The following is a 71,281-nucleotide window of genomic DNA, read 5'->3' as shown; positions in this document are numbered from 1 at the left end:
GAACAGGCTACAAAGCCCAACCAAGAAGCAGGGACTTTTGAGGATGGGAGTAAAGGATATGACTGAAAGGCAAGGGGGCTGGGTCCTGAGGTGAACAAAAGGAATGGTTTTTGGGTGTATGGTAGTGGCTCTCCTGGTCCTTTCACCATGTGGGAAGGTGGGGATGATGGTCTCACAGGATGGGCAGACATGGATAGGTTGGGATCTACATCCCTGGAGGATCACAGATCTCTATGGGGCTAAGAAACTGGAGGCAAGAGGTCCTCAGCTCAAATGTGGATTCAGACACCAGCTCTATGATCCTGGACAATTCACACAATGCCCCTGTCTACCTTAGATCCCTACTCTATAAAGTAATAGCATCAACCCCCTAGGGTTGCTGGCAGGAGAAAATGAGCTCCTATTTGCAAAGTACATTGTGAACATCAAAGTGCTATGTAATTGCTACCGGTTATTACTATTTTTATACACCAAGATACACATGTGTTGTCTTTTTTAAAACAGAACCTCCTTGTAGGCAAGGACTGATTTCCTTTCGTCTCCATACTTTCAAGGGCAGCTAGGTGCCACAGTGGACAGAGCACCAGCCTTGGAACCAGGAGGTTCTGAGTTCAAATTCAGCCTGAGATACTTAATGATTAACTAGCTGTGTGACCTTGGGCAAGTCACTTAACCCCATTGCCTTGCTCCCCAAAACTTAGCATCTCCATACTTTCAGGACCTAGCACAGTGCTGAGCACATAGTGGACACACAATCAGTGCTTACTGATGAATATGACTGTGATGAGAGAGAGGTTACCAGGAGAGCCAACGATGGAAGAAGCTCTGGTCATGTTCCCAAATTGAGGGCATTGGAATTTGAATCCACAGCCTATTGTTAATTCAAGCCCCCCTTACCTAGACATATGAACATTCCTCATTTGTGTTTCTATTTTGCTGTGACCCAGCAGCCCTCAGAGCTATTAGCAAAAGTAAAAGGCTAGGCAGACACACCCACACCTGCTTTCAGGCACAAGAGGCCTAAAAGGACGCTCCAATCTCTACTTACTCCAGGCCCCTGACCAAGGGAGGTCAAAGACCCAAGGAACTCCCCAAAGCTGGGACTATTGCTCAGATCTATTGGCTGAAGGGCAGCTCCTCCTGCCCTATTCCTCCTGCTGCCCTCAGGGTCCCGGTTTCTTAGTGCTGTGCCCCCCACCCCACCTCAGGAGGCTGCATCAATAACCTGGGGCTTTGGGGGAAGAGCTCCTAGAGCTAAGGACCAGACAGGACGTGGAGGGTATGAGGCTGGAGTAGGCCTTGCAAAGGCTTCCCTTCCAGCAGACAGCTGGAACAAAGAGTCAAAGAGTCAGTAGGGGAGAGGATGTGAGAGCAGAGTGTGGAGATGACAGGGGCCCTGGGGAGAGGGGCAAGTACCTGATGGTACCACCTGGCTTGAGGGCCATACTTCTGCCAAGCATGACCCCTACATACTGGCTTTCTGAGAGAAAGAGACTATGTCCTTTGCCTGGTTAGGGCCTTCCCCAAGAGCACCCGGAAAGGGTGGCTGACTGTGAGGGAGAAGGAGCTTTTCCAGCGAGGCAGTGTTCAGACCATACCCTGCTTCACTGGATTATCTGACCCCACTGGGGCTTGACTGCTTTACTATGTTGGGTCCTCAGAGATGGAGACTTCCATGAACTCCAGGGTGTCCCTTCCCTCTTACCAGGGGACCCTTACAAATTACTAAACCAAACCACAAATGGAACAATAGAACTTACTTATATTACTAAACCAGAAAAAGTCTGCAAATTGAGCAAAGTTGCAGAGGCTTTACTGTACCTCCTGGGGGAGCTATAGGGACTAGAATAGAAAGGAACTAGGAAGTCTGAGACACTAAAATTGGGAGCAAAAACTGTGGGCATACCAGTGAGACTGACTTGAGAATGAGGGGCAGAAAGAACCCTTGCTGGCCTGGCTGGTGTTTCTGCTGCCTTCTGACCCCTTCTTCAGCCCGAGTCTTCCAGCCTTGTTCTTTAATGCCTCTCTGGGCCTGGAGCTTCCTTCTCCCCCTGAGGCTCATCGGCACTGATTCCCTGTTGGAAGCTTCTCTTCTTTTTGGCAATATTCACCTGCATCTCAACTTGGTCTACTTCTTCTTCAATGTTTTCTACCTTCTCCAGTAAACAATCTACCTTTTCCTTAATTTGATGCCAACTCTTTCTCGATGAACTGGAGATCATCAACCTTCTCTTTGGCAGATCTGGAAAAAGGGTCCCAGTGTCTACTTTTGAAATAGAAGCCCCCAGGGGCGGCTAGGTGGAGCAGTGGATAGAGCACAGGCCCTGGAGTCAGGAGGATCTGAGTTCAAATGTGGCCTCAGGCACTTAATAATTACCTGGCTGTGTGGCCTTGGGCAAACCACTTATCCCCATTGCCTTCCAAAAAAAAAAAAAAAACCCTAAAAAAAATAAATAGAATCCCCCTTTACCTCTATGGGAGTGATTTCCTGATAGTAAATAATAATTATATAACAATAATGATGCTCCCGGGCATCAGGGACCCTGAAAGCATTATTATCCCCCTTTACCACAGAGCTCTACCTTTTATATATCTCTTGTATATCATAACAATTGGGGGTACAGTGCCCTGAGATCTGGAAAATCTGTATGCACATTTTTGGCTCTCCCTTTGTAACAGAGGTCTAAATTATTATGGTATTAACAAATAAAGTATGTTGATATTATACAATATTATACTGATATTTTAACATTCCTGAGTTTCTAAACTTTTTTCTATGTCATCTGCTGGCCTTCAAGTGTTGTCTGTGGCTTCCACAAAACTCCCCCCCCCATTCCCATTTAATTTCCTATGCTAACTCATGCTAGGTCAAAACCACAGTGTAGAAAATCCCAATGTAGAAGGATAGCTACATATATATATATCCATATATCCATATTTATATATCTGTAGCATGACCTTTATCTGTTTATCTATGCCAATCTCAGATTTGTAGTTACACGAGATCATCACTTCTTGCGGCTTCATTTTTCTGGATAAGAAACATGAGAACTGAGATACTGAAGTCATTTGTCAGAATCACAAAGCAAACAAAGAAGAGGGCCAAGATGCAAAACCAGTCCCTCTTTTTCCAAAGGCCACACTCCTGTCATTGGACTGTTCTGCTTTAACTTCGTCACTCTTTGTTTTCTGCTACCTCCTCTTAGTGCTCCCATTTCTGTTTCTCTAGATCCATTCAAAATCATAAAGTAGGTGAGGTGGGCCAATTTTTCTCTTCCCAGCAGCTCTGTAGAGATGTGGCATCTCCTATCATTCTCCCAGCTCCCCCATACTGTGAGCCTTTCTTCCCCCCTTTTGGGTTAATCCTGGCTTTGAATGTCTCCTCTAGCCAATTGCTCCTGCTCAGGCCATCAGTCAGCTGTTTAAGTTCCATCTCTGGTCCTATCTGATTCATCATCTGTTCAGGAATCTTTAATTAATTAATTAATTAATTCAATTAATAACTGCCCAGTATGCACAAGCAGAAGATTTGAACTCCTCTGACCATCTAAAATGCTCTGATCTTGAAACAGTGTGGAGAACATTGGGCAGACCAACCAAATTGGTAGCAGAAGAGAAAGTTCTTCCAACTATTCCATTAAAACCTCGGAAGGAGGATCAGACTGAGTAGTGATTGAAAAATCCAAAGGGATTTTGAGTAGAGAGACAGAGGACCCTGGGTTTGGGCTTGAGCTGAGAAGGAACAGCCCAGAACCTTCCGACCTGGGAAGTGAACAGGGGTGTGTGGCCATGGATCAGATCTAGAAAAGAGCAGCCAGGAATCCAGAAGGAACTGAATCTGTCATTATCTCCCTTGCAGAGTGGGAATGGGAAACAGCTGACACTCTGACCACAGAGCAGGGTTAGAGATCCCGAATGGACCCCAAAGGGGGCCTGCAGTTGATGCCCATCCAGAACACGCCTGAGGCTATGTGGTAGAGAATGACAAGGAACAGATAAAAATCAAGCAGCCACTGGGCCCCAAAGCAGGACCTCAGATTCAGACCCCAGCCCCATGTGAAGCCTACAGCTAAGGAACCAGGCCTTGGACTGAGCAAGCCTCCAGTTCTGTTGCTCTGAACTTGTAGAGTCTTCTAGCTGAGGCTGTGGCCAGGAGTAATGCCTTGGAGTTTCAATAAGGGATGAGGCTACAGTTGTGACCCCCAGACCCAACCCAGGGTGAGGAGCTTGCAAAGCTCACCTCTGAAGGGCACTAATCAGCCTTTACCTCAGGGACCATGTTCTGAACACACTGAAGACCTTTGGGTCCTCACTCAGAGTTCTTTTGAGATAGCTGAGGGACACAGTCCTCAGGAGCTGAAGAAAACAATAACAGGACCCCAGAGCATTCCAAGTAGAACCAAAAGTGCTTCCTACATTTCCCCTAGAGAGGGGCAGAGCTTGATTATAACACGAGACCCTTTTCAGGGAATAAGGCTGAAAGAATGAGTCAACGCAAAGATTCCTTTAATACAAAGCGAATTTGATGTCAAGGGTGCCAAAAACACAAATCCAGAAGAGAATAAATTCTGACAATCTGTAAGCAAAGCCTCAAAGCAAAACACAGCAGACCGAGGGAAGAGAGCAGAATCAGAACATTAAACACTTTAATGATGATAACATTATGTGCTGATCAGCTATGATAGACTTAGCTGTCCTCAACAATACAGTGATCAAAGACTGCAGATCAAAGCAAACTATTTTTACTTTTTAAATTTGTTTTTACTCTGTCTTTCTCATGATTTTTTTCCCTTTTGTTCTGAGTATTCTTTCATAACAAGTGTGGGAGAGAAGAGGTATTTGTCTGACCACCAAACTGAAGGTCAACAGAGCCATTGTGCTGACCTCATTGCTGTATGCCTGTGAGACCCAGCTCCACGTCAGGAAACTGAATCACTTCCATTTCAATTATCTTAGGAAGATTCTGAACATCACCCGGCAGAGAAGGTACCAGACACTGAGGGCCTTTCTCCAGCTATCCGGCTGCACATTCCAACATGGCTACTGAGAGGGCAACTGTGATGGGCTGGCCGTGTTGTTAGAATGCCAGAAGTATGCTTGCCAAAAAGACAATTTTATAAAAAACTCATAAAGGGCAAGTGCTCAAAAAGGGGTCAGAAGAAGTGATACAGGGACAGTCTGAAGGTTTCACTTAAGAACTCTGGAATTGATTGTACAATATGGGAGACAGTGGCACAGGACCACCCAGCATGATGTGCCCTCATCTGAGAGGGGACTGTGCTCTATGAGCCAGGCAGAGTGGAAACACCTCAAAGGAAACATGAGATATATTCAGTTTAGAGGCAGGATTCGAACTTATGCCTAGGTCTCTAGGTCCAGGGCTATTTACTTACCTAGCTTACCTAGCTGCTTATAAAGATAAACCAGTAGCTAATTTGATTTCTCTAAAGAGGAAAATGAAATTACCAGTAATAAAAATGAAAAAGAAGACTGCACACTAAATGAAAAAGAAATAAAGGAAATTATTAAACTATTTTGCCCAAGTATCTGCCAGCTAAATTTACAATTGAAGTGAAAGTACATTTGCAAATTTATGGAACTCCCAAACAGAGAATTTAAATGACAGATTTCAGAAAAGAAATTGAAGATGACTGAAATGAAATCTTAAAAGGCACTAGACTACAAGGAAATTCCATTAAACATTCAAGCACAATAAATTCCAGTATCGTGTAAGCTATCTGGAAAAAATTGAGAAAGGAGTCTTACCAAATTCCTTCTCTCTAAAGACTAATATCTCTAAAACAGTAGAAAACATTTAAATAAATGGACCTTTCATTAATATGAAAAGTAGCATCCATGTAACAGCTAGTGGCATCCTTATTGTGATGAAAGAACCAAAAAAACCAACACAACTAGAGGCTTTTCCAATAAGATCAGAGATAAAGCAAGGTTGTACATTATCATACCCACTGTCTGATAAAGTTTTAGAGGTACTTGCCCTAAAAAAGAGCTATGACTTTTGAGAAATAATAAATAAAATGCTTCTAGAGAACCCAAGAGTTGAATTGAAACAATTAGCAACCTCAGCAAAGTTGCAGAATATAAACTCATATCAATCATCAAGAGTTTTGTATATTACCCAAAAAACTCAGAAGGAAGAGATAGAAAAAGAGAAATTCAATGTAAAATTGCAACAGAATATATAAAATACATGGGAGTCTCATGTGGGAACTATATGAATACAATTACAAAGCCTTCTTTAGAGAAATATAGGACAAAATAACTGGAGAAACACTAGTTGATCATGGGTAGGCTGAAGCAACATAATAAAAATTCTAATACTACCAAAATTTGTTTTTTAAATGCCATACCAAAAAAACCATAGGATTACTTTAGAAAGTTAGGGGAAAATAATGGGAAAAAAATCAATTTTTTCAGAGATGATAATGGTTTAAAAGTAATTGAGACATAAAGTTGAATAACATAAAGAAAATCCATAGAAATCATCAGCACCCAAAGGAGGAAGAACCAGAGGGGAAATTCCAATTAAAATAAGTATAGAATGTATAAAATACTTGAAAGCTACCTGCCAAGAGATGCAAGGAAACTATATGAATCTAAATGTACAAATTTGTGCAAATACAGACCTGAATAGTTAGAGAAATATTTATTGCTCATGGATAGGTTGAGTCAATGTAATGGAAATAATAACACTACCTAAGCAAATTTACTTATTCAGTACCATATCAATCAAATCGCCAAATGATTACTTTATAGAACTGGGGAAAGTAATGAAATTCATTTGGAGGAACAAAAAATAAAAAATCTCAAGGGAAATAATGAAAAAAAAGTGAGAAGTGAGGCAGTCTAGCAGGATCAAATCCCACACCATAACTTAAAGTAGTACTTATCAAAACAATTTGGTATTGATTAAGAAACAGAGAACTTGGGGTTGGCTAGGTGGCGCAATGGATAGAGCATTGACCCTAGAGTCAGGAGTACATGAGTTCAAATCCTGCCTCAGACACTTAATTACCTAGCTGTGTGGCCTTGGGCAAGTCACTTAAACCCATTGCCTTGCAAAAAAAAAAGAGAGAATTTTATCAGGGGAACAGATTACATGTGCAACATAAAGAAACCGCAGAACCCAGAGACATTAACTACTTTGGTTGTATTGTTGCTTTTGTTCAGTTGTTTCAGTTGTGTCTGACTCTTCATGAACCCATTTGAGGTTTTCTTGGCAAAGATATTGGATTGGTTTGCCATTTCTGTCCTCAGCTCAGTTTACAGATGAGGTAGCTGAGGCAAATGGTGAAGTGACTTGCCCAATGGCCGAGATCAAATTTGAACCCAGTTCTTCCCAATTTCAGGCCCAGCACTTTATCCTTGGCACCACCCAGCTACTCAGCTGCTGTGGAAATTTCTCACTGGTTGACAGAACCTGCCAGAGAAAACTAAACAAAACTCACTATTTGACAAAATAGTTACAAAATTAACAGAAATTGGATAGAGACCAGAATTTATACCATGTAAGTCTCAAAGGGGCAAAAGTGTGTTTAAACAAATTTAGAGGAATGAAGAAGAAGTCATCTTTCAGATCTAGAAGAAGGTTCATGCTCAGAAAAGGAAAGAGAAAATCATGGAAGACATTTTCTAATATAAGAGTTAAAAGGTTTTGTACAAAAAAATCCAATGCAGTAAACATTAGAAGAGGAATAACTAACAGCAAATTTCATACCCTTTAGACTGGAGAATAACTATGAGCAAGTTAGAGGAAAACAGGAGCACTAATACATTATTGGAGGAGTTGTGAATTGGGTGCAGTCATTCTGTGAAGCGATCTGAAACCAGGCCCCAAAAGGAACTAAATGGGGCCTCTCCTTTGACCCAGCTAAACCCTTTCTAGGCCTATATTGCCAAGAGATCAGAGAAAGAAGAAAAGGACCACATGTGCCAAAATATTTATAGCAGCCCAAATACTTTTGTGGCAATAAAGACCTGGAAATTATGGGGGTGTTCCCCATCAGTTGGGGAACAGCTGAATAAATTACAGTCTAGGTAAGCAGTAAATGCTATCATGGTGTAAGAAATGACAAAGGGGATGGTTTCAGAGAAAGCTTCCAAAACTTGTATAAACTGGTTCAGAAGTGAGCAGGAAAGAAAAAGTAGTTAACTGAATATCTATAAAACGAGTTTTTGTGTTTTTTTTTCAAAGAAAGCTCTGAATTTGGAGTCAAAAGATCCTGAATCTTGGCTCTCCCTACTTCATAGATATATAGCCTTGTTCAAGTCACTTCAACTCTCTAGACCTCAGTGTCTTTCTTTTTTTTTAAAAAAAAATGTATTTATTTTTCTAACCACATGCAAAAATAGCTTTCAGCATTCATTTTTGGAGTAAGATTTTGACTTCCACAATTTTCTCCCTCCCTTCCTCCCTTCCTTCCCCCCTGTTCTCGACAGAAAGTCATCTTATATAGGTTATACATGTATAACTTTGTTAAACATATTTCCATATTATAGAGCTCAGTTTCTTTATCCATAAAATGAGAACACTGTATTGGATGGTCTCGTGTATCATTTAGCTTTGACAGTCGATGATCTGCCATTGATTTGGAGTTGACTGATAACTACAGTGGGTTGGAAGGCTGAAGCCCAACAAGCTGGAGCCTTCAATCTGTTAGGGTTTGGGGAGCCACAGTAAATTGAACATCTCTGGGGTGTCCCATTCTCCAGGGAATTGCTATCTTCCTGCCTCCCAGTTTGGGACAGAGGGAATGTGGTTTCCCATGGCAGTAGACTGGCAGGGCATTGGGCCATAGAATCATTTTTAGGCTAGGATCCGAGTAACCAAAAATGTAGTCCATCTTATCCACTTATTATGCTTAACCTTCCACCACTAAATCTCTCACTGCTCCTTTGCTTAAGGCAGGGACTTTCAAAGATCAGAAATTCTGGGTACATCATAAGCTGAGGGGTTGGTTGCCCCAGGAGGACAAAAATGCAAGTAATTATATTGTGATATCGTGGATATCCTGGACACACAGTTAGGAAAACTTGGGTTAAAATCTCACTTCTGATCAATAGTAACCATGTGACCAAGTGCAAGTCACATAACCTTTCTGTGCCTCAGTTTCCTCCAATATAAAAAGAGGGGATTAGTTTTGGCTTCTGAGGCTCTGTGATTCCAGTTTTGTTGTTCTATGCCCCTAAATGTCTGATATTTTCCTAGCTACGATTTCCCTCTCCACAATTTTAAATGATTGGACTGATATCTTAGTTGAGGCTCTCATGGATTTAATCACTATCTCTATGCATGTCACTAGCAGATGGATATTTGTAATCCTGGACTCTCTCTTGAACTGCAGTCCTACATCACCAACTGCCTGCTGGATATTTAAAAAAAAAGATGTTCTTTCGATTGTTTTCTCAAATTCAACATGCCCAAAACAGAATGCATTATGTGCCCACTCCCTCCTCCATCCCTCTTCCCAGAGGGCCACCGCCATTCTCCCATTTCCACAGATTTATAATCTTGGAGTCATTCTCAGATCCTTACTCTCACCTCATCTATGTAATCAATTCCAAACTTTTTCACCTTCAAGCCTTCCATGCCATACCATTTCCCCAGTTTTTCAGCAGAGGACCTTGCCTCATAGTTCACCAAGTGCCTCCTCTTCTCCCCTCCTCCTCTCACCTCACTTAGACATCATCTCTCACTAGTTTTTCCCTTTACTCTTGCCTCATACAAAGAAGTAACCATTCTTGGGGCAGCTAGGTGGTACAGTAGATAGAGTATTGACCCTGGAGTCAGGAGGACTTGAGTTCAAATGCAGCCTCAGATACTTAATAATTTCTTAGCTGTGTGAACTTGGGCAAGTCACATGATTCCATTGCCTTGCAAAAACTAAAAAAAGAAAAAGAAGCAACCTTTCTCCTTCCCAGGGCCACCTTCTCTCATTTGCCCTCAATTCTGTACCCTCCTGTCTAATCCAGCTGATTGCCCCCACTTTGTTTCCTAAGTTCTGTTTCACCTTTAGCCTTTCTCTGTCTACCAAGTCCTTCCCTGCTGTTTCCCAGCATGTCCAAGTTTCCCTCATAAGCTTGACATCCCCATTAGCTTCTCTTTTCCAGTAAACTATTTGAGAACACCACACACACTGTCTCCACTTTTTCTTTTTTCTATTTCTTGTAGACCTATGCAACATGGATTTTTTTTTTTTTTTTTTTAGCAAGGCAATGGGATTAAGTGGCTTGCCCAAGGCCACACAGCTAGGTCATTATTAAATGTCTGAGGTAGTATTTGAACTGAGGTCCTCCTGACTGCAGGGCTGGTGCTCTATCCACTGTACCACCTAGCTTCCCCTGCAATATGGCTTTTGACCTCATTTGCTAAAATGGTTTTTTTCCAGTGTGACCAATGAACTCTTAATGGCCAAATCCAGGGGCCTTTTCTCAGTTCTCATGCTCCTTGACTTCTTTTCAGACTTTGACACTGTTGCTTACCTTCTCCTCCCAGTCACGCTCTCCTTCCTAGGTTTTCATGACAGGTTTCCTCTCTTGGTTCTCCTCCTGCCTGTCTGATCTGTCCTTGTCAGTGTTTTTTGCTGGTTACCCATTCTGGTCATACAGTAAATGTGAGTGCTCTCCCAAGGCTTTGTTCTTGGCCCTTTCTACTCCCACCCCTCATTCTCCTGACTTGTAGCTCCCACAATGCCAACGGCCTTTTGGCCAAGTCAAACTGGATGCCTTATAGATGTATTAAATTCCCCACCACTCAAACAGCATTTCTCATCTTTACCCCTCAAATTTTCCCTTTCCCCAACTTCCCTATTTGAATGGACTGCACCATTTCACCTGTCACTCAAGCTCAGAATTTCAGTCATTTTGAGCTCCTCACTTGAACTCAGCCTGTTGTCAATCCAACCTGTTGTCAAATTTTATTTCTCCACTACGTTTGTCACATGTGTTGCCTTCTCCCCACTTGTATAGCTACTGCCACCCCTCGGATCAAGCCTCATCACCTCATGCAAGGATTATTGCATTATCTTTCTGTTTTGTCTCTTGGCCATACTTCAATAAGCTGCCAGAGCACTATAAGGTAGTTTGAATCATGGCACCCCTCCAGTTAATAAACTCCAGTGATCCCTGAGTACCTATAGAATCAAATGGAAACTAATCTGGCATCCAAAGCCTTCTGTTACCATCTAGGGACTACCTTTTCTTCCTTATTTCACGTTATTCTTCTCCATGCATTCTGATAAGATGAAGAACAGAATAGTAGGGCCTTGCACGTTGATTATAGCTGTGACATTCTGTGATCCTAAGGGACTCTCTTTGGGTCTTGATTTTCCCTTTTTGTCCAACAGTGGATTGGGGCTCAGCAGTGGGATTTTGGGGGCCTTAATGTAACTCTGAGTTTTCTTTTGATGGTGATGATGGTGATGGAGATGGAGGGTGTGGTTTATGAAGAGGAAACTTGTCCTTTTTTTCCTCCTCCCTCTGAGGCCTCTATTTTCATATAGTGGGATGGTGGGGGTGGTGGGGGAGGTAATGAGGCAGGAAGGGGTGGAGTTAAGCATGGAGTGGGAAGTGCCTCAGTGCTCTCATCCCTGCTCTGGCGGCCATCTTGATTCAGGGCCTACTGAAACTGTTCTATGAAGGAAGCCACACCCTTCTTCCAAGTCAGACACCCTCCTATTCTATAGGGCTTCCCATGGGGGCAACTCAGTTTCCAGCCTTCTCATTCAGTACCCTCTTCCTCTCTGTAATAACAAAGGAGGCTTCTTTTTACCCACTTTCATATTCTCTAAGGGTCAGGTGACAGAGAAGGGTCTGTCAGGCAGAGGGGGTGGGGAAACTGGAGCCTCATGGGTAGCATTTGATGGGCTCTGTAAAATATGGTTGGCCTGGATGGTTCTTAAGAGCCCTGATTTCTGATTTTCTTCCTTATATGTCCCAGTTGTTTTCTGTAGCTAGGCCTTTGATTCTGAGACAGTCCTGAACAACTTGTAGGCCTTAACTGGCACCTCTATAAAAACCTTCAGGGCCACCCCTACCTTTAAACTCAGCCTCCCTCAGTAAATTGCTCTAAATCCCTTAGGTACCTCCAGTCTTATCCCTTCCCCGTTATATTTACCTTCCATTTCCTGGTCTGGTGAATCAGTGCAACCTCGATGGAGGAAGGAAACTAACTGAAAACTCAAGGGACTAATTTCCCAGAATCCTCTGGGTGAAACAGACACTGCACAAGCAGAGTCAGCCTTAGGTATCACTGCCCTGCCCCTCAGTGCCCTTCTCTACTATGATCTTTATGCACCACACCCTAATCTCTTTTCTGTGGTTCTCCTTTGGGACAGATTTCCTAGTGGACAAGCCAATGAACCTCTTTTCTCACAGGTCAGGGGCAGCCTGGGACATGATGCTCCTAACGTACTCTCTGTCACAGGAATGTGTCCTTGGAGATGGGTCCTAGAGAAAGAATTCCTGGTTGAGTCCAACTTGAACTACGGACATCCAAAACCCCTTCCATTGGCACTTCTGAAATGGCTTGCTAAACTATACCCTTATACTACTGTCTCTTGTCAGCACCCTCATTTGAAGAAGGCCCCAGGGCCTTGAAAATGTGTCTTTCCCAGCTCCCCTAGCTTCTCTCAGCAGTCCTAAACAGTTTAGGGATCTATATTCAGCATTACTTACCTCATCTCACCACCATATCGTACTCCCTTATTAGACATATGTGCCATTGCAAGATGACAATTCATAAAGACCAGACTATTACCTTTAATTTAGAAAAAAAAACCTATTTACCTTATTCTGTAATTCTGTAATTTTGCTCTTATACTTTATTTTTCTTCCTTAAGGATCTGATTTCTCTCTCATGACATTCTCTCTCATGACATTCAGCTGAGATCGGTGTATTCCATGGAAATAATGGGAAGACTAACAGACAGCCTTGGGGGGGGGGGGGTAGGGGGTAGGGGAGGGAAACCAAAATTGTAAAAGTCAAAATAAATAAATAATTAAAAAACCCCAAAAACCCAAAAGATGAGAGTTCATTGCTGATTTGGCTAATGCAATTAGCAAAGACCCAACTGAGGCATCAAGACAGCCCATAGCCAGCTCATCTAGTTATTCCAAGCTCTCAACTCTACCTTTCCATTGGCTCACAGACACAGCCACTATTAGTCTTCACCACAGATATTATTCCTTTCCTCACTCTTGTCCTGATCATTCCCTAGGCCTGGTCCTGAAGACATGACGAGAAGGCCAAAGGCTCTTAAGGAGTAGGGGCTGGGGGACAGATGCATAAAATCTCAGAATACTGGTGCCAAAACTTCTCATACGGGGCGTCTAGGTGGCATAGTGAGAGTGGCTAGGTGGCGTAGTGGATAAAGCACCAACCCTGGAATCAGGAGTACCTGGGTTCAAATCTGATCTCAGACACTTAATAATTACCTAGTTGTGTGGCCTTGGGCAAGCCACTTAACCCCATTGCCTTGCAGAAACCTAAAAAAAAAAAAAAACTTCCCATACCACAAGGACATTCTCATGGCATCAGATGGCATAGGGACTGACTGAAGACCAGAAGGCATGGAGATGGGAGAGTAGTGTAATACCACAGAGAAGTTATGCCCCATTGATGGTCAGTAACCTGGATTTAAAAGCACATGGCCTTGCCAAGTATATAACCTTCCCAGTGAGATACAGGTATGAGGGAGCAGTAACATTCTGGAGCTTTTGTTTCCAGGTTCTCAGATACAAGAACCCACTTCATAGCTGTAATGTCTTACTGAAAACAACAGGGTCTTTGCTTCTTTGCCCTGTGAGCTCCTGAAGAATAGGGATTCTCACTAACTCCAAGATTCCCCACTACCACCATTACCCCCTGCCCACCACCACCGCCAAGGATCCCTTTGAAAAAATAAATGACAAACAGAGCAATAGAATTTTTTTATTGTTGAACCAGAAAAAATTATGAGAGTTAAGTGGGAAAACTTACAGGGGCCTTACTGTAATTCTTAAGGAGAATTACAGCAAATAGGAAAAGGGCCACCTGTAAGATGGAGGGTAGTTAATGAGCCCGGGGAGAGAAAGGTTGAGGACAACAGGGAGCATATGCTTGAAGATACCATGGGAGAGGATCAGGGAGGCTGGCTCTAGGACAAGGCCCTAGCTGTGACAATAAGGGGCAAACCTTCAAACTGGGACCTGCAGGTGCTAAAGAGCACTGCTCACCCCGATGGTGTTTCTGTTGCCCTCTGATTCCTCCAGAGCTGCCACCACCACCACTATTACCACCACCACCAGCAGCAGCACTATTACCACCACCATGAACACCACCAGCAGCAGCACTATTACCACCACCATGAACACCACCACCACCACCACCACCACCACCACCACCACCACCACCACCACCACCACCACCACCACCATTCCTCCATCATTCTAGAGCCATCCCAGCTGGTCCTCCCTGCTGTGATCTTCACTGTCCTCCTCCTCCAGGCGGGCCCCTCCTAAGCATGGTTTCCAGCATCATCATCAGTGCCTCCACTCTCCTCCATCTCCATGATGGTCTCAGCTTCCTGCATGCTGTTGTTACTCTCCATCTCCTCCTCAGCTCTGTTCCGCACATAGGGTTCACACTGCTCACTTGGATCGCTTTCCATCTGCTCCAGGCTGGCCAGCAGAGCATCCACTTTCTCTTCAATCTTCACCAGCTCCTTCTTAATTTCCTGGAGATCATCACCTTTCGCTTCTTCAGAAGAGAATGGAATAGTCTCCTCTTCATTCATGGAAGAGACACCACTTTTGCCTTTGCGGGACATGATTCCTGAAACAACAACAATGATTCTCATAGCTCACCCTTCTCTGCTGTTGTAAGACTCACAACAGGCCCAAGGTGGAGTGGAGTTTCACTGCTTCCTTGTAATAAGGCTACGATAAAAGAGACCTAGATATCCCAATGGACTAGATAGACCAAGGTCTATACAGCCCAATATAGAATAACTGGACTTTATACACAAGATATGAATACAAATACTGCAGACAGGGCTGGGGCAGGCTGATAGAGAGGCCAAGGATCCTAAAAGTCAGTGGTAGGAAATCTAGAAGAACCCCAAAGCAAAGACATGGTGAACATGGTGGTTTAATGCTGCATATCATAAAGTATATTCATATGAAGCAAACCAAGAACTGGAGAAAGGAGTGCATCATCAGGAAAGACTTGGTTGATGGGGTTGAAACAGTGGGAATTTTGATGGGGAGGTTAGACATCACCACTTCCTCACTCCTTGAATCTGTAATGGGGAAGGAGACTAAAGCCATAGACAATGGACTCCTGGGAGGTGTACACTCTAGGCTTTAAGAGAACAATTTCTGAGAAGAACCTAATGCACCAAAATTCTGAAATAGAAGTCAGCCCAAAGGGGATGGAAACCTATGAAGAAGGAAATTCTGAAGACCCAGAAAGATTTGTGGATGAGCTGGAGTCATCATTGGTCTACAACCTTTTAAATGAAAGTTTAACCAAGGTCTGAATGTCCACTTTTCTCACCTGCACCTTATTCAATGCTTCTTTCCCTTCCAGGAGCAGTTGTGCCCTGCAGTCTTAGTCCTACTCCTCCCTTCCTAACAAACTTGAGTTTGTTTTCTTTGTTCTCTTCTGTGTGTGTGTGTGTGTGTGTGTGTGTGTGTGTGTGTGTGTTCACTTCTCCCCTCAATTTACCAAGAGTTGGGACTATTTCATGTGTGTGTGGGGCCACTGAAGACAGTCCATGGAGCTCCACAGACACCTAAAATGTTTGGTGATGGATTGATATTACAATCTGATTTTCCTTTTAAGTAGCTAACAACATGCCACTCTAAGTTTGTCTTGCTTGGCTGGGAGGCTTCTGGTTCACCTTCCTTCTGTTCATTTCAAAAAATCATATGTCAATAGCCCCTTTTTTTCTTTTCTAAAAATTAATTTTGTTCAATTAATCTTTTTTCCCTCCCTAATCCTAACTCCTGTAAAGAAAAAAAAAAATTAGGAAAAACCCAACTCTCTGACCAAATATGTATAGATAAACCAAATTCCTAGATGACTGAAATTGGAGGGTTGCTCAGTATCCTGAGTCCATCATATCTCTGTCCAGAAATAGGAAGCGTGCTGCAACAGCAGCCTGTGGGATCCTGGCTCCCTTTGCTTTTTCTATTGATGTTTGCTTTTTTCCCCTTTATTTTGCCCCTCATTACTATTTCCCTTGACTTCCTTCTCCCTTTAGTTTTCCCTCCCTATTACTAACCCCTCGATCCTCTGGTCTCCCTTTTTTCTGACCAGCCAATCTACTTGGAATGCTCACCTCCCTTTATTTTGGCCATTGTGTTATTATTCCCTTGGCCTCCTCACCTCCCTTTTTTCTGAATCCCCTCTCTTGTCATCCTCCTGGCCCCCTACTTCCTTTTGTTCTTGCCCCACTTTGGCTTACCTCCTGGCCTTTTCTCACCTCCCCACTTTTTGGCTCCCTTCTTGTCATCTCCTGGCCCCCTTGCCACGTTTTTTCTTGCTTACCCCTGGTCCTGTCTCACCTCCGCTTTTCTGTCCCACTGTTAGTATCCTCCTGGTCCCCTCCTTTTTCCACCCGGTTCTTATCACCTCTTTGGCCCCTTTGCCTCCTTTTTCCCCCTGGCCCCACTCTTGTCATCCCCCTGGTCTCTTTAGCTCCCGTTCTTCTGCTTCCCCTATTATCCCCCTAGCCTCCCCTCTTGGTGTTTCCCCTCTCCTTGCCTCCCTTTCTTCTGCCCCCCCCCCCATTCCCCCTCCTTTTATTTTGGCCAACCTATGATTATTTCCCCTGATCCCTTCTGTCTTGTTATACCCCTGGCTCCCCTCACCTTCCTTTATTCTGCCCCCCTTACTATTCCCCTGATGCTCTCATTTCCCTTTTATTCTGCCCTCCCTTCTTATCCCCCTGGTGCCCTCACTCCTTTTTCTGGCCCCTCCCTGCCTACCCCCCCCCCCCAGTGCCCTGGCCTCCCTCTATTTTGGCTGCCCTGGGGCCCCGCACCTGGGTTTTTCTGGTCATCCCATTGCAGTCCCCTTACCTTTCCTAGCCGGCCCCCTACTCCGCAGCCCTCCCGCCTCCCCCCAAAGAACCACTTTGCCGTTGGTTCTGCGCTTCCTTCCCTGGGGGGCTGCTTCAGAGCCCTGGACTGTGGCTTCTGGAGCTCAGCAAGCGCCAGTGGCAGCCTCCCTTGGCAGCCCCGCGGGCATTCCGAGCCTCTTTGCTCCCAGGTACCTGTTTCCCTTTTCGCTTGCCCCGGATTGCTGGGGGGTGTAGACACAGGTTTGGGGGTGGGGGAGGACGGCTCCAGCCCTCCGACCCTGTTCTCCTCGCCCCCCGCTCCCCAGGCCGGGCCCGCTCCAGCTTCCTTCAAAGCCAAACCTCAAACGGGTCGATGGGGTGCAAGGGGCCCTAAGGAGCCAGCGCTGCTGGGCTCCTTGTCTGGGGGGGGGGCGGGCCATCCCTGCCTGCCTTCCCCCACCGCATCGCCCCCCCCCTCCTCGGCCGAGGGGCATCCCCTGACCCGGAGCCCAAGGCTAGCGACCCCCTCCTGCTCTGGGGGGACTCCCAAGCCGTCCCCCCTCTGGCCCCCTCCCCGCGGAGGGGGCCCGGGACCACACCCCCCTCGGCAGCGCCTTGACAGCCGAGCCCGGGGACCGGGGCGCCCCGGAGAGGCAGGGCAGCCCCCTGGGGCGCGCGGGCAGAGCCCCCGGCGGCCCGCCCCACCCCCCCCGCCGGTGCCCGGCTCCCCGGGGCTGGGGTCCGCTGGAGGGGGGCCAGGCTGCGGCAAGCCCACCTGCCCCGGGGCTAGTGGGGGCTCTTGCCTCTTCCCAGGGTCCCCCTGCGTCAGGCGGGTGGCGGGCCTGGGCCTCCGGCTGGGGGGGGGTCGCGGGCGGGCGGCGGCGGCGGCTCCCGGCTCCCGGCTCCCTCGGGCTCTAGAGGCCGACTGCTCCTGCTGCCTGCTGGGAGTCTGGCCCTCGCCGGCCTCCCCGGACTCAATATCAGCACCTGCCACAAGGTTGGACATGGAGGGAGGGCCCAGCCCCGCCGAGTCCCCTCCCCTGCCGCCCCCCTCCCTCCGCGGACTCCTCGCCAGGGCAGCGCCAATCCGCCCGGCCTCCCTCCGCAATGCTTAGCATACTCCCACCCCCCTCCCTGCCCCCCCCCCCCCCAGCGCCCAAGCTCAGCCCCTTCCCGAGCCCCCTCCCCGCCGCGGCAACCCCCCGGCCCCGCCAGGCTGCCAAGCCCCCGGGGACCCCTGCAGCCCCCCCCCCCGCCGCCACAGCCTCCCCCCGCCCCCCCCCCCCCCCCCCATCGTCCCTGGCCAGCACTGGTTGTGCCTTCCGTGCGGCTCCGAGCAGGACGGAGTGGTCCAGGAACCTCCCGCTGTCCCCCCGATGGCTGCCCCCCGGCCGCTGCCCCGCGATGGTTGCCTCCCAATGGCTGCCCCCCGCCGGCTGCCCCCTGATCGCTGCCCCACGATGGTTGCCCGCTCCGGCTGCCCCCTGATCGCTGTCCCCCGATGGCTGCCCCCCCCCCCGCCCCCTGCCCCCCGACGGCTGCCCCCTACCTGCTGCCTCCTACCCGCTGCCCCCCGGCCGCTGCCCCCCACTCGCTGCCTCCTGCCCGCTGCCCCCCGCTCCTGAGCCGGGAGCTCCAATGAAGCCAGGGCTGCCCCCCCACTCCGTGCCTGGGCTTGGCTGACCTGGAGGACTGGCTCCTGGCTCCTGCCTTCTTCAGTGGCCGACTCCTGTCTTTGCTCACCAACTCCTGCTTTCCTTGGGGGGGGGGAAAGGGAGGAGGGAGAGGGGACTTCAACATAGATAGATAGATGACAGACACTCCATCCAACACTCTGGCCTCTAATCCTCCATCCCTTCCTCAATTGGAGCATTTCCCAGGCCTTCCTGGGCCAACCCACCTCGATTCCCCATGGAGAGGGCAACTTGGAGCTCCAACTTCCCCACAGCTGTTGCCACGACCATGAGGCGCCCCACATTGGCGGGGGGGGGGGGGGGGGCGGGCTGCTGTCCCCTTTCCCTGCCCAGCAACCCACCTTGCTCTTCCTCTTCCCCATAAGCAGGGATCCTGCCTCCCCTCATGTCCTTCCCAGACCATCACAGCCCTGGACCAGCTACAAGACTCGATTGCCCTTTCTCCAGGGTTGAGGCAGCTCAACTTTGCCCCCTCTTGAATCCCTTAGCCACTCTCTCTGCGCACTCTTGCCCTGCTGAGCCTCAGGTCTCCCCCCTCTCTTCACCACCTTCACTCTTACTCTCATGTCCCTAATAAAGCTGCAGAAGGATTAGGAAACCTTGCCGCCTAGGGCCACCCACAATGGACAAGATGTGATCTTCTCAGCATCCTCCCTAACCAATCTTCCATTCCATTCGGGGCAGCAACTTTTTCACCCTTTTCATTTTTCCTCAAATCTCCTGTGGCATCCTTTCACCTAAGGACCTTGTTTCCAAGTTCACAGGAAAAAAAAAATGGAGGCCGTTCACCCAAAGCTCCCTCTTCTTTTATCCTCTTCATCACACAACTCCCAGACGTCTTGTCCTTTACCCATATCCTCCACAAAACTAGTGGCCCAGTGGATAAGAGTACTGGCCTTGGATTCAGGAGGCTAAGAGTTCAAATCCTGCCTCAGACACTTGCCACTTACTAGCTATGGAACCTTGGGCAAATCACTTCACCCTGATGGCCTCCCATCCAGGGTCCTCTCCAGTCATCCTGATTCCTATCTAGCCACTGGACCCAGGTGACTCTGGAGGAGAGAGTGAAGCTGGTGACTTAGCACAGCATCTCCTTCCCTCCAATCCACTTCATATGCTTGTCATGGCATCGCCTCCCTGATGTCATGGTCTTCTTTGAGAATGAAGGACAGACATCACACAAAAGCTCTGGTCCTTGCCAAGGCAAACCCTTCTACCTTTATCCCATTCCATGTCATCTTTTTCAGATGATGGCTACCTCTATCATCCTCATTCACTCATCTTCAGTCTCTCCTTCTCTATTGGTTCCTTCCTTTCTGCTTACAAACACACTCTCCAGTCCTTAAAAAAAATCTCCCCTGTTCTATCCAATAACACTAGCTACCTGCTAGATCTCTTTTGCCTTCCATGGCTAAACTCCTTGACAAAGTCACCTGCACTCAACATCTCTGCTTCTCCCCTCCCTCTCTTCTAAACTTTCTGCCACTTGGTTCCTGACCTCATCATTCACCTAAAAGTGTTCTTTCCAAAGTTGGCAACAATCTCTCTTCATTGCCAGATCTGCTGGTGTTTTCTCAATCCTCAACGTTCTTGACCTGTAGGTGGCATTGAACACTGTCTATCACCTGGACATGATCAGATTCTCCTGGATATAGTACTTTCTAGGTTTTCAGGAAACTTGTCAAGTTCTCCCACCCGTCTGAGGTCTCCTCAGGCTCCTCTTCTGGATTTTCATCTAGTGCATGCCCACTCGCCAAGGTTGTCCATGGGCCTCTTAACTTCTCCCCCTGGACCAGCTCCCACACTACACGTCCGTCATCTCCCAATTTGGAGCCTTTTCACTGACTACCTCCCTGGCCTGGAATTATCATCTTCCTCATCTCTGTTATTTCCTGGCTTCCTTAAAATCTCACCTTCTGATTTGCATGAACTGATGCTGAGCAAAATGAGCAGAACCAGAACTTGGAACACCCTGATGGCAACCTGGGCATCATGATCAATCTTAATGAACTCACTCATTCCATCAGGGCAACAAATCAGGGACAATTTGGGGCTCTCTGCAATGAAGAATACCCTCTGTATCCACAGAAAGAACTGGGGAGTTTAAACAAAAACCAAAGACTATTACCTTGAATTTTTTAAAAAGGTATCTAATATGTAATTTTGCTATCTCATATTTTATTTGGATCTGATTTCCCTCTCAACACATTCAATTTGAATCATTGTGTAGCATGGAAATGATGTGAAGACTCTCAGACTGCCTTCTGTGGATGGGGAGGGAAGCAAGATGGGGAAAAATTGTAAAATTCAAAAAACAATTAAAAAAAACTCATCTTCTGCAAGCCCTCCCCAACACTAGTGTCTTCCCTAAGAGATTACTTTCAATTCATTTCATATATGTGCTGTTTCTACATAGTTGTTTACATTTGAATGTGAGTTCCTTGACGCTAGGGGTGGCTTTGACCTTTCTTTTGTATTCTCAGCACTTAGCACATAGGCTGGCACACTTAATAAATACTTGATCTCACATGGAGAGAGGGAACAAATTAAACCCTTAGAACAATGATATAATCAAGTGAAATGAATTCTCATGTCCAAAATGAGTGTCTCATTCTTCATCTGTAGTCTATTCCCTTTTGGTCAAAACCATGCTGGAAGTAGTCATGATTTGGTGGTTATTCCATGGGTTGTGCCAGGGATCACTCAGAGCCTGAGGGTTAAAGCAAAAAATCCTTTTCCCAACAGTATGGTCCAATGAGCCAGGGAGGAAATAGATAAATACTTCTTGTCAAAAAGATTAGAAGCATTTGGTGGAAGATCCTTGGCATCTCTTGGACTCTTTTTGTCCAAAGGATCCACAGTTGAGTGGATCAATCCAACTGCCTCAGGTCTGTTCCGCAACTTTCTTGCTCAAAACAATCCCAATCCCCAGTATCCTAGGCCACAACTCTCATTAGAATGATCACGATTCTCAAATCTTTCTAAGTTGCTTCCCCTTACATTGTCATTGTTACCACATAAATTGTTCTTCTGGTTCAGGTTGGTTTGCTCTGAATCAGATTGTACAAGTCTTTCCAGGTGTCTCTAAACTCGCCCCCTCATAATTTCTTAGAGCAAAATAGTAGTCCATTATATTCATATACCTATAATTTGTTCCACCATCCCTCAGTAGATGGGCACAGCCTTTGTCTCCAGGGCTTTTGCCATTACAAAAAGAGCTGCTGTGAATATTTATGGAGAGAAATACTCATGCCATACATTGGTGATCATGGAGGTTTTCTGACTCCTGCTATATATAGTCTATTTGGTGAAATGGTCTATCACTACCACTACATGACATAGGTTCTTGCTCTTTTCTTCCAGAAACAGGGCATGCAGACAAGTAGGCTAGGTCTCCTGGTCCTTCTAGTTTCCAAATATGCAGGACAAATTGGAAGTGCTTCTCTCTATCCACAGTGACCCGATGTCTCTCACTTCTTAGTGACATCTGCAATCATCCTGGGTCAGTAGAGTCTGTTTCTCCCCAGCTTCGGGGTCCTCTCTTGGTCCATGTGACCTCAGGCTTCAGCTAAAGTTTTCATACTCAGAGAGTGAACAAATACTCCAGGCAGAGACTGAATGGTGAGAGTGACACTTACTGCTTAGCATTCTGTGTTTCCTGGTTTCATGTGTGAGATCAGTGACAGTCCTAGGACAAGCATTCCACTATACAGCTCTAACGCCTGCCACTTAATGACGGGAACTTGAGTCCTTTGCCATCACCATCTCGATTTTGGATTTGTATGACTTCACACAGATCTTCACCGACCATCTCCTTTCTTTGCTAGTGACTAAATGACAACTGAGGTGAAGAAGACTGGTCCATTGCAGCGAGACGTGAGCCGCATACGCTGCTGTCAAGCTGGTTATCGTTTTAGCTGTTCTACTCCATTGGCAATCCACTTTTTTGGTTGTTACCTATGCCTTTCACTCTTTTTTTTAGTTTTTGCAAGGAAATGTGGTTAAGTGGCTTGCCCAAGGCCACACAGCTAGGTAATTATTAAGTGTCTGAGACCGGATTTGAACCCAGGTACTCCTGACTCCAGGGCCGGTGCTCTATCCACTGCACCACCTAGCCACCCCTTGTTTTTTTTTTTTTTCAAGGCAGTGGGGTTAAGTGACTCGCCCAAGGCCACACAACTAGGTAATTAAGTGTCTGAGGCCGGATTTGAACTCAGGTCCTCCTGACTCCTGGGCTGGTGCTCTATCCACTGCACCACCTAGCCACCCGGACTTTCACTCTTCCTTTTGGTATTACCATAGTTTGGTTCTCATATGCTTTTCTGGACAGGACATCTTCCTCATTAAGATTTTTTTTGGTTGGTATTTGGTTGGTAGTGAATGCTGAATTCAAAGCTAGGTAGGGCTGCTACCCATATCTGCCAAATAGCATCCAACTTGGCATAGGTCAAAATGCCAGTGGATTGTTGTCATCCCACACTTGTTACTTTGCTCCATGGATGTAGTCTGAGTTTCTCAATAACAACCCACTGCAAAGCCAGGAATTTCAGCTTGCACATGGGATCTTCCTGTTACCACATCTCTGTTGGAAAATGCAACTAGTTTGATGTGACCATCAATCTCTTGTTCGATTACTCCTAAGGCCTCCAAGCTGGCATCCATATGCACTACAAAAGGCTTCCGTGGCTGGGTCCCCAAAGGGCTATGTTGATTTCAAAACAACTTTGTATTTATTATCATCTTTCAACTTGAGGATTCAGCAGCATGGTTTGAAAGTAATCACCAAATATGATAAAACTTCCCAGGGAGATCTCAAAGGTTTTCCGTCCCCTCCATGACCAGGTCTATCTTGTCTGGAGCACTTCCTACATCATTGGAATTCAATGTGACCCTCATACTTAGAAGAGGCTCTATAAAACTGACACCTTCCAATGGAAAGTTTCAGGCCATGTTCCTCTAGCTGATCCAACACTGTCATCAGTCCCTCTTAATATTCTTCCTGGGGGCGGCTAGGTGGTGCAGTGGATAGAGCACCGGCCCTGGAGTCAGGAGTACCTGGGTTCAAATCCGGTCTCAGACACTTAATAATTACCTAGCTGTGTGGCCTTGGGCAAGCCACTTAACCCCATTTGCCTTGCAAAAACCTAAAAAAATATTCTTCCTGGATCTTCCCTAAGTCAGTGATGCTATCAAGGCACAACAACACTTCCAGGTAGATCATGTCTCCAGTGATTTTCTTCCTAAGTCTTGGAGGGGGTCGGTTGCCTTTCAGATGCCTTGACATATAAGTTCAAAATAGTAAACAAAAAATCTATCAGGGGAAAGGAAACTAGTCTTTGCCTTATCTTCCTCTCCTGTAGGAATTTGTAAATAATCACTGAACAAACTGAATATAGAAAACTGCTAGTTGACAATCTGATGATGGGAACCATCTGAAGCACAGTGGATTGGTCTGCTTTGGTTCTGTTGCCTAAAGTCTGGTAGTCTACACACAGATTAGCTTTCTATTCCTTGAGACTACCAATTCTATAGGTTCTAATAGACCCTGTGATGAAACTCTTTACCAGCAGCTTCTTGAGGCCTTCTCTGAGGTCATATATGATGGACAAAGGGATCTTTTTAGACTTTTTCTGGAATGATCTCTCTCAAGTGAGCTGAATCTTGTGGGCTGTGATCCCTGTGCACATCCTACATCCCATTCATGCTATGATACCTCATCTATCCTCTTGCTTCCTCTGCAACCTCTCCTTCCATCCCTCTGGCACTGAGAAATCCCCCAATGCTGTTATCTCAGGGTGAGTTATCTCAGTGGTTTAAGAGCTAGCAACATCCATGGAAAGTTCACCATCACTACTTGACTCTATCCGACATAAATGGTCAAAGCATTCAGGTAGAGAGTCTCAGCTTGGTGTTTGTAGTATTCTGCTAAGCTAGCATTCTGCAAAGCCTGGAATTGGTCCTGATTAGAGCTGGTGTCCTATTGACACATAAAGGATCTGAACACACCAAGCACAGAGTGGCCATTGCTTTATTAACACTACCAATATCTTCATGCAAATTCCAAGGTCATTTCAATGAATTGCAAATATGGGAGTTTTTGTCATTGAGTCTTCCAAGGTCAAAGCCTATGAGAGGCTGTCTAGGTATTTTTTCAGGTGTCTCCCATAGAATCATAGGAACATAATGGTCACTTGTCCTTTACTGACCAATCTATATTCTTAATTTTCAAAGTCATCTCTATTCTCCCCCCCCATTAAACTCAATTTTTGAAATTCTGAATTGAACAAACATCAACCAAAGTGAACAGTTCCATCCGTATGCAATCTGGAACAGAAAGAGAGGATTGGTTTTGATCTGTGCTTATCATGGATGCAAATATAAAGCCTATATCAGATTGCCTTCTGTTGGGGGGAAAGGGGAGGGAAGGGAGGGAAGGAGAAAAATTGAAAAACTCAAAACCTCAAAAAAATGATAGAAACTACCATCGTATGTAATTGGAAAACAAATAAAATATTTATATAATTTAAAAAAGAGAGAGGGTTGGATATGAAACTGTGTATTTGGCACAGCTTTCTTTTCTTTTAAATTGTATAGTAAATTCACCTTGTTGCTTTCAAAACTGTCCCTGTTTGTCTGTGATTTCTTCTGGTCTTCCTTCTGTTCTTTTCAGTGCATTTAAAAAAAAATCAAACATATTTCAATGACTTTCATTTCTTTCTTTTTGTGGTGATTCTATAATTCCCTTCTCCCCCAATTCCTCTCAAGAAAAGAAACAGAAAACCTTTGTAACAAGTAAACATAGTCATAGAAAACAAATCTTACACTGGATGTGTCTGATAATTTTCCATCTCATTCTATACCCCGAGTCCCTTATGTCACTGTCAGGAAGTGGGTAGCATGCCTCATTAATGGTACCCTGTAATCAAGTTTGCTCCTTGCATTGATTAGAGTTCTTAAGTTTTTCAAAAAGTTTTCTTCAAATTGTTGTAAAAATTGTTCTGCTCGATTCACTTGGTGGCAGTCCTTTTGTTTTTGTTTTTCCACTTACATGCAAAGGTAGTTTTCAGCATTCATCCATTCGCAAGTCTACAAGTTCCACATTTTTCTATCACCCACCCTTCCCTCCTCCCTCCCCATGATAGCAAACAATCTGGTATAAGTTTTATGTGTACTATTGTCTTTGACATATTTCCCTATTAGTTGTGTTGTAAAAGAGGAATTAGAACTAAGGAGAAAAAGCCATGAGAAAGAAAAAACATAAAAGAAATTTTAAAAAATGAACATAGTCTGCTTTGCTCTGCTTTCAGACTCCATAGTTTTGTTTTGTTTCTTCTCTGCATGTGGCTGGTATTTTCCTTAACAGGTCTCTCAGGATTGTCTTTGATCACTGAACTTCTGAGAGCAGCTGTGTCCATCATAGCCGCTCCATCTCACAATGTTGCTATTAGTGTGTGCAATGTTCTTCTGCTTCTCTCCAGCAGTTTTTGAAGAAGTCACAGGTTTTTGTCTCTGTACATTGTGGTTTCGGTATTACTATTCAATACAATCACACAAAGACTATATCACTATTCTATACATTATTATTTTTCCAATTCTTTAAGGCAGTCCTTTGGTGGCTTGATTGATATGATACTGAAAAAGAACATTGATTTAAGTAGTATTGTCATTTTGATTGCAGCAGCTCAGCCTACCTATAAGAAGTATTTCTCCAATCATTTTGGTCTGTATTTATGAAAAAAGCTTCTATGAATATTATTGCACATGTGGGCCCTGTGGCCTGCTCCCCTGATTGACGATTCCTTCCCTGGCCCACCTTTTTAGGAAGATGTAGCCATTTTTCACTTCAGTCAGACCTGATCTTATTCTCTGAACTCATTCTCCACAGCTGTTACCTAGCTGCACTAGAGAAATCTCCAGCCAGAGTCCTTGCTCTCCAGAACAGGGATTCCTTCCTGCAGAAACACCATTTTCGGAAAGATTCCACAACTTGGCTCTTTCCTACCCACCCAATCTTCCAAACCCTTACTTGCTTCTATGTTCTCTGAGATCCTGCGACATAGATCTCATTTTTCTTCCTCAGCCACATTCCTCTCGCTTTCTGGCTTCAAGTGTTTTCATACTTGTCCCCTCCTCCCTCCTCATCTTTGTCTCTTGGCTTCCTTCAAGTCTCAACTTCTTTGAACTGACTTTCTCATCCTCCTTATCCTTTATACCTTCCCTCTGAGATGACTTACAATTTACTCTGTATACATCTCATTTATAATTGTTGCTTCCTTATCATTTCTCCCTTAGATTGTGAGCTCCTTGTAAGCAGGGACTGCTTTTATATATTGTTCAATAAGTCCTGTTTGTCAGAACTTGATCTTCTCCTCCCATCTTTAAGCCCCATTCAGTTAACTCCTCATATGTGCTATTTTCTGCCATTAGAATGGAAGCTCCTTTGTGAACTCATCCATCCTTTCTGGAGAGCAATCTGGAATTATGCCCAAAGGGCAACAAAAATGAGCATACCCTTTGACCCAGCAATACCACTACTGGGTCTATACCCTGAAGAGATGATGAAAAAGGGTAAAAATATCACTTGTACAAAAATATTTACAGCAGCCCTGTTTGGGGTGGCAAAGAATTGGAAAGCAAGTAAATGTCCTTCAATTGGGGAATGGCTTAGCAAACTGTGGTATATGCATGCCATGGAACACTATTGTTCTATTAGAAACCAGGAGGAACGGGATTTCAGGGAAGCCTGGAGGGATTTACATGAACTGATGCGGAGTGAGATGAGCAGAACAAGAAAAACACTGTACACCCTAACAGCAACATGGGGGTGAGGATCAACCTTGATGGACTTGCTCATTCCATCAGTGCAACAACCAGGGACAATTTGGGGCTGTCTGAACTGGAGAATACCATCTGTATCCGGAGAAATAACTGTGGAGTTTGAACAAAGACCAAGGACCATTCCCTTTAATTTAGAAAAAAACCTATCTTATTGTCTGATCTTGTTGTCTCTTATACCTTATGTTTCTTCCTAAAGGATATGATTTCTCTCTCATCACACTCAGTTTGGATCAATGTATACCATGGAATCAATGTAAAGACTGGAAAATTGCCTTCTGTGGGGGTGGGGAAGGGAAGTAAGATTAGGGGAAAAATTGTAAAACTCAAAATAAATAAAATCTTTAAAAATAAAAAAAACAAAGTGAAAAAAAAGAATAGAAGCTCCTCTAGGGAAGCACAGTCATTTTTGCTTGTCTGTGTATCCCCATCTTTTGCATAGTGGCAGATATTTAGTGAGCACTTAAGAAATGTTTCATCAATCCTTCCATCCATTCATCCATCCATCCTTCCTTCCATCCATCCATCCATCCATCCATCATCTATCCATCTCTCTGTCTCTCTCCATCTATCCATTTCTTCTGGTACAAGTTGTCCATGTAAAGTCATATTTAACATAATTCCATGTTAGTCATGTTGTGAACGAGGAATTAGAACTAAGGGGGGGGGGAATCATGAGATAGAAAAAAATATCGTAAAAGAATTTTTAAAAAGTGAACATATTATTCTTTGCTCTACATTCAGACTCCATAGTTTTATTTTGTTGTTTTTTTTTCCTGGATGTAGATAGGATATCATGGGTTAAGGGGTGTGTCCTATTTAGTGATATTTTGAAATGAGCTCTAAATTTCTTTCCTGAATGGCTGGCCCAGTGCATGATTCTATCAACAACAAATAATGTGCCTGGTTTCCCTCAGTGTTTCAAAAATTGTAATTTTCCACTTTTGTCATATTTGCCAAACTGATAAATATGAGGTGAAATCTCAGAATTGTTTCAAGTTAAATTTCTCTGATAATTAAAGATTTTGGAACATTTTTTTCATATGGTCATTGATTGGATTTCTACCCTTTGAGAAGGATATGATTTAAATAAAGCCTTTCCATTAGTTCCTGGGGAATGACTCTTGTTATTATAATTATGAATCCACTCTTTTATGCCCTAGACATCTGACTTTTGTCTGAGAAACATGTCACAGACTCCCCCCCACACCAGTGAGCCATTTCTCTCCTAATTTTTGCTATATTGTTTTTGTTTGTAAAAGACCTTTTAAATCTATGCGGTCTAAAATGTTCTTTTTTTCTCTTTTGTGAGGTTCTCTACTCTTTGATTAGTCATGAACTCTTCCTCTATCTATAGGTGTCAAGTATATTTCCTACCTCACTCTTATTTTCTTATGCTGTGAATATAAAAATCTACATGTGTGTATGGGAATGCATGTATGTGTATTGTTGTATGTGTCATGTTAGTGCTGTTGTCTTTCTGTTATTTGATCATGTCTGACTCTTCATGACCCCATGGAACATAGCAAGCCAGACCTTTACATCCTCCACTATCTCCTGAAGTCTGTCCAAGCTTATCTTCATTGCTTCCATGACTCTATTCCATCTTCTGCCATCCTCTTCTCTTTTTACCTTCAATGTTTCTCCACACTAGGGTCTTTGCCAATAAGTTCTGTTTTCTCATTAAGTATTTAAGCTTTGTTTTTATGTCTATATGTATGTAGGCATAGATGCCAGTAGATTTCCATGTGGAACTTATCCTGGATTACGGTATGAGATGTTGCTCCATATGTAACCTCTGACATATTGCTTTCCAGTTTCCCCAGCAATTTTTGTTGAATAGTGAAACTTTATCCAAGAAGTTGGGATCTTCATGTTTGTTGAACCTTATGCTACTGGGTTCCTTTATGTTTGTTTATTGTATATATAATCTGTTCCAAGTTCTCTATTTTGTAACCAGTCCCAAATCACATTGCTAATCCTTGCTTTGTGGTAGAGTTTAAAGTCTGGTTCTGGTAGCCTTGCCTCCTTCTTCTTTATTTTTTTATTTTTTTCCTATGATATTCTTGACTTTTTGTTCATCCTGATGAATTTCTTTTTTATTTTTCCAATTCTATAAAGTAGTCTTTTAGTGGTTTAATTTATGACATTGAATAAGTATATTAATTTATATAGTATTGCCACTTTTATATTATCTTGGTCTACCTATGAGCAATATTTTCCCAGTTAGGTCTGTATTTATGTTAAGAATCATGTGGTTTTATTCATTTTCAGTTTCCTTGGTGTCTTAGAAGATAGACTCCCAAATATTATGTATATAAATATACATATATATGTATATGTTCTGGGGTTATTTTGAATGGAATTTCTGTTTTGATCTAGTTCTGAGGATTTTGATGGAACTGCTACTGATTTATATGGATTTATTTTATACCTGGAAATGTTGCTGAATTATTAGTTATTTCCATTTTCAGTTGATTCCTGAGGAATTTTTAGACAGCCTATCACATCTTCTGAAAAAAGTGATATTAGTTCCTTTTTGTTCATACTTACTTTATCTCTATTTCTTGCTATATTACTATTCCATTGCTAAAAATCAAATGATAGTTGTGATAATGGACATCCTTGCTATTCCCTGTTCTTAGTGAAATGGCCTCTGACTTTTTTCCATTATGGATTATAGTGGTTCTGAGTTTTAGATAGATGCTACTTACCATAATGTCCATTTATTCCCTTGCTTTCTACTGTTTTAACAGAGTAGACTTCTGGAATTTGTGAAAAAGCCTTTTCAGCATCCATTGATATAGTCATGTGATTTTCATCATTTTTGTTATTGGTTTGATCTGTTATGGCTTCAATTTTCCTTCAATTAAATCACCCTTACATTCTTGGTATAAATCTGACCTGATCTTAGCACATAATCTTTTTAATATGTTGTTATAATGTATTTGCTAACATTTTATTTAATAGTTTGTGTTAATATGCATTAAAGATATTAGTGTATGGGAGGATTTCTTAATTTTTTGAGCCCTGGACCCCTTTGACAGTTCTGGTGAAAACTGTGAATCCTTTTTTTTACAATAATGTTTTAAAATAAATAAAACAAAGTAATAGGATTACAAAGGAAATCAATAATATTGAAATGCTGTTATCATCCTGCTCAAATAACAATAACAAAAAGAAGCTCCTAGATTCTAGGTTAAGAACCCTTGGTCTGTCGTTTTCTTTCTTTGTTTTCTCTTTCTAGATTAGGTATCAAGACTGTATTTATAATAATAGAAAGAATTGGAAAGAATCCCTTCATTTCTTCCTTTTACAAATAGTTAATATAATACTAAAGCTAATTGTTCTTTGAGTCTTCGACTTGACTTACAATCCATATAGTCTGAGAGTTCTTTGGGAGGTTGTTTACTTATGGTTTGTTTGATTTCTTTTTCTGACATTGAATTGTTTAAATAATTTAATTTTTGTTCTGTTAATCAGGGTGTTTTATATTTTTGTAACTATCCATACATTTCCTCAGTTATCAGTTTTCTTCATATGTAATTAGGTAAAATGATTTCTGATAGTGATCTTTATTTTTTTTTAATTGTGAATTCATTTAGTTGGTTGTCCCTTCTTTCATAGCATAGCCCACTGGAATGTGATCTGGTTTATTAGATAAAATATCTGTTACTTTTATTGACCAACTCAATGTCTTTTTTTTTTCAATTTTGTTAATATCTTCATTGATTTTCAGGATTTCTGCTTTGCGATTTTTTTGTAGTTTGTTGCTTTTCAGTTTTTTTAACTGTATGTCCTATTCATTGTTATGATTTTTTCCTTTTTTATTGATGAATCCATCTCCATCTGTGCATATATGTGTGTCCATGTTTTCCTCAAAAGAATTACAGTTAGCTACACCATATACACTTTGGTATGTTGAGTTCTACTGTCACTTTTTTGGATGGAATTTTCTGTGTTTCTATGATTTGTTCTTTGTTGTTGTTGTTCAGTCATTTCAGACTCTTTGTAACCTCATTTGGGGTTTTATAGTACAATGGTTTGTCATTTCCTTTTCTAGTCCATTTGACAGATGAGGAAACTGAGACAAACAGGATTAAATGACTTGCCCAGGGTCCCACAGCTAGTAAGTGTCTGAGATCAGACTTGAACTTATGAAGATGAGGCTTCCTGACTCCAGGTGCAGCACTCTATCCACTATGGTATCACCTAGCTGCCCTGACCTTTTTTATGATTAAGTTATTTAGTCTCCAATTAACTTTTCATCCTTTCATCCAGTCTTCAAAGGTCCAATAAGTTTTATTACACTATGGTCAGTAAAGAATGTGTTTGATATTCCTGCTTTTGTGCACTTTTTGGTGTGATTTTTGTGCCCCGAAAATATGATCAACTTTTGTAAAAGTGCCATGGATATTTCAGACTATTTACACCTAATAATCACCAATATTTACACCTAATAATCACCAGAAGCTTATCCTATCAAATTTTACTAAAATTCGATTCACATTTTTAACTTCTTTTTTTCTATTATTTTCTATTATTTCTATTATTTTTCATTAGTGAATTATCATTTTTCAATGAACAATCAGGGCAAGGACTATCTTTGTTTTTATTTGTATCCATAGCCCTTAGCACTGTGACTGGGTGTCACTAATGTCACAACATTAATAAATGTTGACTGAGTGGTTCATGTGTGCCCTAAATCCATCAACTCTCTGTCAGGAGGTAGGTATGGGATGTTCATAGAAGACTAGAACTTCTGGTGTGAAGGTTTGCCGAGCCCTTTGTAGGGCCACTCATCCACCTTTGGTGCCCCCTGATAGCCAATTCTCACCTGTGGTTCCAAGAAACTGAGGCATGTGCAGCGGCCCACACCCCAACAAAACTGTCTTGGCAGATAGGCTAAAACAGGCTGAGTTAGGGTGATGTCTCCCTCAAGCATGTGAAGACTTCCCCCATCAGAATGGGCAAATGAGAGCAACTCTTTCCAACAGGCTGAAAAGGGGGCAGAAGCAGGTGCTATGGAGTACTTGGAGCCAATGTCATCCATTGCATCCTGAGGCATTGCTAGTCATCTTGACTTCTGTCCTGCCTTGGGACTTTAGTGACACTGGAAGAAAGAGTGAGGCTGACAACTTTGTCCAACTTTATCTTACTTAAAACCAAATTGTGCATGTCAAGATATCATCCTTAATCCACTGTTTTGGTATTTTATTATTTTAACTAGGTTTTTATTTTACTATTTTATCTATCTTGAAGTTCTGTGTTGACAGGCAAGTGAGGAAGTAGTAAGTAGAGATCCACTGGGAGTTGTCACAACCCTACCCACAGGTGGCTCACTGGGCTGGAGCAGTAGTGGGATTCAGGAGCCCATTGGGGGTCTGAGCAGTTTTTTGAAGGACCATACTGCTTTTGTCCTGGCATGAGGAAGGAAAAGATGTCCTAAAAATTGTTGGCTTCACCTAACCCTGGCCTACTCACTAGGACAGGTAGGGATCCCATCCTGCAGACAAAAAACCAAAAAAAAAGTATCAAAATTTTTGCAAAGATGATTCCACTCACCATCGGTAACAGAATAGGTGCATATCCATGGACAACGGGAAATCCAGTAGGCCTGAAAGACCATAGCCTTTGTTGCAAGAGGACTCAGCAGGTGTCACATACAAATAGCAGTTGTGAATGAAACAAGGCTGGCAAATGAAGGCCAACTTCCTGAAGCTGGAACTGGATCTATGTTTTTCTAGAGTGGTCTCTGTGATGGGGAGCGCCATGAGCCTGGGGTAGGTTTCACAATCAGGTCTATGAGTCATTGTGCTGTGAAGCCTGGGCATTCTACCAGTGCCATGCCAGGAAATGGGATCACTTCCATTTGGATTGTCTTAGAAAGAGTCTAAAGATAGCCTGGCAAGATAAGGTAGCACCAGGTCCTATCTCAAATTGAACTGCTTAAGCATCTAAACTCCGATGGGCCTACCATTGTTCAGATGCCAAACATACATTTACCTAAAAGATTATTTTATAGAGATTTCACACAAGGCAAGTGTTCATGGTGGAGGTGAGAAGAAGCAATGGAAGGACACTCTCAAGGTGTCTCTGAGGAACTTTACTGTCGACTGGGAAGCATAAGAGATGCCTCCCACAGGCCTGCCCAGCAGGGGGTGCCCTCATCAGAGAAGGCACTGTGCTCAATGGGCAAAGACAATTGCAATAGTACAAAAAGAAACATGATAGGAACAAATTTAGAGACATGTCCATTTCAAAAGTACATAAGGGGGCAGTTAGGTGGTGTGTGGATAGAGCACTGGCCCTGGAGTCAGGAGGACCTGAGTTCAAATTTGACCTCAGACGCTTAATAATTACCTAGCTGTATGACTTTGGGCAAGTCACTTAACCCCATTGCCTTGCAAAAACCACAAAAAAGAGCCCAAGATGGCCCACTTTGAGGATCTGGTGTTGGATGAGGAGAAGGTACGGATAGCTGCCAAGTTCATAACTCATGCTCCCCTGGGAGAATTTAATGAAGGATTTAATGATGTCCGGTTACTACTTAACAATGACAATCTTCTCAGGGAAGGGGCAGCTCATGCATTTGCCCAGTATAATATGGATCAGTTCACTCCAGTGAAAATAGAAGGATATGATGATCAGGTTTTAATTACAGAACATGGCGACCTGGGTAGTGGCAGGTTTTTTTGATCCAAGAAATAAAGTTTCCTTTAAGTTTGATCACTTACAGAAAGAAGCAAGTGACCCCCAACCTGAGGACATAGATGGAGCTCTGAAGTCATGAAGGGAATCCCGTGACAGTGCATTAAGGGTCTATGTGAAAGATCATTATTCCAATGGCTTCTGTACTGTTTATGCTAAAATCATAGATGGGCAGAAGACTATTATTGCCTGTATTGAAAGCTACCAATTTCAGCCTTAAAACTTCTGGAATGGTCGTTGGAGATCAGAGTGGAAGTTTACCATCACCCCACCTACAGCTCAGGTGGTTGGAGTGCTAAAGATTCAGGTCCATTACTATGAAGATGGTAATGTTCAGTTGGTTAGTCACAAAGATATACAGGATTCAGTAACTGTTACTGATGATGTACAAACTGCCAAGGAATTTATTAAAATCATAGAACATGCTGAAAATGAATATCAGACTGTGATTAGTGAGAATTATCAGACAATGTCCAACACCATTCAAGGCCTTGTGCAGGCAGCTTCCAGTCACCTGAACCAAAATCGACTGGAACAAGATACTCAACTACAAGATTGGCAAAGAAATGCAAGATGCTTAAGTCTGGATGTGAAATTCTCTGTAACACGCAAAAAGAAGAAGACAGGGGACAAAAAGATTCAAAGTTTGGTCTTATAAATAGGTGGTTTATAAACAAGTGCGATCTTTTGCTAGGGCTTTCAAAGTTAACAGGTTTTCTAGCCTCTTGGAATACAATTGAACTAATAGCATTTGTCTTGATGTTTTTTTGTGTGGTCCTTACCATGTAACTTCCTATTGTGACTGTACCTACTTGTAGGATTTCTTTTTATTCAATTATTTTTAACATTGAAAAAAGAGAAAGAGAAAGAAATATGTCTTGGAATTTATGTACTGGTTAGAAAACTTCCTAGCCATGAAAGCCCTCTCACAAACAGGCGGGTAATGTTTCCAATACTCTCCCACCCCTATCCTTAATAGCCCTCTGCTCTGATACACCAGTGTTTTTTACTGATCAACCAATAGCTAAAGATGCTATGCTGCAAGATAAATCTACAGACATCCTTTCTCTTCTGCCTGTTGATTGCCACTTCATGGCATCCTGGTAGCTGTACAATTTTAAATATTTGAAATGGGGTTTTTAACGTCCCTTTGGTAGAAAAAAGGGGTTTTCTGTAATTCCATAATGACCAGCTTCTCTGGGGAAAATTTGGGGGTTTTGTGTTGTTGTTGTTTATTTTTTAATCCAGACTTGAACCACATTCCCTCCAAGTGAACTTGTTTGCTTTCTTCCTTTTTTTCAAAACTTCCCTTCCCTCCAATAACTTGGTTGTTATAGGCATCTGCATTTTTAGAATATAGTTACCACATTTATATATTTTTTTATATTCAAGAACTGCTGACACAGTCTGGATATATAAGAATAAACGTTAAAACTTGAAAACTGCAGATGCCTAATGAATAATAGGCATATTGTGCTTTAATGCTTTGTGGCAGGGTTACTAGACTTTGTACTGTAAATGTATGAATCAGACAAGTGCATAAATCACATATAAAAACAAAGAAAGATTTGCACCAAAGTGAGAAAATTAAGTTCTAAGCAGTGTCTTTCTATTGTTATCTGTTTCTTAATTTATTTAAAGGGAACACTTGCAATTCACTCTAAAACTTGTTTGACATTCTTCTTCATGCCTGCCTGCCAAGAACTTAAGTTAGACTGTGATGCAGCCGCCCTTCCAGGAGGGTGAGTGAAGGTATGTGTTCCATAGATCTGAAAACACAGGGACACCATGGATGTGCTATAGCTAGTATCTGAACTATGTATGGTGAATTCATTCTACATTGTTTACACTTAGGTGACCAGGCCTTAACATGAGATCAATTTTTTTAAACCAAGTGCTGTCTTCCTATCTCCAAATATTCATTGAAGAGGAGACTGTTTGTGCTTAAAATGGCATTGTTTTTGTTCAGTAACATGATTAATAAGCAAGAGTGTTTCCAAAGTGTCCTGTTACTTATATAAACTTTTTTCCAAAATAAAGTATATTTGTATTATTTGCCATTCATAATATCCATCCATATTATAAAATCTTCTGTACCTACTGGTAGAAGGAAATACAATGATTTTGTTCTTAAAAAAACATAAAAACACAAAAAACGTACACAATGACTATTTGTGCCTACCCTGGGATGGAACCCTCTGAGCTCATATTGGACTGATCAGTCACATTTTGACACACTGTATCTTGACCCCAACATCAGGATGTTCTTGGTTCTCTCTGAGCAGGAAGGACAAAACACCATCATGTTCAGTCATGAGTCCCCTGGAGTCACGATTGATCAGTGTATTGATCAAAGTTTACTCTCTCCTTTTTATAAAAAAGAAAATGGTGAGAAAGAAGGAGTTTGTGCTGGAGCTTTGATGCAAACTATGATTTCTCCCCTTCCTCTCTTCTCTTTGACTCACCCAGTGGCCCATCACAAAGAGGTTCTTATCCTTACTTTCTTTGCTTTTAAACCTCTCTTCAAGATTTACCCTCTGTGATTTAGTTTGTTGCTCATGACAAATCCTTTCCTTAATCTATACTCCCTCTTATCCCCTGCCCACCTGTTTCCTTGTTGAGTCAAATGGATTTTTTAAAATCTTTATTAAAGATTTTATTTATTTTGAGTTTTACAGTTTTCCCCCAATCTTACTTCTCCCCCCCACAGAGAGCAATTTGCCAGTCTTTACATTGTTTCCATGGTGTACATTGATCCAAATTGAGTGTGATGAGAGAGAAATCAGATCCTTAAGGAAGAAACAAAAAGTATAAGAGATAGCAAGATCAGACAATAAGATATCTTTTTTTCTATAAATTAAAGGTAATAGGCCTTGGTCTTTGTTCAAACTCCACGGCTCTTTCTCTGGATACAGATGGAATTCTCCATCACAGACAGCCCCAAGTTGTCCCTGGTTGTTGCACTGATGAAATGAGCAAGTCCATCTAGGTTGCTCATCACCCCCATGTTGCTGTTAGGGTGTACAGTGTTTTTCTTGTTCTGCTCATCTCACTCTGCATCAGTTCATGTAAATCCCTCCAGGTTTCCCTGAATTCCCATCCCTCCTGGTTTCTAATAGAACAATAGTGTTCCATGACATACATAGACCACAGTTTGTTTAGCCATTCCCCAACTGAAGGACATTACTTGATTTCCAATTCTTTGCCACCACAAACAGGGTTGCTCTGAATACTTTTGTACAAGTGATGTTTTTACCCTTTTTCATCATCTCTTCAGGGTATAGACCTAGTAGTGGTATTGCTGGATCAAAGAGTATGCATATTTTTGTGGCCCTTTGGATGTAGTACCAAATTGCTCTCCTTCATGAAATGTTGGATGAGTTCACAGCTCCACTAGTGAAATGCATTTTTGTACCCCACTTTGAGTGTCTTCTTTCCTACTTCAATGCTCAGTGTAAAGTTCTAGAATCCTCCCCTCTCCTCACTCCTACTCATTGTCTGTGTTCATCCAAATGTTGTGAAATAATTGTCCCCATCTTCTTCCTTTCCTTCCAGTATATTCTTTTCCCCCTATTTCCCTTTTTTAAGTATATGTGTGTATGTATGTATGTATGTGATGATGATATTTGTCTTTCATTCTCGAAGAAGACCATGATATTAGGAACATGCTGTCATATCAAGCAATTGATTTTCGATGAGTGGGGGGGGGTGCTATACTAAGTCACCAGCCTCCAGAATCATCTGGGTCCAGTGGTCAGATATGAATCAGGACAACTAGAGATGGTCCTGGATTCGAGGATATCAGGGTTAAGTGACTTGCCCAAGGTCACACACGTAGTTAAGTGTCAGGTGTCTGAGGTCAAATTTGAACTCAGGCCCTCCTGATTCCAAGGCCAGTGCTCTTTCTTCCACTGTGCCATCTAGCTTCCCTTGTGTGTGTGTATATGTATATATGTATATATGTATATATATATATAAATGTATAAGTTCACACATACACATACACACACACATACACACACACATATGTTCTCAGGACTTTCCTCTATGCCCCCTAGTAATCAGAAGATTTTGATGGGACACATGTATCATCTCCTCATATTGGGATGTAGTAGGTTGTCCTTATTTAGTCCCTTATGATCACTCATATTTAATATTTCCAAATTCCTGACAGCTGTTTATCTTTAGTATTCCAGAAAGAGAAATCAGAATTCCTGGAAATTCCTGAAATTGTGGTATTCTTTATTTTCCATAATATTTTATTGAAGTGTTTTTAAATAACAGAGTGACCATAATGTCTAATTTTTTTCTGTAAAGGAGTTATAACTAAATACATAGTGGAATAGTATAATGAACAGTCACTTAAAACAAATCTGGCAATGAGTTCAGTGATTTCCTTTATCTTAAAATACTTCAAGCAGTCTTCATATGCTTTACTCCTTATTATGGATAGCTAAAATTATTTAATATATAAGAAATATTCATTTTAGTGGCATTTACAAAGAACTGTAATTTATAGCAAGTATTCAAACACCGGAGAACTCCAGTGACCATTAATGAATTGACTTCAAATAATGTAGCATTCAAATCTCTGAACAAGATTATAAGGACTACACAAAATTAGCTACTGAAATAACCAATTTAAAAACTTCCATTGCATCACAAATTTATTTCTTGGAACATCACTCAGAGAATTTGTATAATGTATACTATGCATATATGTCTTATATAAGAATGACTCATGATTAGCTGTAGACAGGCTACAAATGCACCCTTATAACATGGAAACAGTTCCAAGCAATCAGATCATGACTGCTTCTCTCCTATGTGCTTATGTCCTGGTTCCAGGAAATGCCCATATTAACCTTTGGCTCTGCATGCCAGCATTTCATTCTTTTGTTTCAACTTGATGTCACTGGATTTCTTCCAATTAGTAACATCTCAATGTCAATTTATTAACCTTTAATACTTTATTTTTTTACATTGTTTTTTTTTTTAGCAAGGCAAATGGGGTTAAGTGGCTTGCCCAAGGCCAGACAGCTGGGTAATTATGAAGTGTCTGAGGCTGGATTTGAACTCAGGTCCTCCTGACTCCAGGGCCGGTGCTCTATCCACTTCACCACCTAGCCACTCCTCCTTACTACTTTGAAAAAATTTCAAACTGATTTTTATTAGAATTCAGGATTCAGAAAAGCATAAATTTCCTGAGGAATACTGGGAAGGAATTCTTGCATGGAAATACAATTCATATTTATCTTTTTTTTGTTGTTTGTGTATGTGTTTTTCTTTTTGCTTCTTGTGTTTTCATTTCAAAGTTTCTACACATCTTTTAGTCTTTTCATCAGCAATGTTCAGAAGACTTCTAAATGGAAGATTAAAGATTCACTTTCCACGCTGGAGGATTACACTGCTTTTCTGAGTAAATTAATTTTGGTTGTAAGTTTAAATTTTTTGCTTTCTGGAATATTGTATCCTCTGCTCCTGCAAATTCTTGTGAGATCGTGACTGTGGCTCTTTGGTGCTTAAATCCTAGCTTTCTTTGCAAGTAGTTTGTGTGACTTAGATACTTGGATTTTGGCTATCATGTTCCTGAAAATTTTTATTTTGGTGTTTCTTTCAAGAAGTAACAAGTAAATTCTCTCCATTTTCACTTTGCTCTTTGGTTCTAATAACTCTGAGATGTTTTCTTTTATCATTTCTTGAAATAAGATATATCCAGGCTCTTTTTTTTTTTTTGTATTTCTGAGTCAAGGCCCTCAGGTAATCCAATGGTTTTTAAATTATTTCTCTGTCTGTTTTCCAAGTCAATTGTTTTTTGATAGAAGATATTTTAAAATTTTTTATTTTTAGGGTTTTTTTACAAGGCAATGGGGTTAAGTGGCTTGCCCAAGGCCACACAGCTAGGTAATTATGAAGTGTCTGAGGTCAGATTTGAACTCAGGTCCTCCTAACTCCAAGGCCGGTGCTTTATCCACTATGCAACCTAGTCAGCCTGATAGGAGATATTTTTACTCCTACTTTTTCAGTCTTTTGACTTTGTTCTAATATTTCTTTTCTCATGCAATCACTAACTTCTGTATGACCAATTCTAATTTTCTAGGAGTTTGTTACTTGGACAAGGTTTTATATATCTCTTGTGTTAAGTTGTTAATTCTCTTTCCAATTCTTTCTTTCATAGTTCTCCTTTCTTTTCCAATTTTTCAACACTTTACTTCAGCATTCTCATCTCATTAGTTCCCCCCCCAAAACTATTGCTTTATCTCTCCTAGGAATTCTAGTTGGAATTGTAGCAAAATTGTATTTTTCTTTAAGGTTTTGCTTGTAGATGTTTTGGAGTAGTTTTCTTTCTGTGTTTTTGTGTGTTGAGCATCATAGCTCTTTATAGTGGGATTCTTTTTCTGTTCGTTCATTTTTCCAGTCAACTTCCTGACTTTGGACTTTGTGTTAAAGCCACAGTCAGAGTTTAAGCCACAGAGCTGTTGTTTACTTGCTGTAATTGTTCTTCACTCAACACACAGCCCAGGGCTTGTGCCTGAGCCTTGCTGTGGACTGCCATCCTTGGCAAAGGTCCCCTCCTCAGTCTCCATTCTATCTCTAGCCTAGCACTGGAGAGTGAATAACAAAGATGACAACTGACACCCATTCTTGGTTTCCTTTCAGACAGAGATTTTGCCTTGCAACATCTGGATAATGCTGTAGAAATAGCCCATGTGGCTGGAAGAGCATTGTTCATACTAATAGCAACATTGTGAGATGATCAACTATGCAGCTCCTCTCAGCAGTTCAGTGCTCAAGGAAAATTCCAAGAAGTCTATTATGTAAAATGCCATCCACATCCATTAAAAACCCACAAAAACCAAACTATGGAGTCTGAATGCAGAGCAAAGCAGACTATGTTCACTTTTTAAACTTTTATGTTCTTTCTTACTTGTGGCTTTTCCCCCTTTAGTTCTGATTCTTCTTTCACAACATGACTAATATGGAAATATTTTAAACATGATGGTTTATATTACCAGATTGATCACTCACTACCTAGGGGAGGGGGGAGAGAAGAGAGGGTGATTAAAAAATGTGAAACTCAAAATCTTACAGAGAGATGAATATTGAAAATTATCTTTTCATAGAATTGGGAAAAAATAGTATTAAAATAAAAATTTAATTTGATTTTAAAAAAGAAATAACTCATGTAGATTTTAGGAAAATGCTTGATAAAGTTTCCAATTATATTCTTGTGGGAGAAATTCAATGATAAAACAATGACCTGAATTTGAAACTGGTTAAATGGTCAGAGCCCAAGAGTAATTATGAATGATTCATTGTTAAAGTGAATGGTATCTCCAAGTGGAGGGCTATAAGGATTAACACTTAATTGACCCTGTACTTTAAAGTATTTTTTTAAAAGGATATGGCTGAAGGAACAAAAATATATGTCAAAAGACAAGATATAAAACTCATGATTATATAGCTTTGAAAATGGTCTTCATTATCAGGTTGGCCATCTTGGGAAGGTCATAGATAAGTTGGCATAGTTGCTTGGGAAGGACAAGGTCACAATTTCATATTATGTGGAAATCACCTAAAATGAGAGAGTTTAGCCTGGCAAAATTGAAGACCTGGGGCAAGGAGGGGCAGTATATGCCAACTGACTTCAGGAATTTGAATGTAAAACAAATATAAGCCTTTCTTGACTTGGCCATAAGAAGAGAATCCAGATCCATGGATTCAAGGTATAAAGATGAGTTTGGGCCAGATAATAGAAAAAAGCTACCTGGGAGTTCAAGCTATCCCAAAGGGGAATGCATTCCCTCACTCTAGAAGTCTTTAAGCAAAGCCTGAAGGGCCAAGTGGGTTGTAGAGGAGATTCTCTGTGTCTGGGTTTGACTTGATGGCCACTGAGGAATCCTTTCTAACTCTGAAATTCTGATTCTGAGTTGAGAATGACAGTGCTGGGAGGGACCATAAAAGTGACTTTGTCTAACCCTATGACTGCATGGATGAAGAAACTGAGGCCGAGAAAAATGGGAAAGTGACTTGCCCAAGGTCACTCACCTAGGAAGTAGCAAAGCTGACACTACACACCAGTTGCCTGCTGCTGCTGCTTATTTTCAAGACCAAGACTTGTACTGTTCCTGGAGGACGCTAAGGCATGGGACCAGGGAGGCCTAGAGCAATCACAGGATTTGGGATGGGAGGAAGGTCTCTGTCAATATCCAGGTTGCCTGGGGTACGTGTTGGTGACCCCCCAGAGCTCAGCCTATGCTTCAGCAACAGATAGACTGTGAGCAGAAGTCCCTGAAGGCCCAGGCAGCCAAGATCCAGAAGCTTCTGAGCATTCCCAAAGGTAGGGTTGCAGGACGCCCCTTAGTGCCTACCACCACCCCCATAAGCTCCCTAAACAAACCTATGCCAAGGGTGATGGGAGAGAAGGGTGGAGGCTGTAGGGAGAGCAGGGAGGAGCACACAGACCAATGGGGCCTCCGGCATGGGCAGCAGGCACCTACCGGTGGCTTAGACCTAGCTTCCAAGGAGATCCAGCAGGGACCCAAGAATGTCTTCCTCCTCTGGGCCTGCTTAGAATGGCAAGTCTTATGAATCAGCAACTGCCACAGCTTGAGAAGAGCATCTAGCCCAAAGCCCCCCCTCCTGCAGAGGCTCAACTGAGACCCAGGGAGGCAAAGGGAGTGCCCAAAATTTCACACACTAACTGACCCTAATGGTAGTGGGCTTCAGGCCAACAGTGTTGAGTCTCCCACCAATCGTGGGACAGAGTTCACCAGGCACCATTCTCCTCCTTGTCTTCCCTTCCCCTCCCACCACCCATGAGGAGAGGGAGGCTTTGAGAAGCTGAGGACTTGGCCAGGTGAGCCAGGAAGAGTTTTCAGGGAGCCTAGATCCAGGGGTTCAGGAGGAACCCTCCCAAAGTATGTACATAATGCTCAGTTACATGCTGAGGCTTGGGGGAGGAGAAGCAAGGAGGGAGCCTGTGTAAAAGTTGGATCTTGTTCTGGTCCCCCTGCCCCCTGCCCCCTGCCCTCCAGGGGGACTGGAAGCAGTATAGTAGATTTATGAGTAGCTAGGAGAGAGAGGCCATGGCAGGAAGTCAGACTGCACAGGAGGACCTAGAAGGCACACCAAACCATCCTGGAGAGCAGAGGGACAGATTTTCACAATTCATTCCATCCATTGTATTTCCATTCCTAATATGTTGGAGTCAGGGGAAGCCAGCTAGCTTTGGCTGGGAAGGCCTTTGGCGCCTAGGAGCTGGAAACCTCAGGCACAGGCCCGGCATCCACAGTAAGGACCAGCAGGTCACTCCATTTTGAGATGAAGTGAATATGAAAGTTTTACTAACAACTTGGAAATGATTTGGATGTTGATGGACTAACACCAAATTGGCAGGGCTAAGAGTTAGTCTGTGCCCCCCAAAAACCTAACAATGGGACCCCCAAACTGCTGCCCTGTCCCACCCTGTTCCATCTCTCCCCACCGCATAGGCCTTTCCTTGCCCAGCCCAGCCTCATGGTGCCTGCCTCTGAACCCCATTTCCCTTTTATCTCTTTACTTTCTGTCATTCTTGTCCTGTCCACTTTGTGCCTTATTAAAGGGTGATTAGAGCCCTTCCTCCTGCTGCTGAGGCCTTTCCTGGCCTGGTCCCATTTCATAATGTCATAAGTCATCAATTCATTCCACATGAAGAGCTTAGTGTACTTTTGCTGAGGATCCCCTGGGGTGAAAGTGGGACCCCAGGAGAAGTTCCGGGTCTGGGGCAGGCTGAGCACCATGGAGAGTAGGGTTTCTGGAAGACAGACCTGTCCTCCCCTCTTGCCCATCCTCCCCTCTTCCCCCACCTCCCTGCTATGATTCCATGGCCCCACCAACTTTCTGGCTCTGGTCAGGGGACCAAGATAAGTTCAGTCTACATAGGAGAAAGTGACCCCGTGGCAGCCCCTGACTTCATGGCCTCATTTCCCGCCCTCCCTCCACCCTCTGGGCCATCCTCCTGCTGTACCTGCCTACCTGGATGGACCAAGTGGCTGTTTGCTACTTAACTGTGCTGGGTCCCAAAGGATGGGGACTCCCACTAATTCTGCCACATCCTCATTCTCATCACCCCCCACCCCCTCATTGAAGGAACCATTGAGAAAAAAGGAAAATCACCACAGGAGTCAGAGAATGCTTTTATTGTTAAACTTGCAGAGAAATGTTAGGAGAGCTAAGGGAGTCAAATGGCAGATTCTTTACTGGGGTGGGGGGCCTCCAAGGAGGACGGCAGGATTGGAAGGGGCAGCCATCAAGAACAAGTAAAAGCTAAACTAAGGAGCCTGGAGAGACTAAGATTGGGGACAATTGTGCTGGAGGGTACCAAGGGAGTAGCCTAGGTGAGGCTGGCTCCAGGACGAGGGCCCAGGTGGTACAGAGAGAGGGCCGCCACTGCTGCTGCTGCTTCTTCTTTGTCCTGGAACCATCCCAGCAGGTCCTCCTGGTCTTCACCTCCAGCGACCCTCTGGTCCAGGCTCGAACCCTCTAACTGGACTTGCCACCACTGCCAGTCTCAGCAGCAGCTGCCTTCCCAGCTCCCTTGGACTTCTTATGGCTTTTGCCACCATGGGGATGGCCTGGTTGGGGTGAAATTTTTTGAGGAGGAGATGGAGGAGGCTGAGGCTTCATGGCCTCCTCCTTATCCAGCAGTGTGGCTTCAGCCCCCTTGGTAAACTTATCCATCTTCTCCAGAAGAATGTCCACCTTCTGTTCAATCTTCTCCAGGTCCTTCCGGATGCCCTGGTGATCCTCACCCTTCCCTTTGGGAGATTTGGGATTAGAACCTCGCTGGCCGCCCTTGGCACCGGATCCTCCTTTGCCCTTGCCCTTTGTATCACCTGCTAATCAAAAAGTGACAAGGATAGGCCTCTGGTTAGTAACTGGCATTTCCCTGCTGCTTTAAGGGCCACCTGCACCTTCTTTCCATCCAGGCTGGCCCTTCTCCCTTCTTCCCCCCAAAGTGTGCTAGATTGGGGGGCATCCCCTGATTCCCATCCTTGGCAGATCAGGCCCCATATTCCCTGGCTCTCTCTCTCTCTCTCTCTCTCTCTCTCTCTCTCTCTCTCTCTCTCTCTCTCCCTGTGCTGCCATCTCTCTAGTTTCACTCAAATTTATCAAGTAAATAAGGTGAGTGGAGTTAGCTCTCTCTGATTCAGTCCCCATAACAACACCCCCCCTTGGGGTAGCTGTCCCTCCTTCCCCCCCCCTTTGGGGTCCCCTTGAGGTCTCTTAGCTGCTGTCTCCACTTTGAGTCTTGCTCCCCTCAGTCCTCACTATGCAGGCCACCTGAGTCACCCGCTGCCTGGCTCAACCCAATCCTTCCCCTTCCTAACTCCTCCAGGGCCTGACATTGCTCCCTCACGACCTACTAGGGCACCTCATCCAAATTTCCTTGATGGCTTTGCTCTCCCTCCAGACTTTGCCCTGGCCCTACCTCCTTCAGTAAGTCTGTCCTCAGTTCCCTTGTTCCCACCCATGCAAAATCTAGAACTAAGAGCCCAGGCTGTCTTAGGGCTCTGGGCCCAGGTCTTGAGCCACCTCTTTCTTGCTGCCTTCATCTTTGGTTCTCAGTTTCTGACTGTAAGAAAAATGAGGGTAGGAAGATATGAGACTCAATGGTGTCTAAAGGCCCCCGTTCCCTCCCTGTCATGCCTTGGCATTAACTTAAGCCTCTCTATGTCCCTTTGTTAAATGAAAAGTAGCTAGGGTTGGACTTGATTCCCCAGAGCCCTGCTTCCTGCCTATCTTTCTTTTCTGAGATTCAGCTGGTTTCTCTGTTGGAAAGTAAGGGATTGACCTTGGGGGCCCAGAGAACCCTCAATTCTCCTTCTCTGTAGAAAGCCACTGGGTGGGTGACTGATCCCGTATACTCAAGAACATCACTTCTTGAGCTTTTTCGGGGCGGGAGGACACAGTGACTTTTAGATCTCTACCCGTTTCCAAAAAAGTCCTGATGGCCTCAGTTTCTTTCTTTAAAATGAGACTCTCGATCTGATGGAGTTCCCCTCTCACACCCAAGTCATTTACCTTTTTCCACCTCTGAGCTTTCTGACATCTCAGAAGAGCTCCAGGTCGAGTTCTTCTCTGAGGGAGTGGCCCCTGCAGCTGCAGGAGAGCTGGCCTCGGAAATGGTCTGGAAGGTCACCTTCTTGGGACTCTGGACTCCCTGGCTGCGTTCTCGAGTCTCCTTGGTGGTCCTGCTCAGAATGGGCCAGGCTGAGTCATCCTTGTCCATCCTGAAGTCTCCAATGCCCCCTCCTCGGTCCCCGCTCATGGGTGAAGTGACACGAAGTATCTCTGTCTTGTGGTCACTTGGCTAGTTACATGACCAACAGCCAGCAATTTATGGAGGCATGAAAGAAGTTAGCAACAACAAAAAGAAACAAAAAAGGAAGGCCCATTTCCTATTGGTTGCTTTGAAGATAATCTTGGTCCCACCCTCTCCTGCCCGCCTCCCTCCCCACTCTCCCACCCATAGGAACTTTCCATGCCATCTTTCCCCAAGTAAATCCTTCCGGAACTTGAAGAAGGTGATCTCTCCTGGCCCCCTCCCAATTTTTTTACTCTATCCACTAATCCCCTTCTGCTTGCCCACCAAGCACCCTGACCTCCCAGACACCCCCCTCACCCTGGTGTCCATTCCACGCCTCTTCTCTTCCATCAGCATCTGAGAAACTGAGTCTATTGAGGGTCAGGCAAGAGGGCTGGGGTGAGAGATAACAGGAAAACACGGGATTCAATGTTAAAAGCTGCAGGTGCCCATCCAGCTCACAGCATGCACCAGAACAGGGGGGCATCAGAACCAGGGGGGGCTAAGTTAGTGCCAGAGATGATCTGCCCTTTCCTCTCCGCAGAGGGTCTGGTCTAATTGTCAGCTAGGATGGGGCTGCTCCAGCATTTCCCACTAAGGTGTGAAAAATCACAAGACCTCACCTTTCAGGAGTAGGCCACAATCCCAGAATTTCAGCAGCCAAAGGGGCTCCAGCAGATCCCTGGGCCAAAGTGGGCAAGAAATGATGCTCCTCCTATCCTAGCTGGGGGAGCCCATTGTCTGTTGAGGGAGCCATTCCACTCTGGGAGGGATCTGATTCTCTGTATGGAGGGCTTCCCCTCCAGCAAGCCAACAGTGGGCCTTGGCCCCTTCCACTCCCTGCTCTGAAGGTCAGCCCTCCAGGGCCAAGCACAAAATGGGTGAACCCTCTTCCACCTGTCAATCCTTCAGACAGTGAAGGAAGCAGTCAGGTTCCATTTCCCAAGCCCTCCTGCCCTCCTCAAGCCTTCTGTTCTCCTGAATAATCAGGCACAGCATCTTCAAAGCATACCCCAATGTGCCCTTCTTGAGGTCCTTCCCCACCCTGGATGCCCTCCTCTGAGTACTCTCCAGTCCCTCTTTGACCTTCCCAGGCTGGGGCCCCAACAAGGAAATGTCCTATTGCACATGTGTCCTGGCATGTGAGTCTCTCACCTCCCTCCTTCTGGACCCTCAGGTTCCCTTAAGAAAGATCCACTAACATGGCCCTAGAGGCTATGGCCACTTTTGACCATTCTCTTGCTGCTCATGGAGCTTGTAGCCTACTCAGATCACCGAATCTTTTTCAGAAGGACTGCTATCTGACCAGGCCTCTCTCATCCTGCACTGCTGAAGATGTGTCCTCAAACCCAAGTTGCAGAGGAGGGAGCATCCTTTAGGTTTGGATCCAATCGATTTCATCCTTTTGGATGCAGCCCAGTGTTCTAGCCTGTCCAGATCTGGGGGCCCAAGCCCCTGTCCTTCCAGAGTGAGGGCTACCCCTCCCAGTTTTGGGTTACCTGCTAATTGGGTAAGCACTGATCTCTGGCTTTTGGTCCAAGTCACTGATGAATGATAAAACATCATACAACCAAGCATAGGGACTTGGGACCTCTCATTGGGGACCATCAGTCAAGCTGTTCTCAGGTCCTAAGGGTCTAGTCTGTCTGGGCCAACCTTGTGTTCATGTGTTCTGTTCTGAGCACTGTGACCAGTTCTAAGCTCTACTCACCTTTTGTCATCTGGATTCAAAAGCCACCTCAGATACTTACAAGTATATGACTAGGCAATGAGACTTTCCTCTCTCTGAGCCTCAGTTTCCTCATCTACAAAATGATAGGGTCAACCTGAGGTCTTCTGGTGACCCTTCCAATTGGAAATCCATGGAAGATCCTATGATCTAGGTCCCACTTCCTCATCCTTCCCATCCAATGATGGGAGAGACTTGATTCAGTTCTGTGGGGACAAATCTCAACTTCCTAGGCTGGCTACCTCAGCCCTCCATGATGTGGACACACTGACCTCTCCCTCACTGAATCTGGCCCCTTCCCCATCCCATTATGGTCCATTGTGCCTAGTCAGGCCACCTCCTTCAGCCTCAATGAGAAGCCATGCTTAACCTTGAGTGGGGGGCTCAGGGTAGGCTACCCCTGAGCCTTTGTTGGTCATTTTTGTCTTCTCCCCTAGAACTGCCTTCCTTGAGACCCCCTCCGCCTGCTGCCCCAAGCCTACCCAGCCTTGAAGGTCAGAATGCTTAGTAGAGCACAGAGCCAGGACAATGTGACCACTCTCAAGGTTCCCAGGGTCAGGAGCCTTCCTCCTCCTCTCCCCAGGACCGGACTCAATGTTTCTCTCTGGAACAAAGAGAGCCCTGATAAGGGGAAGTAACAAATTCCCAGCCCAGTAGCAACTAAGAAGGTCCAGGGTGGCAACATTTTCCTGTAGCCTGTATCCCTGTGAAATCTGCAGGAGTGAAATCTCATGGTTGGGAGGAAGCGTGGGGCTCCCCAACCCTGCTCTTTGTATCAAGAAGAAACTAGTCCAAGGGCTCCTACAGTACGCTGGGTCCCAATTCCTAGACCACGTCCCTGGGCAGGCCTGGAGGCTTGGGCATCTTCAGGCCTGGCTAGCTCTGCCCATTGTTCTAATGGGCCCCTCTTCCACACAGTCAATCTCCTGGCCAGGAATCAGGGCTGGACTTCCATCCTACCCAGAGCTCTCTGTTCTCCTCCTTACCCCCCACAGGTGGACCAGAGCAGGGCTGCTAGCACCTCTCTGTTCACTCCCCTTCATGCCCTGAATGTGCCCATGCTAGCAAAAGCCAGCCCCCCCCCCCAGAGGAGCTCCCCCTGGGCAGCACATAAGCCCTTTGTCCTCCAGGAGGAAAAGTAACAGAATATGGAGATTCAGAGCCCAGGGTGACAGGCAGGGGCTTGGGGAGGCTGAGAAGGGGCCTTGGTGCCATCTCCCTCAAATCTGGCCTTGTGGTCCCTGGCAGCTGCTGTCCAGACCCTTAGAGTCCATCTCAAGAGGTGTCAAACTCAAGTAGAATCAGGGTCCCTAAACCCTCCCAAAGGAGCCTTGAATGGCCATATTCCTTTGGAAAACCACATCTTATCATTCCCTATGTGTGACTGACTGAATTTGCTTTGATTTTGTTACCTGTTTTCCCAAAGACATTGTCATCTGGTCCTGGGCACTGGGTGGGGGGTGTCTTGCAGCCCCAGTCTGGTGGCTGCCACCCCTGATCTGGACCAGTCTCTTTTCGGGATTCAGGTGGAAACTGACCTGGGCCATCTTGACTTGGGCCCACAGAGAGAATGTGACCTGCCAAAGGTCAGTCACACTCAAGATTTGGCCCTAGAATGGAGAGCTGGAAGAGACCCTGGCCATTGTTGACTTCAGCTGCCTGTTCTCCTCATAAAGAAAGGGATGCCTGGAAAGGACAGGGCGCTGGCCCCAGGTCCCCTAGGTCCTCAATGTCAAAGCCAGGATCAGAGCTCTGGGATCCAGGCCCTTCCCTGTATTCCATGTTGCCTCATCTTCCATCCATACTCACTGACTTTTAGTCCCTTTGGGGGGGGGGGTCATTTGACTCACATGGACTGATGGGAATATTGACCACGCCATAGTGAGGCTCCGGGAGATTCTGGAGGCAGACAGTCTCCTTCAAGTCATCCTGTTATTGTGAGGTCTCCCCATTCTCCTTCCCCTGATCCCCCGACCTAAGCATTGATGTTGTTCCTCACTCCCTCAAGGACTCCCTTCCTCCTCTTGGTCCCACTCCCTGGTGTACCTGGGGCTGAGGGCCTTGGAAGACAGCTGCCCAGACTCCTTCAGGAGGTCATACCTGGCAAGCTGGGCCCAGGCTATTGTGGCTCCTCCAGTCTTCTTGTTTGAGCTGCCTAAGGCCTCAGCAGCTATCTCTCACCAGGCCACAGATTTTTGTCCATGCCAAGCTCTAAGCCTGGGCCTGTGTCTAGGGATGGTGTCTTGGTGGTGGCCACTTTTTCTGGTCATTCCCCGATTCCTCCCTTCCCTTGCTGTCTCTTGTCTGTCCGGGGGTCCCGACCCTTGGTCAGGACCCACATCACTATTGACCTGCCTGGAATAATGCTCACTTGGAAGAGCAGTCTTGTGCTGACTAAAAAGTCTTTTTCTAGGCCCACTCAGCACCCACCTGAGTTAGCTGCTGGGCATGGGCATGAGCAGACTTTCTTGGGAGTGATGACCTGAGATACCCTTGAGGATTGAAAGCTCCCTCCCAGCAAGTCCTCTTTGATCCAGTGGCCCAGGCCTCCTGGCTGCTCTGTGACTATGATGCTCCGTCCTTTGACTCTGGCATACTCTCTGGCTGACTCCCTTGCCTGGCATGTGCTCACCTCTGTGCCCCAGTTACCCACCTCTGTGCCTTGCTTGAAGTCCTTCTTCATATATCCCTTTTTTCCCCAGAAACCTTCCATACCCCCTCTTCTTTCCAGGGCCTTTCCTCTGTTCTTTCTTTCCTCTGGATCCTGCTCCAAGTCTGCTTCCTATGGACTTGTGTGTTCCCCTTAGGCCATAAGGCCTTGAGGCCAAGAAGTGGCTTTTGTCTCTTTTTGTGTTTGTTGCCTGCCCCATCAAACACCCCTGCTTAATAAAGGTTTGGGGATTCACGTTGAGGAGTTCTGTATGGAAGGACTCCTGTTGCATTGGCTGACTTGGGTCACTTTCCTCTACTGGGTCCCCCAGTCTCCTGCCTTTCCCTCCCTACCCCACCTCCTGGCTGTCCCCTTTAGAAAAAAAAAAAACAAACAACTGTAGAAGGAACAATACATTTTTTTTTATTTTTTATGCCAGTAAAAATTTTCAAACATAAGGAAATTTCAGTGGAAATTTCATTTGGGGAACCTGGAGAGATAAAATTTGAGGACCATCGTGAGCCAAGGGAGAGGGCCTAGTGAGAGGGGCTCTAGGATATGAGCTCTGGTGGCCAATGAGGCCTGAGGAGAGTGTAGCTTCAGCCTGCGTGATGTTTCTGCCATGCTCTGGCTCCTCTAGCAATTGAATGCAACCCTAGTATCCTGGAGCCACTTGAGTGGTCCCCCTAGGCCCTGGTCTTCTGGGTCCTCGTCTTCCAGGTGGGTCCCTCCTAAGCAGTTCTGTCTCCAGCTGCCCCCTTTCCCTTGGCCTTGGCCTTCTTGGGCTTGGGCTTGGCCTTGGTGCTTTTGCCATGCTTCTTGTTGAGCTTTTTTTGTCTTCTCTCACTGCCAAGGACTTTTCTTTCTTCTTGGTCTGCTTTGCCTTCTGTTTTCCTTCCTTTTTCTTTTTCTGGGGATGCTCTTTTCCTTTGGAGGATTCATCAGCAGGCCCATGCTCCCCAATCTTGGTAGTGGTGGCCTTTCTGCCCTTTTGGGACTTGTCTGTAAAACAAATCGTCGTGGAGGCTGTAGTCCTTTTGGCCTGACCAGGGCCCTTGAATATAGAATCAAAGGACTGAAGTGGGAACAGACTTCTGCAAACCATTAAATACAAAGCACTTTCACTATTCTATAGGAGTAAACCAAAGCCTAGAGTCTTGCAATACTGAAATACAAGAACAGACCTGCCATAGAAAGAGATTTGAGGTGTCAGAAGGAAAGTAAGTAAACCATGCCAGGCCCTTGGCCTTCTCAGTTAGGGCTCAGCATGAGTCCTGGAAACCAAGTGAAGGATGTGTGTGGGACAGTTGGGGGATGGCCTCTTGCTAACTCTGGGACAGAGGTGAGTCCGGGAGCTGGGACAGCTTCTGCCCTCGTCCTCTAGGAAAGTAATCCCCCCACTTTGTACCCCCTGGGCCCCCAACCCCATCCTCTTAGGCCATTTCCTCTGCCTTTCTTGCCAGCTTCAGTTTTCTTTCCACTTTTCTTCGCAGTTTTCTTTCCTCCCTTCTTTGAAGACTTTCCCTTTTTCTTGGCCCGACACTTGGATCTCTTCTCTTCTTTTTCCAGACAGACCAGCATTGAAGTTAGCTGTCTTTTGACCTTGCTAAGCTCATTCTTCAGGCTGTTCATGCTTTCTTCATTCAGTCTGACTAACTTGAATGCAGGTCCCTGCTCCTCCATATTGATAAAGAAGGCCTTTTTGCCTCCCTGGGGAGTCTTGGCATCTTTAAAAAAAAAGATCATGGTAGTTTTAATGAAGGATTTTCCTGTGTAAAAGGGCAAAAAGACAGAAGGCAGGCCTTGGATGGGATGCAGGAGGTTTGGGTTCAAATTCTGCTGTGTGACCCTGGGCAAGTTTTGCAGAAGACATAATGGTGTACAATGAAAGATACAGGAACAAGTAGTCACTCAATGAGCATTTCTGTTTGGCAGGAGTTGAATGGTGGAGGTATGGAGTGAAAGCCCTCAACGTCCTCATCCTTAAACTGATGAGGGAGATGCTATATGTTTACATCAAACTGTGATCTCAAAGATGGAGATTGGGAGATGTTTCCATATAGAGATGAGTCTTTTGGTGTGAGTGACTTGCCCAGGGTCACACAGTTGGCAAGCAGAAGCTGAACCTTGGAGGACTCCAAGGAAATTGAGTTACAGGTGAAGTGGCTGAGTATCCCAAGCATCGGCTCAAGGCTGTGGAGGTGAGGGATGGGATGTGTGTGTGTGTGTGTGAGAAAGAGCAAGTGGGGTGCTGTGAGTCATCATGGAGTGAGTGCAGGGGAGTGATGAGTAACAAGGTTGGGGAGATGGACAAAAATGGGTTTGGGAATCTGAGGTTTTTCTTGGACATAAGAGGTGGGCACTAGCATTGTGTTAATGAGTTGGGGTGTGATGTGCTGGGATCTTTAGGAAAATCACTTTGGTGAGGGATGGGAGGATGAAGTGGGGGGAGGTGAAACATGAAGCAGGCAGAGCCCACCTGCACAGCAGCTACTGTAGTAATGCACCATAGGAGGTAGCAGGGTCAGAAGAGAGAAGAGAGTGTATTCAGAGATGTTAAATTAGAAACAAAATGATTTTGCAAGAGTTGGGGGTAAGGGAGAATGAGTCTGACACAGAGTTAGGGAGCTAAGTGGCATTTCAGTGGATGGAACAGTGGAGTCAGGAAGATCTCCATTCAAGGGGCTTCAGATACTTCCTCTTTGGGTGACCTTGGGCTTGTCACTTCACTTTTGCCTGTTTGCTCATCTATAAAATGGAGATAAGGATGATGTTTAGCTCTTGGGGTTGTTGTGGGGATCAAATGCAATAATAATTGTTATCATTATTGTAATTGTAAGGCCTTGGAAGTGGTATATATCAATATTAGCTATTTTATTAGCCTAGGAGACTGGGAACTTGGGGGTGCTTCTAGTGTTATAAAATCACAAGATGGGACACAACTGAACAAATTAACATGGTGTTTCTAGATTATCCTGAAGGACTGATGATGAACCATGCTCTCTGCCTTCAAAGAAAGGGCTAGTTTTTACTTTGTCTCTTTTTTTCTTTTATTCAAGTCTCCTTGTACAAAATGACAAAATGGAAATGTTGGACATGACTATAGTTGTATAATCTATATCTGGATGCTTGCTGATTGGGGGGAAGAGGCAGGGAGGGAGGGATAGATAGAATTTGGAATTCAAAACTTTAAATCAAAATGATAAAAATAAGTTTAAAATAGAGGGGAAAATTTGGTAAATGATATTTCTCCTACATGTGAGTTTGCAAAGCTTTTTGAGGAGGAGTTCTTTATCTTTTTAGTTATAGCCTCTTTGGTTGGGCTAGGGGAGCCCAGAGACTCCTCAGAATTATGATTTTTAAATTATTAAATAAAATGTAAAGGAAAATAATGATACTGAAACATAGATTAATTAAGAAATTTTTAAAAGATTCATAGTTTCCAGATTTCGCCAGTCTCCTTATCTTGTTTCCCCTCTCCCCCAACCTGTTTGATTATTTTTTTATTTCCTACCATCACCCCATGTGAATGATCCCTTCCCCCCAACTGTCCTGTCACCTGCCCCACCCTTACTGTCTTTCCCTTCCCCCACCTGAAGCTTTTCCCCCATCTCCCATTTTATTTTCTTCTCGAGACAAAAAGTTAAAAGAATTGTTGTTTAGTCACACATTTTATGTATGAGGCTCAACCTCAGGCCCAATTACGTCCTCAGACTCAGCTTCACTTTATTATCTCTAATGTGAAGGCTTTGGACTTGGATACTTTCCCAAGTTTCTTTTCAACATTAAAGTTGCCGGTCTACACATTTTTTATTCATTTTCAGTCATAAAAACGGGCATTTGGAAGGAATGGCCGTGATATACTATCTTTGATTCTGTGTTGGAGGAAGCCATTTTGGCCCTATAGGACTGCTTCTATCCTCAAGATGGTTCCCCACAGAATTACATGGCCTATGAAAGAAGTTTCCAGAACATTTATAAGAAAAGGTTTTAGAAAAATTGGCTCTGGGGGGTAACTAGGTGGTGCAGTGGATAGAGCACCAGCCCTAGAGTCAGGAGGACTTGAGTTCAAATTCTACCTTGCCTTGGGCAAGCCACTTAACCCCATTGCCCTGCAAAAACTAAAAAAAAATTGGCTCCAAAGGCCATGCGAATGGTCCCCTACCCCCACACTAAAGTTCCTGTGAGCTGACATGACCTAACAGCCATGGTCCTGTCACCTGACCCGCCCTAAGGTTGTACCACATGCCAACTCCTAATGGTCATACTACCTTCCCTGCTTTAACAACGGTCCTTTCCTCTCCCCCACCTTAAGCTTTTTCCCCATTTCCCATTTTCTTCTCTTGAGACAAAAAGTTAAAAGAATTGTTTAGTCACACATCATTTTATGTATGAAGTATTTGGAAGGAAAGGCCTGTATACTCTAAGTGTCTTTGATTCTGTATTGGAGGAAGCCATTTTTGGCCTAGAGGGCATATTTCTCCTCACAATGGTTCCCCACAGAATTACATGGTCTATGAAAGAAGTTTCCAGAACATTTATAGGAAAAGTTTTTAGAAAAATGGGCTCTAAAGGCAGAAGTGTGATTCATGTGGCTTTAAAAAAATAGTATTAGAAGGAATCTAAGGAACTTTCTGCTAAGTTTGCAGAATGAGGTGAATTAAAAGTGACCCTTAAGAACATGCCCCTGGCCCACCCTTCTCCCCTCACTCCACCTTTTCCCTCAGCTCCTATCCTGTTCACCTGGAACTTCTGAATCTTCAGCTGCTGAGTCCTTGTTTGGAAATTTGGGTCCGAAGAGGTCTTTGTTATTAGCGCCCTGGTGCTGCTGACTGACTGACGTACAGGCAGTGGTCTCTGGAGCTGTTTCACCAAAGCCCCACCACTCCATGGTTGGTGAGCATGAATTACATAGGCACTGCCAACCCCAGTCCTCCTTACTCATCGCGGGGTCTTCACTGCTCCCCTTAACTGAGAGTGGAGTGCTTTACCTGTTGGGTCAGACTCATCCGAGCCTAATGAGGAGTGAGCTTGCTGACCCTGCCCTAAGTATGCCTTACAGGAAAGTCAGACGCCGGCTAGTGGAGCCTTCCAACTATAACCGGAACTCCCTTTTCCTTCCGATGTCTCCCCTCTAGAACCTGCTATACCTTTCTATCGCTGCCAAGAAGAGTGGGGTAGAGGTGAATACTGCCCTCACCAAAACAGAGTCTTTTGCCAACATTTCTCACAAATGACTACCCAGCCCGTGGTTTAAAGATCTCAATTAAGAGGGGTCCCCTTTCCTACCTGCCCAGACAACCCAGGCTACTGCAGACCAATATTTATTATTATTTATTATCTCAACTTCTTCAACAGCACCCCCACATGGTGTGACTCTCCATTCTAGTCACCCTCCTCTGGACATACCCCAGTGTATCAGGGTGCTTCTTAAATTGAGATCCCTCCCCACAGAGGTGAGCCCCCTACCCAAGATGGAGCCCGACCATAGTAGGAAACAGGAAGGCTCACATCCCTAAGTCCTGGACCCTCAAACTCCCTTCCACATTGCCCAAGATGGGATTCTTAGATGATGGTCACACAACAGCGACTCCTCTTGGACCCATAGCCAAAACAAGGTCCAGAACTGTGTCCATAAGCTGTTGGCTAGTCTTGTTTCCCCCAACCCAGATTTGTGAAGTGATGGTTTTGAATCTCCCTGATCCACCTTTGATTCCTCCTCTGTGGTCTGCATCTTCTTCTCTTCAGCCTAGGACATGTTTGTGGATCCTGACTCTGTCCCCCAGCCTGGCAGTGACCTCACCCTCCCAGCTCTGGCTCATCTGCAAAGTAAATGAGCTTGCCCCCTCTGCACCTCTAGGATGGAGATCCCCCTAACCTATAACTGTTGATTAAGCAGCCCAGAGCCAAGCCAGACCCCCGAGCTACTCCACTGGGGGCTGACTTCACCCACCTTGCCATGGACCCCACCTGGTCTCACAAACAGCTCTGAACCCACATCAGTGTACGATCATCTCTGAGCATCCCATTCCACTCGGGGAAGGCTCCCATGGTTAGAAATGTTTCCTAACAGCAAGCCCAGTTCTCCTTCCCCACACTCATACCTTAGGTTCTCCCCATCCTTCTTCCCATGTCCCCAACTCTGTTTCAGGGGCCAAACAGAAGTAAACACTCCCCTCCACCCCTGGACAAGCTTTACCATACCTGCAAACATATATCCCACAGGCCTGCTGCACTTCCTCAGCTGCCCCCTCAACCCTTCCTAATGAGTGCCAATCTCCCCCCACCCATCCTGCTGTTCCCAAGCTTCCCCTGTCCCTTCCCCTCCCTCAGCGGCCCTTGGCTCCAAGCCCAGACAGATCACCCACCCTGACTGGGGCCTGGCTACTTGTTTGATTCAAGGTCAGTTAAAGTTTCTATCACACACACACACACACAGACACAGACACACTCACAGAGCCCAGTGACTGGGGCCTAGCTACTTGTTTGATTCAAGGTCAGTAGAACTTACAACACTTCTCAGAAATTAAAGTTTCCATTACATACGTAGTCCCCCACCCCCATGCCATATATACACACATACTCACACTCTGACATATACCACACACTCAGCAAAAGTAAAAGGCTAGGCAGACACACCCACACCTGCTTTCAAGCACAAGAGGCCTAAAAGGACCCTCCAATCTCGACTGACCCCAGGCCTCTGACCAAGGGAGGTCAAGGACCCAAGGAGCTCCCCACAGTTGGGCTATCACTCAGGCCCAATGGCTGAAGGGCAGCTTCTCCTGCCCCATTCCTCCTTCTTCCCTCAGGGTCCCAATTCCTTAGTGCTGTGCCCCCCAGTCCATCTCAGGAGTCTGCATCAATAACCTGGTGCTTTGGAGGAAGAGCTCCTAGAGCTAAGGACCAGACAGGATGTTGAGGGGATGAGGCTGGAGTAGGCCTTGCAAAGGCTTTCCTTCCAGCACTGGGACCTCCAGCAAAGACAAGAATCAGTAGGGGAAAGGATGTCAGACCACAGTCTGGAGATGACAAGGGGCCTGGAGAAAGGGGCAGGTACCGGATGATACCACCTGGCTTGAGGGCAGTTCTTCAGTCAAACCGGAACCCCTGTATACTGTCTCTCTGAGGGAGAGAGCCAACGTCTCTGCCCTGGTTAGGGCTTTCCCCAAGAGCACCTGGGCAGGGGGCTAACTGTGAGGGTGCTGGCACCCTGGTTTATCCGAACCCAAAGGGACCTGGATGCTTTACTATGTTGGGTTCTCAGAGATAGAGACCCACTCACTCCAGGATGTCCCTTTTCCACTTCCCATCCCTGCCACCTTTAAAAACCAAACCAAGCAAAACTGCAAAAGGATTGATTGACTTTGTTTTAATTATAAACTGACTAAAAGTATCAAAGTTAAAAAAGCTGAAAAAGCAGAATGCTCAGGGTTTCATTCCATCTCCTGGGAGCAAGAAGTGGGAAAGCCAAAAGAGCCAAGACAGGCCAAGAAAGGCCTGTGGGGAGCATGTACTCAGATCCCAAGGGAGAGACCTGGTGGGGCTGGCTGCAGGAGGAGACCCCAGGCTCATAGCAAGGGCTGGTGGACCTAGTGACCAGCCCCTCCTAATAGTGGCTTCCACCAGCTGCCCCATCATCCTCATCTTCTTACTCCTTCTCTTCCAACTTGGGTTTCTTCGGGAGTCTGTAGCCCAGCTCCTGCTCTGAGGCCTTTTCCCACATCATCTCCTGGAATTGGGATGGTTCATTCAACACCTTTTCCAGGTGATCGAGTAGGACATCTACTCTCTCCTTAACGTCCACAAACTCCTGCTTTGTGGCCTGGGAGTGATCATTTGGGATTTGGGCCGCCTTGGGCAATTGACTTGTCTGCTCACTCTTGATTTGGGCTCTGTTGGATGTCTTGTCTGGTAACAGGTAATAATAATTGGTATTATTACAAACATACCCCCCCAAATAATAATACATGGAACAAACAAATGGGAATAGAATTGGCCCATCACTATGGTCCAAGCTATGGCCCACCATTATATAGCTATGGCAGAGACTGGTACATAGACAAGTGTTTGTTATCCTCCATCCCATACTTAATGCTGTACTCAGAATCCCTAGCTTACACATGATGGAAGGCTTCCAGACTAGAGAGACATTGGAGAAGAAATTAAAATCACTTGAGGCCTAGATGAGGCACAGGTATGGGATCCCTGTTCTGGAGACTGCTTGAGGGGGGACCTAGATGAAGAGACCATATTCCAAAGGGAAAAGCAAGCTCCTTTAGCTCTCTGGTCTATTAGGGCCATAAAGACAGTTCTGAAATTCTCTGATCCCAAGTGTCTTCTATCATTTGTCCATGATCTTCATCCCACATAAATTAAGGGCATTGAACCCGATGTCCTGGGAGGCTAAGCCCTTCTCTGACTTTCGGGTATTGTGCAGCATACTGCCTGGGTCTCAGTTTCCTAAACTGTAATATAAGGTACTTGGACTTGATGTTGTCTCAGATGTTCTGAGTTTTTAAGTGATTCCCTTGGGGTCTCAGGTTTACTTTTGGTAAAATGGGCTGAGGGAGTAGTCTAGTCATCCTAGGACATTTTATGATGCTAAATCACCTTCACCCTTTCTAGGGCTCAGATTTCTCCATAACTGTCAAATGAGAAATTGTCCTCTGATTTCTAATCTGAATTTCTTAGGGAGAGCCTTAAAGGATCCTCCCCCCTGCACCTCAGTTTCCTCTCTTTAGAGGGAGGGTGAGAACTGGACTTGAAAGGTTTAAAAAAGTTTTTTTTTATTTACTGAAGGCAATGGGGTTAAGTGACTTGCCCAAGGTCACACAGCTATTTAATAATTAAGTGTCTGAGGTTGGATTTTAACTCGGGTCCTCCTGACTCCAGGACCAGTGCTCTATCCCCTGCGCCACCTAGTGCCCTCTGGAAAGGTTTTATTTTTGTTTTAGGTTTTTGCAAGGCAATGGGGTTAAGTGGCTTGCCCAAGGCCACACAGCTAGGTAATTATGAAGTGTCTGAGGTCAGATTTGAATTCAGGGACTCCTGACTCCAGGGCCGGTGCTCTATCCATTGCACCACCTAGCTGCCCCTCTCGATAGGTTTTTAAAAGATCCCAGCTGTTGCTCATTCTGAGTCTTGTTCTTCCCCTATATAAAATGGGGAGGTTGGGCTTAATGACTTCCAAGACCTAGGCCCCTTCTCTGATATCCTATAACCCTCCAAGCTGTCCACTCTCCAGGCATCCCCTTTGTCCTCCAGTAAACTGAGGCAGAAAGTTGACAAAGTTAGGCCCTCATATTTGGCTAATCAACCCCTTCCCCTTGACCTTCCTCTTATTCTCTGGGACTTGGTTTCATCTTTTATCAAAGGGGAGGGTTTGGCCTGGGTGGTCTCCCTCTGTTTTTCCTTTTGTAAAATGAAGAGTCTGGATTTGACGAACTCTAAGGACCTTGTTGCTAAAACTGACCTCCTGTGCTCCTTTGGGTCTCAGTTTCCCTCTCTGTAAGTGAAGGCGTTTCTAAAACATCTGACCCCTAAGTTGTAAGTTCTCCTAAGAATGTTCCTTTTACTAGGATTCACTTTCAGGTTCTGCAAAGTTAGAGGGCTGAACTGGGTGGTCTCTGAAGACCCTGACTCCAAGTCTGAAGGGGAGTGAGCAGAAGGGAGTTATCCCTTTGGGACTTCAATCTCTGGCCTCCACAAAATGAGCTGGGTGGTGGGTGGAGGGCTCCCAACTCCTGAATTCTGTCCTAGGATGCTCAGTGATTCTCCTGCCCTGTTGACTTGTCTCTGCTCTGCAAAAATAGGTCTTCCCCAACCCCCCCCCCCACTGCCCCACCATGTGAGACTCACTGTCTCTTTAGAAACTGGGTCTCTGGGATCCTTAGGGTTTATTGCCCTGTGGGGCTCAGTTTTCCCTTGCTCTCCTCACCTTTCCCAACCCATGTCCATTTACCTTGGTCCATTTTCTGACCTGGTGAAGGTTCCGTTCAAGGGGCAGGTCTAGGAGAGGGATGCAGCAGACTGCTCAGAACAGGTAAGGAAGGGCTCTGTCCCTTTGGAGATCTGCAAAGCAATAGCAAGATGACAAAGCTGCCTCCTAGTGGATTTTCAAAGCCTACCTGCCCCACCCCTCCTGCCCTCCTCCTCCTCCCTCACCTGCCTTCCTCCCTCCCTCAATCCAGACCTAAGGTCTGCCTCTGTCTCTGTCTCTCTGTCTCTGTCTCTGTCTCTCCCTCTCCCTCTCCCTCTCCCTCTCCCTCTCCGTGTGTGTCCCTCTCCCTCTCCCTCATTTTCCATAATTGCTTTATTTCGAACTTGATAAATACAGACAACCCCATAGACAGAAGAGAGAGACCTTTCGGGCCCATTCCCAAGCAGTACAGGTGTTTGCAATTGCTTTTCTGGATAGCCTTTTACAAGCCTGGCTCCCACTAACTCTGCTGTCTCACTCGCCTCCAGATTCTAACTGCTCTCTGCAAAGCTGCTCCATGGACACTCCTTTTGGAGCTCTTTTCTTCTTCATTGTCAGGTCATCATAGTTACCCACTGTGCACCTCCTTCCCACAACCCCTACCCAAAACAAGGGTCTTCTTGAGAAACAAAGACATCTAGTCAAGCAACCCAACTTCACTCAGGGTTGGGGTGTGCATCTGAAATGCTCTGTTCCCCAGTGTGCCTTGAGTTCCAACTTTCTACCAGGAGGTGGGGGGCAGCACTGGGAGCATGTTCCTGGGTTTACCAAGGCTTGATTGGCAATGCTGGTGCTTTGCATTGAGTCAGAAGTCTTTCAAGAAGTTGTTTTTGACCATTGTATAAATTATTAATTACAGTATCATTACATAGACATTTACATTGGAGTTCATACATTGCATAGAATAATTTTCAGTTATAATTTATTCTCCTCATTCTCCTTTATTCTGTGTCAATTTACACCAGACTTTCTACCTTTCCATTAATGCATCCCTTTCATAATTTCTTATGTAGTGTTTCATTTTATGTATGTGTAATGGGAGATGGCTAAAGAAATGGTGATCTCTCTCTCTCTCTCTCTCTCTCTCTCTCTCTCTCTCTCTCTCCCCCCTCCCCCTTCTCTATGTACATAATGTATGTGCATCAGGGCAGCTAGGTGGTACAGTGGATAGAGTACTGGCCTTGGAATCAGGAGGACTTGAATTCAAATCCAGCCCCTGACACTTGCATAAATCACTTAACCCTGATTGCCTTGCAGCCATGGTCATCTCCAGTTGTCCTGATTCCTATCTGACCACTGGACCCAGATGGCTCCAGAGGAGAAAGTGAGGCTGAGGACTTAGCACAGTTCCCCCTCCCTCCGAACCAATTCACGTGCTTGCCATGGCATCACCTCCCTGATGTTGTGGTCTTCTTTGAGAATGAAGGACAAACATTATTATTTCTTCATTCCCCAAGTGAAAGGTGTCCATGCTTTGTTTCCAGTAATAAAAACTTGCTTTGTACATAGGAATTCTTTTGTTCTTTCTTTGGACTTTGTCAGGATATATATAGGCCCAGCAATATCATTGCTGGGTCAGAATGTTGACATGTTAATGACTCTTTGGGTATAGTTCTTTTTTTTTAGGATTTTGCAAGGCAATGGGGTTAAGTGACTTGCCCAAGGCCACACAGCTAGGTCATTATGAAGTGTCTGAGGCTGGATTCAAACTCAGGTCCTCCTGACTCTAGGGCCAGTGTGCTATCCACTGTGTCACCTAGCCACCCCTGGGTTTAGTTCTAAACTTTCTAGAATGCTTGAACCGATTGATCCCACCAGCAACATCTTCCCAGATCCCCTCCAAAAACTGCCATTCCCGTTTTTCTGCTTATCTTTGCCCAGCTGACATATGTGAAATGAAACTTCAAGTCTTTTCATTGGCTTTTCTTATTATTAATTATTGAGAGCTTTTCTTTTGTTTTTTACATATGTTCGTTGATTCATTGTATCAGCTCTTTGGAGACATACCTGCTGATTCTTTTTTTTTGTAGGTTTTTTTTTTGCAAGGCAATGGGGTTAAGTGGCTTGGCCAAGGCCACACAGCTAGGCAATTATTAAGTGTCTGAGGTAGGATTTGAACTCGGGTCCTCCTGACTCCAGGGCCAGTGCTCTATCCATTGTGCCACTTAGCCACCCCATACCTATTGATTCTTTTTTCTTTTTAGGTTTTTGCAAGGCAAACGGGGTTAAGTGGCTTGCTACACAGATAGGTCATTATTAAGTGTCTAAGGTCGGATTTGAACCCAGGTGCTTCTGACTCCAGGGCCGGTGCTTTATCCACTGCACCACCTAGCCGCCCCACCTGCTGATTCTTAATCTTGCTTCTTAGGATGTTCTCTAGCCTTGAGGATCTCTTCTTCTAGTCAAAAATATGGAAAATATCAGATTCCTTTCTCTTCTAATTACTTTGTAAGATGACATTTCAAACCTAGATCATGTCAATGTATAGCATGGAACCTATGAAAAGACTACCAGACTGCCTTCTGTGGGGGGTGGGGAGGGAAGCGAGATCAGGGGAAAAATTGTAAAACTCAAACTAAATATAATCTTTCAGAAAACCAAAACCAAACTAGATCATGGAAACGTGGGGAGTTTATCGCGGTGGGCGATGTCGGTAGACTCCCAAGACAAACTGCTCTATTTTTTTCTCAGCAACTTCTTTCCCACCAGATAGCTGAAGTCCTTGGATTTGTCACACTCAAGTTAATATTTTTGATACTGTCTAGGGATTATGTTTCTAATTTGTTCAAATTTCCCTGAACAATGTTTCTCTGTTTTAATCAGCACCAAATATTTGTGTTGATAACCGCTTTGTGCTATTGTCTCATATCAGGTACTGCTAGGCCCACTTCCTGCCCACATTTTTCATTATTTCCCTTGAAATTCTTGTCATTTTGTTCCTCCAAGTATATTTTGTTATTACTTTTGTTTTACAAAGTAAACCTTTGGTAGTCTGATATGGCTCTAGATATGGAAGTTTCTGTTCCATAGATATAGTGTAACCATGAGTGAGCTCATGGAGGCTTAGCATTGGAAAGGCACCCAATGGCCTTCAAGTGTAACTCAGTCAGTTAAAGGGGTGCTCCAGCCTCTGCTGGAAGGCCTGCAAGAAGGGTGAGCCCACCATCTTTTGATGAAGCCTATTCTACTTATGGCCAGCTCTCTTGCCATTGGACCTATTTTAGCCCATTTGTCATTTCCCTCCATGGCTGCTCCTGATTCTGCCTTCAGTCCTTTTTTATAATTTCATCTGTGCTGTCATATAATCCATATCTCCTCAATTCTCCATAGAATAGTATGAAAAACTTTGCTAAAATCCTGGTAAACTCTAGCCATCTCCTTCCCATTCTCTGTTAATTTAATAGTCCTTTTCCAAAAGACACCTAGGTAAGTTAGGCAGCCACTGTTCTTAATGAAGAGCAGCTGGCTCTTAGCAATCATTTCCCACCTTCTAGGTGTTTCCAGGCACCTCTTAATACTCTGTGCTAGACTTTTCCCAGGAATCTAAGTCTGGCCTATTTGTGGATTCTGTCCTCATCCATTTTTGGAAAATCAGGTCTTTTGCCCTTATTTAACCTTGAGGTGCCTCTCCTGTCTTGGACGATCTTTCAAATCTCCAGGTGGTGGCCCAGCAATAACATCTGCCAATTCTTTCACAACCCGAGGAGGTAATTCTACACCAGGTGACTTGAATTTATCAATGGCAGCTATCCTGACCACTGCATTTCCTCACATACTTTGGGATCAACTCCCTTTTGGTCAAAAGTTCTGGTCATTCTCAGTGTGGGGGTCATTCTCCTTGGCTGAGCAAACAGGGACCAAGGAAGAGTTGAATTACCATCTCTGCCTTCTATCTGTTGATGATTCCCATGGTACCCATCACTCCAAGCATAGGTCCTTAGTCCTTCTTTGATCTTCCTTTCTTTCCCAATCGAGCTTGAAAATAAAATCCTTTTGTTTGCCACCTATATCTCTCCAATTATTTGTCTTCCTTTATTTCCAAAAAAAGATATTGGATGGTTATAGTCATATAGTTCCTCTAAGGGTCTTGGTAAATCAGATATTAACCCTGTTTTCCAGAGCTAAGGCCCAGCAAGCAAGCTATGCCCCGACCTTGGCATAACAACAATTCTTTGCGTTCACCTCTGGAGGATCACACCTTCATGCAAAAATCACATAATTATTGTTTGCTTTGGCCAGCACCAGGTTTCTCTGAACTCAGACAAGCTCTGACAAGTACTAATGTTCTGGTCATGGAGCCCTTCTATGAATCCAATCTGTCTTATTACTGCTGATACCCCAAATTGCCAGGGTTACAGCCCACTGAGTAGCCATTGGTCTAAGCATTGAGATCTCTCCCCACATTACCTTGGGTCCCCCTACTAGGGGCAGGCCCTGACACATGTGTCTAGATCCCTGCCTTGCTTGTAAGCTGTTTCCCTCACTTTGGAATTAAACTTCTGTTTGATTCCTGATTCTCCTACCTCAAGTCTGCTTTGTTTGACTCTGGCCATCCTCAGGTTGAAAACCAATTCAGTGTGGTTGACAGTAGACTCCTAGATATTCTGGATATGCTATAGTTATTTTCTATTTTTCTATTTCTTTTTACTTGGTTTTAGTGACAGTATACAGAAATGGTGAGAATTTGAGGGATTTTCTCTCCTATTATTTTAATGAAATTATTGTTTCAATGAATTTGAAGTTGACTCTCTGAGCAAACTATTGTCCTTATTGGAAAAATAAGCCTTTAGCAGTGTGGAAGGAAAGAGGATGAATTATCATTAAGTGATACGTGCTTTACAACTATATTATCATTTGATCCTCACACAAGCAGGGGAGGTAGTTACAATTGTTAATCCTCATTTTGCAGAGGAGGAAATAGAGATTAAGTGATTTTTCCAGGGTCACACTAGCTAGTAACAGAAGCCTAATCTGGGCTCAGGTTTTCCTGATTCCAGGGTCAGTGCTGTATCTTTACCACCAGCTGACCAATGGTTACAGGTTATAATAATGTTACCAATTATAAATCTAATCTTTTCATAATATATATATATATATATATATATATATATATATTTGAGGTGTAGTTTCTTTGCTACAACAAAAATTTTTAGCCAATATTGTTACATCTTTATTCATTACAGATTTTAGTTTCCTTTTCTATGATTTAAAAATATGACCAGATTTATCTCACCGGAGCCTGATATGCCAACTGTGTTTTTGCAAACTTTTTATATAACATTGGAATGAACTGTTCTTTCCATGTTTGATATAATTTACTTGTAAATCCACTCAGGCCTGGGGGATGGAGAAAGAATGGAGTTTATACTTTGTCTAATTTCTTTTTTGATATTGTTATTTAAATTCTTTTTCTTATTCTATTAAATTCTTTTTCTTATTCTATTAATCAAAATAGTTTTATATTTTTATAAATATTCATGTATTTCATTTAAATGATTATATATATTATATATATATGGCATATATATATTATATATATATGGCATATAATTAGACAACACACTTTCTAATAATTATTTTATTTTTCTATTTTTTCATTTTTTATATTGTCAATTGGGTTTTCCTATCCTTTTTATTAGATTAGCTAACATTTTCTCATTTGTATTAGTTTTTTTAATCACCTCACAGTTTTATCAAATCATTTTTTGTTTGTTTTCAATTTTATCCTTTTTGAATTTCAGACTCCCTATTTTTGAGGTTTTAAAACTTGTTGCTTTTCTAGTTTAAACAAATTGCCTACCCAATTTGTCTTGTTTGGTGAAAATGTTTAAAGTTATGTATTTTTGCTTCGTCTGTATCTCAAACATTTTGGTGTCTGGTTCTATTGTAGATATTTTCTTTTAATTACTAATGAATCTTTGATTTTTAGGATTAAATGATATGTTCTTTAGTTGCGATTGATTACTTTCTTCAAATGCCCATTTCTTATTGCATTGAGGTCAATTAAGGGGGTGTTGGTCATTTCTGGTTTTCTGTATGTGTTCATGAAAATTTTATGGTCCAGTGCTTGGAGGTCCAATAATCCTGGGCTTGGAGTCAGAAAGCCCTGAGTCCAGATCTGGACTTGGGCACTTACTGCCTGTGTGACTTTGAACAAGTCACTTAACTGCTATCTGTCTCAGTTTCCTCATCTGAAAAATAAGAATAATAATTGCCATGCCCTCCATCACCTCCCCAGTGGTTGTTGTGAGGATCAATGGAATACTATTTGTAAAGTGATACAAAGCATTCACTATGTAAATGTTAGCTATCATTACTATTAATCCAATGAGACAATATTTGTAAAGTCTGTCAAGCAGGTCCTTAATAAATGCTTGCCCCCCCTTTAACATGTATGGAGATTCGCAAATTTTGTGGTCTCAAGACCTCTGTACACTCTTCAAAATGACTTCAAAACCAAAAGGACCTTTAGTTTTTGTGGATTATATCTATCAATCTTTCCTATTAGAAATGAAACAAAGCCATTTGTAAAATGTTTATTGATTCATTAAAGAATAGCAATAGTCAACCCCATTACATGTTAAAATAGGAAAGTTGGGTTTTGGTTTGTTTTTCTGTTTTGTTTTGTTTTTTAACAAAAGCAGCAACTCAATTTTCCAAAACACAAAAAATTGTTATGAGAAGAGCAGTATTGCTTTACATATGTTTATGAATCTTTTTCATCTCTGCTTAAAAGAAAACAACTCCATTCTCTTGTTGGCTTCTGCAGTCAGACTGTTGCCTTATGTTGTTTTCGTTGAAGAAAATCCAGCCTCACACAGATAAGTAATTGGAAAAGGGAAGATGATTTTACTGAACAAATAATGCTTTTATTATTATTATTATGAAAATAATCAGGACCCCCTGAAAGGGTCTCCAGCATCCCTGGTGTCTTTGAAAAATACAACCCTAGCACCTGGTCATTTTCTCCTAACACCCTCCACAGCTGATGTATGTGGGTTAGTAGCTATATAAACACAGAGTATCTCAAAAGGCTTGGTGTAGTCTGGAATACCTTATAGGTGTGTGTATATGCCTTTATTTTCCCATTCAGTAATGATCAGAGATGTGTCATAAAGAATTTTTCTAAATTTCTATTTGAATCTTTAACTCTTTTCTTATCTTTTTGTTTGTTTTGTTTAGGCCTGAAAAGGGTTCATTGAGGCTCTGCACTTTTATTTCTCCCTATGATCTAACTTTTCTTTCAAGTACTTGGATGCTATCTTACTTGCTACATTTCTATTATCGATATTTTTTTATTACCAAGGACAATCATCACTTTTCATCGATGTTACAATGAGGATTTGTGGGTATCCTTCCAGCTCTGAAATTGTAGGATTCTGGGATTCTTTGGCTGCCTTCAAGAAAAATTTAGTTTCCCTGTTTATTACTTTCATCATTTCTATTTTTTTGCCATTGACTTGTCTGGGATCACTTCTGTTTTTATGAATTTCCCTGAAGCACAATTAATTCTGCTTTAGTCCACCAATTTAATGCTATTTGAATGTCTATTGCTTTTTTAAAGATTTTATTTATTTTGAGTTTTACAATTTTTCCTCCATTCTTGCATCCCTCCCCCCACCCCCACAGAAGGCATTCTGATAGTCTTTACATTGGTTCCATGTTATACACTGATCTCACTTGAATGTGTTGATGGAGAAATGATATCCTTAAGGAAGAAAAATAAAGTATGAGACAGCAAAATTACATAATAATGTAACTTTTTTTTCTAATTTGATGGTAATAGTCTTTGGTCTTTGTTTAAAGTCAATAATTCTTTCTCTGAATACAGATGGTATTTTTCATTGCAGATAGCCCAAAATTTTTCCTGGCTGTTGCACTGAAGGGATGAGCGAGTACATCAAGGCTGATCATCACCCTCACGTTGCAGTTAGGGTGTACAGTGTTGTTCTGCTTCTTCTCATCTCACTCAGCATCAGTTCATGCAGATCCCTGCAGGCATCCCTGAAATCCCGTCCCTCCTGGTTTCTAAAAGGACAATAGTGTTCCATGACACACATAGACCACAGTTTAACTCATTTCCCATATTGAAGGACATTCACTTAATTTCCGGTTCTTTGCCACCACAAACAGGGCTGCTATGAATATTTTTGTACAAGTGATGTTTTTATCCTTTTTCATCATCTCTTCAGGGTATACTGGTATTACTGGCTCAAAGAGTATGCCCATTTTGTTGCCCTTTGGGCATAATCCCAAATTGCTCTCCAGAAAGGTTGGATGAGTTCAGAGCTCCACCAAGAATGTATTAGTGTCCAAGATTTCCCACAACCCTTCCAACAAGGATCATCATCCTTTCTGGTCATATTGGCCAGCCTGAGAGGTGTGAGGTGGTACCTCAGAGAAGTTTTAATTTGCATTTCTCTAATAAATAATGATTTAGAGCAATTTTTCATATGATTATGGATCGCTTTGCTTTGATCTCCTCATCTGAAAATTGCCTTTGCAGATCCTTTGACCATTTGTCAATTGGAGAATGGCTTGTTTTTTTTGAAAATTTGACTCAGTTCTCTGTATATTTTAGAAATGAGTTCTTTGTCAGAATAATTAGTTGTAAAGATTGTTTCCCAATTTACTACATTTCTTTTGATCTTGGATACAGTGATTTTGTCTGTGCAAAAGCTTTTTAATTTAATGTAATCGAAATCATCTAATTGGTTTTTGGTGATGTTCTCTATCTCTTCCTTAGTCATAAACTGCTCCCCTTTCCATAGATCTAACAGGTAAACTAGTCCTTGATCTTCTAATTTGCTTATAGTATAGTTTTTTATGTCTAAATCCTGTAACCATTTGGATCTTATCTTGGTAAAGGGTGTTAGGTGTTGGTCTAATCCAAGTTTCTTTCATACTAACTTCCAATTATCCCAGCAGTTTTTTATCAAAGAGTGAGTTTTTATCCGAATAGCTGGACTCTTTGGGTTTATCAAACAGCAGATTACTATAATCGTTTCCTTCTATTGCACCTAGTCTATTCCACTGATCCACCACTCTGTTTCTTAGCCAATACCAGACAGTTTTGATGACTGATGCTTTATAATATGATTTTAGATCAGGTAGGGCTAAGCCACCCTCTTTTGTACTTTTTTTCATTGAATCCCTGGAAATTCTTGACGTTTTATTTCTCCATGTGAATTTACTTACCACTTTTTCTAACTCATAAATGTTTTGGAATTTTGATTGGTAGAACACTAAACAGGTAGTTTAGCTTTGGTAGAATTGTCATTTTTATTATATTAGCTCGACCTACCCATGAACAGGTGATATTTGCCCAGTTATCTAAATTTGGTTTAATTTGTGTGAGAAGTGTTTTTTAATTGTTTTCAAAAAGTTTCTGAGTCTGTCTTGGCAAATAGACTCCCAAGTATTTTATGTTGTCTGAGGTTACTTTGAATGGGATTTCTCTTTCTAGCTCTTCCTGCTGTATCTTGCTACACACATATAGAAAAGTTGAGGATTTATGAGGGTTTGTTTTATATCCTGCAACTTTGCTAAAATTGCTAATTGTTTCCAGTAGTTTTTTAGATGGAATGTCTATTGCTTTTTATTTTATTTTATTTTATTTTATTTAGGTTTTTGCAAGGCAAATGGGGTTCAGTGGCTTGCCCAAGGGCACACCGCTAGGACATTATTAATTGTCTGAGGCCTTGGTCAGGACCCACATCACTACTGGCATCCCTAGACACAGGCCCGGGCTTAGAGCTTGGCATTGACAAGGATCTGTGGCCTGGTGAGAGATGGTTGCTGAGGCCTTGGGCAGCTCAAACAAGAAGACTGGAGCAGCCACATTAGCCTGGGCCCAGCTTGCCAGGTATGACCTCCTGAAGGAGTCTGGGCAGCTGTCTTCCAAGGCCCTCAGCCCCAGGCACACCAGGGAGTAGGACCAAGAGGAGGAAGGGAGTCCTTGAGGGAGTGAGGAACAACATCAATGCTTAGGTCGGGGGATCAGGGGAAGGAGAATGGGGAGACCTCACAATAACAGGATGACTTGAAGGAGACTGTCTGCCTCCAGAACCTCCTGGAGCCTCACTATGGCGTGGCCAATGTTCCCATCAGTCTATGTGAGTCAAATGACCCCCCCCCCAAAGGGACTAAAAGTCAGTGAGTGTGGATGGAAGATGAGGCAACATGGGATACAGGAGGGAAGGTCCTGGGTCCCAGGGCTCTGATCCTGGCCTTGACATTGAGGACCTAGGGGACCTGGGGCCAGC

General features: G+C 43.8%; 2 protein-coding genes and 1 pseudogene across 4 annotated transcripts; 1 reads left to right on the top strand and 2 right to left on the bottom strand.

Annotated features, from left to right (window-relative positions):
- Nucleotides 1-14,432: 14,432 nt before the first annotated feature.
- LOC141500712 (heterogeneous nuclear ribonucleoprotein C-like 2) lies at nucleotides 14,433-18,842 on the bottom strand. 2 transcript variants are annotated; one of them, XM_074204114.1, is made up of 3 exons: nucleotides 18,751-18,842; nucleotides 17,870-18,053; nucleotides 14,433-14,833 (listed from the first exon to the last, which is right to left on the bottom strand). In XM_074204114.1, exon 3 carries the CDS (start codon nucleotides 14,826-14,828, stop codon nucleotides 14,517-14,519), a length of 312 nt encoding a protein of 103 aa, XP_074060215.1. In that variant the 5' UTR covers nucleotides 14,829-14,833; nucleotides 17,870-18,053; nucleotides 18,751-18,842; the 3' UTR covers nucleotides 14,433-14,516. The 2 variants fall into 2 exon arrangements, with proteins under 2 accessions (XP_074060215.1, XP_074060216.1); XM_074204115.1 differs by lacking the exon at nucleotides 17,870-18,053 and having other exon boundaries at nucleotides 18,751-18,808.
- A 15,185-nt stretch (nucleotides 18,843-34,027) lies between these two features.
- Nucleotides 34,028-34,887, top strand: LOC141502311 (F-actin-capping protein subunit alpha-1-like; annotated as a pseudogene).
- Nucleotides 34,888-44,472: 9,585 nt separating this feature from the next.
- On the bottom strand, nucleotides 44,473-47,023 carry LOC141502076 (uncharacterized). Of its 2 annotated transcripts, none has more exons than XM_074206642.1 (3): nucleotides 46,974-47,023; nucleotides 46,373-46,661; nucleotides 44,473-45,183 (listed from the first exon to the last, which is right to left on the bottom strand). In XM_074206642.1, exons 1-3 carry the CDS (start codon nucleotides 47,010-47,012, stop codon nucleotides 44,831-44,833), a joined length of 681 nt encoding a protein of 226 aa, XP_074062743.1. In that variant the 5' UTR covers nucleotides 47,013-47,023; the 3' UTR covers nucleotides 44,473-44,830. The 2 variants fall into 2 exon arrangements, with proteins under 2 accessions (XP_074062743.1, XP_074062742.1); XM_074206641.1 differs by having other exon boundaries at nucleotides 44,473-45,186; nucleotides 46,974-47,022.
- Nucleotides 47,024-71,281: the final 24,258 nt, after the last annotated feature.

The sequence above is a fragment of the Macrotis lagotis genome, chromosome X (assembly GCF_037893015.1).
Source record: "Macrotis lagotis isolate mMagLag1 chromosome X, bilby.v1.9.chrom.fasta, whole genome shotgun sequence".
In the NCBI taxonomy this organism is placed as follows: domain Eukaryota; kingdom Metazoa; phylum Chordata; class Mammalia; order Peramelemorphia; family Peramelidae; genus Macrotis; species Macrotis lagotis.
The sequence above is the reverse complement of the archived record's forward strand: the minus strand, read 5'-3'. Positions and strand labels throughout refer to the sequence as shown.

What these genes read in the sequence shown, in the direction of transcription:
- LOC141500712 (XM_074204114.1), bottom strand. Translation starts at nt 14,828, where the DNA reads ATGTCCCGCAAAGGCAAAAGTGGTGTCTCTTCCATGAATGAAGAGGAG.
- LOC141502076 (XM_074206641.1), bottom strand. Translation starts at nt 47,012, where the DNA reads ATGCTGATGGAAGAGAAGAGGCGTGGAATGGACACCAGG. An exon ending in GGCGTGGAATGGACACCAGG is followed by an intron (nt 46,662 to 46,973) that starts GTGAGGGGGGTG and finishes TCATGTAACTAG; the next exon opens with CCAAGTGACCACAAGACAGA. An exon ending in AAGCTCAGAGGTGGAAAAAG is followed by an intron (nt 45,187 to 46,372) that starts GTAAATGACTTG and finishes CTTTTTGATTAG; the next exon opens with CAGGTGATACAAAGGGCAAG.